Source organism: Mixophyes fleayi, chromosome 12 (assembly GCF_038048845.1).
Source record: "Mixophyes fleayi isolate aMixFle1 chromosome 12, aMixFle1.hap1, whole genome shotgun sequence".
Lineage (NCBI taxonomy): Eukaryota > Metazoa > Chordata > Amphibia > Anura > Limnodynastidae > Mixophyes > Mixophyes fleayi.
Window position 1 is genome coordinate 44,794,563 of NC_134413.1, and position 72,089 is coordinate 44,866,651.

The window sequence follows — 72,089 nt, forward strand, 5'->3', positions numbered from 1 at the left end:
ATCATACCCTTATCCATGGGATGGAGTTTGCAAAGGTTTTCAAACGGGGTGAGGGGACATAGTAGATATTTGGGTGGTAGAGATCGTAAAAAGTGGGTGATTCGAAAGAACTCAAAGGGTTAAGCATTCGAGCTGGGGGGCAAGGCTGGAGTTCTGCTAGTGGGAGCCATTGGTTTTGCTTCGAGAAATCTGATGGGAATTTGAGGCCAGCTTGAGTCCAATGGTGGCATCTCACCTTGGAGAGGCCAGGAGGAAATATAGGGTTAAACCAAATGGGAGTCAGGGGGGGAAAGGGCAGATGTGAGTTTTAATTTAAAGGAGTAAGAATCCCAAATCTTGGTGTCAAATTTAGTGGTAGGAAGTAATTTGGATGGGAGGGGACGGTGTATAGGGGGTAGACCCCATAGCGAAGTGGTATCAGGGAGAGCTACATATGCTGCCTCTAGGTCAAGCCATGAGGTGGAACCTGAGTGGGCATATCATGCAACAATTTGGGAGAAATGGGAGGCCAGATAATATAACTTGATATTGGGTAGTCCCCTGCCACCACCAGAGATGGGCTTTTTCAGGACATTGCACGAGACCCTTGGGGGCCTGTGATTCCAAATAAAACGAGTCAGAGCTTTATGGATATATGATAGGAGGGTGGCGGGGACAGCAGCTGGTAGGGTTTGGAAGAATATAACCATTTGGGTATGATATTCATTTTGACTGCTATGATCCATGAGATGATGAGACGGTTCCAGGATGCCAAATCAGATTGTATTTTGGAAAATAGGGGTGGGAAGTTTTCCTGATAAAGGAGGTCATAACGAGATGTAAGATAGACTCCTAAATATTTGATTTTCTTGGTCTGCCATTTGAATTTGAAGGAGGACTGCAATACCTCGGCCTCCCGAATGGGTACATGAATCAGCATGGCCTCTGATTTTGTGGAATTTATTTTATAGCTCGATATCACACTGTAAATCTGGAGAATCTTATAGAGGTTGGGGAGGGAAATGGCCGGCTGAGAGAGCGAAAGCAGGACATCATCCGCAAAAAGTGAAACTTTAGAGTTGATGCTTCCCACCTGCACGCCCCAAACATCGGGGTTAGATCGGATTTGAAAGGCCAATGACTCAATTACTGGAGCGAAAATGAGGGGACAGAGAGGGCAACCTTGTCTTGTGCCATTTTGGATGGGAATCAAATTTGAAGGTGTGCCGTTGATCAGGACTTTAGCCGAGGGTGAGAATGACAGTGCCAGGATGCCAGTGAGAAAATCACCAGTGAAGCCAAAGTGTCACGATCTGCCTGCAGCATACTGCTTTGCCTGGCAGCTCCTAACCTGGACTTTCAGACTTTGCTATTGTATTAATTTTATGTGTTAGCAGCAGTACCTCCATTCACCAGAGGTGCTGCTATTGTGCTTATTCTTTTGCTTAAGGAGTTAATCTTTCTGTTTACTAATTATCTCATGCACCTGGGTGTTCTCATTTCCCCTATATATATCTGTCACTCCCAGCACACATTGCTGGTCATTGATGTCATATCCTGTGGTTACACCCTGTGATTCTTCCTCCTGCATTGTTCCTGTAATTCTACTGCATTAGGATCTCATCATTCATTCTGCTGATCTGTTTCATTTGTGACCCTGGGACTTACCTGTGCATTTCCCTGTATATGCTGCCTGGAATCTTCCCTCACCTTCCATTTACCTGCAACTGCTGAATATCTGGTATTTCTGCAAACTTATGATTTCATCACCTGTTTATATTTGCCAGTAATAAACATTGTTTGTTTCTTCACCTATTCATGGCTTTTTAGCTGTATTTCTACATTGTATCGTGACACAAAGGCCTCAAGAGCTGCTCTTAAATAACCCCAGGAGATCCTATCAAATGCTTTTTCAGCATCCAGAGAGAGGAGTATAGTAGGGGATCTCCTGGTGTTTGCAATATGGATGACATCAATGGCTCTCCTGGTGTTATCCCTTGCTTGGCGTGCCGGAAATAATCCCACCTGGTCATAGTGGATCATTGATGGGAGGAATTCATTCAGGCGGTTTGCCAGGATTTTAGTGTAAATCTTTAGGTCCAGGTTATGGGTCTGTAGCTGGCGCAATGAAGTGGGTCCTTTCCATCTTTTGGTATCACTACGATTCTGGCTTCGAGCATTTCAGGTGGGGAGGGGGTTCTCCGAAGGGCACCATTGTACAGAGAGTGCAGGTGGGGAGCAAGCAAGCTCAGAAATTTTTTATAATAGGCTGCCGTAAAGCCGTCGGGGCCTGGGGATTTGCCACTTTTTTGTGATTTAATGGCAAGTTGGATTTCATCCAATGAGATTTCTTCATTAAGATGTTGGAGGGCTTGAGGGGATAGCTTAGGGAGTTTAGATGTAGCAAGGAAATCTGAAATCAGCGCGGCATTGGATTGCTGTGAAAAGGGGGGGGGGCTGGAAGGTTGTAAAGGGCGGAATAGTATTGTTGGAAAGCTTCTCTGATAGCAGCGGGGTCGTGGAGGAGCTGGTTTTTGGAATCCCGGATCAATATAATATTTTTGTGGGTCCTGGCTGATCGAAGCCGTGCCGCTAGGATTTTGTCCACCTTGTCTCCCCTTTCATAAATGGATTGTCGAAGCCATTTAAGACACTAGGCTACCTGTTTAGAAAGAAGAAGATCAAGCCGGGATTTGGTCTCACGGAGAGCTTACAGGGTGGCGGGATCTGGAGTAGCCTTGTGTTGGGCTTCCAGGGATTGCAGTTTAAGGGATAGATCGTTAGTCATGGTGAGGGATTCCTTTTTCTTCTTAGAGGCGATGCTGAGTAAATGTCCCCTCAGGACTGCCTTATGTGCCGTCCAAAGAGTAGTTCTAGAGATCTCTGGGCTGTCGTTGAGTTCGAAGAATTCTTCGAGGCAAGCTCCGAGCTAGGAGAGTATATATGCATTGTGAGGTAGAGAATCATTGAGGTGCCACGTCATGGGGCGGGGACGGTTTGAAAAGCTGCAGAGGTCTATAGAAATGGGAGTGTTATCAGACCAAATCATTGGGTGAATCCGAGCCGTCTGGAGGTTTAGTGCCAAGTCATGGCTGAGCAGAATAATGTCTATGCATGAATAAGAATGATGGGGTGGAGAGTAGTATGTGTAGTCACGTGCAGTCGGTTCCTTCACTCTCCAGGAGTCGTAAAGAAGCTGGGATTTCATGAGACTGAGGAGCGATTTAGAGATTATTGGGTCCGAAGCAGCAGGGGGTGCGGCCACAGGGATGGAACGGTCCAAGGAGTGATTCAAGACAGTATTAAAGTCTCCCGCTACGATAAGATCTCCCTGGCGCAGGCCAGACACTAAGACATCTAGTTTTGAAAAAAAGCGGTTCTGATGTTGGTTGGGGGCGTAAACATTGACCAGGGTGCAAAGTTTATTATTAATTTTGCCTACAAAGATAAGATACCTACCCTCTCTGTCTGCTAGGGAATCAATGGGTTTGAAGGTTAAATAACGGGCAAATAAAATTGCGACTCCCCTTTTTTTAGCTGAGTGATCGCTTGCATGGTGTGTATCTGGGTAAGCTTTTGAGGGAGTTCGGGATGGGAATTGTGTTGGAAATGTGTTTCTTGTAGGAAAATTAAATCGCCCGAGTAGAGTTTGAGGGTAGTAAAGAGCTTACATCTTTTCTGAGGGCTATTCAGCCCTTTAACATTAAATGAGAGGACTCTAAGCCCCATGTGCAGCGGGGAGGAAAAAGATCGGGAGAGGGCCTGGTACAGTGTGGTTGATTAATGGAGGGGAAGGGTTTGGGAAGGTGAGCGAAGGGGTTAAATCTGAATGTTTCATGTGGTCGGTTGGAGAGGGGGAGAAGTTATTGATAGGGAGAAGGGGAGGGAGGGTAAAAAGTGGGTCACTCTGCAAAAAAGGCCGGGACCAGTGGTGCCGACATCGGGAGAGGGTACTATGTACTGGGGGAGTACATAGGTCAGCAAAGGAGCTAACAGCTCCAGGGGAACGTGGCGAGGCATCCAATAGATGCATTGCGTGGGTCCAGAAGGGCGAATCAGGGGTGTGTGTCCCTTTGGGGTATCTGAATTAGGAGACTTACGGTGGGATTAGATGTAGGTAATGGGGGCGAAGCAACCTGGTAGGGAGGCAGGGATAGCTAGAATGTGGAATTTTGTAGGCAGTTTGAATTAGGTGAGATGAGATAGAGGGGGGGGTGGTTGGCGTAGGGGGGAGAGGACCAAGGTATAGAGAAAAATAGGAATGTGGAACAAAACATAACAATGTAAGCAAGTATTTGGTAGTAAAACAATATAAATTAGTATCAAGTGGCACTGCTATACGGATAACATTAATAAGTAATCGGGTGGTACTGCGCAGCAGCCCCCAACCGAAACATGTCAGGTAAGACAACGATGCGGAGTAGCTAGGTAAGTATCAACATGGACAATCAAGGGTTCCATGAAGGGGAGCTGCATCACAGGCACACCCAGCAAAAATCTTAAAAACAAAACTACCAGAGAACACAATGCAGAATGGTATAGGGGACCTCCGGTCAAACGGCCGCCATCCCCAGTGGAGGAAAAAGACCAACAGGGCCCGAGGCCCCCCAAATAACAATAGGTAAGATTAACCTACCATCACCTATCCACGTCCACTTCTCATGTCTACATTATCTTCAGCCTCCAGATTACTGCTCCAAGTCGCTGACTTTCCTCTAACCATAGCTGCAAGTCGCTGACTTCCTCAGACTATCTCTACTCTCCTGCTGTTGTGTCGCTCCAATCATTCACCTGCCTGCTTTGAGGTGCGTGCCATAACCCCGCCTCTCTAGCAGAGTTCAATCTGGTGAAACTCGGGTAAGTAACTCCTAGTGCCCGTGACAGTAAGATCAGGCCATGACAGACCCAGGATTGGAACCAACAGTTAAGGAGATGCTGCAGCATTTGGTTACTCGGGTAGAACAACATGATGTTCGGCAGCAACACCTGTTACAGTGTTTCCAGACTCTGGCCACCCAAGAAGTTCCTCTACAAAATGTTTCAGCGACTGTTGAACCTCCAGCGCCTTCTCCTTCCCCAGTGCCATCCCAGGTGTCTACTGCTTCCACGCTACACCTGCCTACTCCCTCAAAATATGATGGAGATCCCAAGACGTGTAGAAATTTTTGAATCAATGCTCTCTCCATTTCGAGCTTCAACCTTACCATTTTGCCACTCACCGTGCCAAGATTGCCTACCTCATTTCTCTGTTTTCCGGACAGGCTCTTGCATGGGCCTCCCCTCTGTGGGAGAGAAATGACCCCCTATTGGAGGATAGTGCACTCTTCATTTCCACGTTCCGCAAAATTTTCGATGAACCTGCCTGCGTTGTCTATGCGGCTTCCAGCATTCTCCGACTACACCAAGGATCACACTCTGTGGCCCAGTACGTTATTCAGTTTCAGATACTCGCCTCTGAACTACAGTGGAACACCGAGGCCCTGATAGCTGCCTTCTGGCAGGGTCTGACGGATAAGATCAAAGACGCACTGACCACACAAGAGTTACCCTCCTCCTTGGACGATCTAATTTTCCTATGTTATAGGGTAGACATGAGATTTAGTGAGAGGGAGTCTGAAAGAACAAGCACCTCTAAGGGGTTCACTCGCCCATCACCTCAAGTTCGTCATCTTCCCCCTCCAGTGGAACCCATGGAGGTAGGACGTTCTAAGTTAACATCTAGAGAGAGGGATCGACGAATACAAAATAGACTCTGCATCTATTGTGCTGACCCTACTCACAGCCTGAACTCATGTCCTAAGAAGTCGGGAAATGCCAGGCCCTAACCAGTTCTGGAGAGGTAAGGTTAGGGTCCCTGGACTCCTCTCCATCTTCTATGGATTCCAAAGTGTGTGCATTTGATGTTACCATCTTCTCAGCCACCAAATCTTTTATCTCTCAAGCACTTCTGGATTTCGGCGCTGCCGGCAACTTTATCTCCAGTGCTCTTGTTAACCAGTGGTCCCTACCAGTGGCCCCGTTAAAAACCGCCATAGCGGTCACCGCTATAGACGGCTCTCGCATCATAAATGGACTTATCACCCACTGTACGACTCCTTTGACCCTTCAAATTGGAGCCTTACACTGATAGAAAATCTCTTTGCTGGTCTGGCCTGCTACTACTAGTCCCATCGTTCTTGGCCTTCCATGGCTTCAGCTTCATTCACCACAAGTTGATTGGAGTACTCCCCAAGTCACATCCTGGGGCCCGGATTGTCATCATAGATGCCTAACCCGAGTGGTACCACTCAAAATCAACAGATCATCTATAACACCTGGTCCTCCGGGCCTTCCTCCACAGTATGCCCCGTTCGCTGACGTGTTCGATAAGGCGCAATCTGAACGCCTGCCACCTCATCGGACATGGGATTGTCCCATAGATTTACTACCTGGCAAAAACCCTCCTAGGGGCCGTGTATACCCTCTCTCGCTACCAGAGACACAGGCTATGTCAGAGTATATCAAGGACAACCTTCATCGCGGATTCATTCGACCTTCCAGCTCTCCCGCTGGAGCGGGCTTCTTTTTCGTGAAAAAGAAAGATGGGACCTTAAGACCCTGTATTGATTATCGTGGGCTCAATGCCATAACCGTAAAAAATCGGTACCCGATTCCCCTTATCACCGAAATCTTTGATCGTATAAAAGGTGCTCGGATTTTTACCAAACTTGATCTCCGTGGCGCTTACAACCTAATCCGGATCAAGTCAGGCGACGAATGGAAGACAGCATTCAACACCAGGGATGGGCATTACGAATACCTAGTTATGCCCTTTGGACTGTGTAATGCCCCAGCTGTCTTCCAAGAATTCGTGAACGAGATCTTCCGGGACCTATTATACGTGTGCGTTGTAGTCTATCTGGATGACATTTTAATCTTCTCTCAAGATCTTGTCTCCCACCATCAACATGTGGCAGAAGTTCTCTCCAGACTGCGGAAGAACCTCCTATTCTGCAAATTAGAAAAATGCTCCTTCAAATTATCCCAAATTCCATTCTTGGGATACATTGTGTCTGGAGTAGGTCTGGAGATGGACCCAGACAAAGTTAATGCCGTTCTACTTTGGCCCCAGCCAACTACCCTCAGGGCTATACAACGCTTCCTGGGGTTTGCGAATTATTACAGACGTTTTATCCTGAACTTCTCATCTATTGCTTCTCCTATTGTGGCCCTGACCAAGAAGGATGCCAATACTAAACACTGGTCCTCCGAGGTTCTTCACGCTTTCCAAAGCCTTAAAGAAGCATTTTCTACCGCCCCTGTTCTTCGGCAGCCTGACGTAAACCTTCCCTTCTTTCTCGAGGTGGACGCCTCCAATGTCGGACTAGGAGCTATTCTCTCCCAAAGATCTGAGCAACAGAAATTCCATCCTTGTGCCTTCTACTCCCGGGGTCTTTTACCCGCGGAAAAGAACTACACCATCGGTGACAAAGAACTGTTGGCAATAAAAGTCGCATTGGAGGAGTGGAGATATCTAATGGAGGGGGCTCATTATCCGGTAACCATCTTCACCGACCACAAAAATCTCCTCTATTTACAAACAGCTCAATGTCTAAACCCTCGACAGGCGAGGTGGTCACTTTTCTTTTCTCGCTTCGAACTCATTATAACGTTCAAACCTGCTGCAAAGAACAGGAAAGCAGATGCTTTATCCCGGGCATTTGCTCCTCCTTCTGACATCTTGGATTCTTCCAATCATCCTATACTGGATCCCAAATGTGTGACTTTGGCCACTTCGTCCACCAATGTGCTACCGTTTGGGAGAACTCTTGTTCCGCCATCTCTACGCAAGAGAATATTGTCATGGTACCATTCTTCACGCTTCTCTGGACATTCTGGTGAATGAAAGACTTTTGAGATCCTTTCCCGGAGTTATTGGTGGCCTTCTATCAGAGAGGATGTCAGAGAATTTGTGGCCGCTTGTGAGATCTGCTCTCAATTTAAGTCTTTCCGCAGAACACCAGCGGGATTGCTCCAACCACTACCTATCCCTACTAAACCTTGGACCCACATAAGTATGGACTTTGTCACCGAACTTCCTCTTAGCAAGAGATGTAATACCATCTGGGTAGTGGTGGATAGATTCTCCAAGATGGTTCACTTCGTCCCTCTCACCGGATTACCATCTTCTTCTACCTTGGCTGACCATTTTATTAAAGAGATTTTTCGAATTCACGGCTGTCTGTCCGAGATTGTGTCCGATAGAGGAGTGCAGTTCGTCTCCAGATTCTGGCGAGCCCTTTGTAAGAACTTGGGTATCCGACTGTCTCTATCATCGTCTTACCATCCCCAATCAAACGGCCAGACCGAAAGGGTCAAAACTTTAAAACCATCTGGACTCAGGTGAGATCATCCCTGAGGAAAGCATCAGCCAGATACAAATTCTTCGCAGATAAAAAGAGGCGAGCCATTCCACCACTCAAGCTTGGAGACCGTGTATGGCTTTCTACAAAAAACATCCGCTTGAAGGTTCCGTCCATGAAGTTTGCACCACGCTTCATCGGACCATACAAGATCACTCAAGTCATAAATCCAGTATGCTTCAAGCTACTATTACCAAAGAACCTCCGGATCTCCAATGCCTTCCATGTCTCTCTGCTCAAACCTCTTGTTATCAATCGTTTTTCTGCTTCTCCTTCTGTACCTAAACCAGTACAGATTCATCAAGAAGAGGAGTTCGAGATCTCTCAGATCCTGGATGCAAAAATTTTGCGAGGAACTCTCCGATTCCTCGTTCATTGGAAGGGCTTCGGTCCAGAGGAACGCTCCTGGATTCGCGCTGAGGACCTCAACGCTCCAGCCCTGCTTAAAAAATTCTACCAAAAATTTCCGGGCAAACCCGATTCCAAGTGTTCTGTGCCCACCTTTAAAAGGGGGGGTACTGTCACCGGAGTGTAAGTGCCTCCACTCTGGTACGTGGTTCTCCATCTTTCCCGCTCACACCTGTGTGGAACCGCGGCTGTCAGCCATCCTGTCGCACTGCGCATGCGCAGGTCCCTTTAACAACTACACCTGACCACTAATGTGATTGGTGGATCAATCACCCCTCCCTACTTAAGGCACCTGCAGCCTTAGGTAGTGGCCTGATCTTGAAGTCTCATTCCCAGTGAACTTCTATAGGTGTGTGCAGTTTCCAAACTGCTTCCAGCTCTACTCCTGTGTGCAGTTTCCAAACTGCTTCCAGCTCTGCTCCTGTGTGCAGTTTCCAAGCTGCTTCCAGCTCTACTCCTGTGTGCAGTTTCCAAACTGCTTCCAGCTCTACTCCTGTGTGCAGTTTCCAAGCTGCTTCCAGCTCTACTCCTGTGTGCAGTTTCCAAGCTGCTTCCAGCTCTACTCCTGTGTGCAGTTTCCAAACTGCTTCCAGCTCTACTCGTGTGTACAGTTTCCAAACTGCTTCCAGCTCTACTCGTGCTTCAGCTTCCACGCTGCTCCCTGCTCAACTCAGCGGCGGTTCCCATACCGCTACAACGCTTCACTTCTCAGCTGATTCTGGATCTACACAACTGGGTATGCTCTACTGACTATTGACTATTGCCTATTGCTCGCATACCAGTTGTATCCATTGTTGTTTGCTGCACAGGGTACAAGTACCCATATAGACTGTGTTCTGCAGTGCTTCATTTAGGACAAGCTTTCACTCAAGCTACGATAACTCCTCACGCTACTACTTAGCGTTATTGTGCATATCTGCTGTGACCAGCTTCTCCTCACTGCAAGGCATCTACTCCATACAGACTATTCATTGTGCAGAATTTGTTTGACATGTGTCACGACTGAGTATAGCGTACCTGCTATCATTGGCACTACTCGAAGGAAGGTGCGGAGTCTAACGTGCCCCTGGTGTTCACCAAGGACCCCCGCAAGGAGGTATGGAGACAGGGAACACGCAGGTTGCGGTCCTTCCACGAGTCATATAGCGAAGCACGAGAGAAATGTCAGACAGGCCGGTTCAGCAACGGTGCGGGCAAGGCAGGTACACGAGGAGAATCCAAAGGGGTAGTGAGTCAAGCCAGGTCGGTAGCGTTCTGGCAGCGTGGTACAGAAGGGAGATCCAAAAGGGTAGACAAAGCAATCCGGGTCACAAGGGTCACAGGCAAACGGCAAATAATCAGGAGACAGGCAAAGGTCAGGAGACAAGTTATCACAGGAATACTGGAAACGCTGGAGGACAGGAAGACCTGAAACTCTGGCACTGGAGGGGAGTACTAGGAAGGCTTATATAGTCCTATTGACCAATGGGAACCCAGCGCTGTGCGCTGTCACGATTAGCGCCTAGCGCACTTAGCATAGCGCCCCGTTGCTAGGCAATGGGAACGCTCTGTGGGCAGTAACCGGCGGCCTAGCAACCAGATGCGATACAGCGGATACAGGCGGACTGGAGATTGCGGGCGGCGCCTGACAGTATGCCCTCCTCCTCCTCCCCTCTGTTGGAGAAATCTCTTGAGCAGCAGGGGGGCATGAAGATCTGGTTTGTCCACCCAAGATCTTTCTTCAGGACCAAACCCCTTCCAGTGAACAAGGAACTGTTGTCGACCATAGCGGATATGGGAATCCAGGATTCGGCTGATCTCAAACTCTGTTCCTGAGGAAGTTTGAACTGGAGGAGGTCGAGAAGGAGGTACAAAGAATTTGTTAATCACCAATGGTCGAAGTAAGGACACATGAAAGGTATTGTGACATCGCAATGAAGCGGGTAGCTTTAACTTGACAGACAGGGTTGATGACCCGTGAGACGGTGTAGGGACCAATGAAACATGGGGCCATTTTCATAGATGGTACCTTTAGTTTTAAGACTTTTGTGGATAACCATACTTGGTCCCCCTCCTTTAATAAAGGAGTAAGTCTTCGGTGACGGTCCGCAAATGTTTTGTGGTGCTGAGTCGCCTTCTGCAGGGCTGCCCTGGTTTTGGCCCAAATGAGGGAGAATTCTCGACAGAGAGAGTCCACCGCTGGAACTAAGGAGCAGGTATTCGGAAATGGATCTGGAATAACAGGATGCGCCACAGTAACAATAAAACATGGAGAGAAGCCGGTGGATTCATGGACGTGGTGATTGTGCGAGAACTCTGCCAAGGGAAGAAATTGTGACCATCTGCTTTGATTGTCAGCAGTAAAGCAACGAAGAAAGGTCTCTAAATCCTGGTTGATCCGCTCGGTCGGACCATTGGTCTGGGGGTGGTACCCTGATGAGCATTTCAACTCTGTACCCAACCTCTTAAGAAGGCCCTCCAGAAACAGGAGATGAATTGAACCCCTCTATCAGAGATGATCTCTATTGGACAACCATGTAGTCTAAAGATCTCTTTGATAAATGTGTCAGCTAAGCGACTGGCCGAAGGTAAACCAGAGAGAGAGATGAAGTGCACCATTTTGGAAAACCGATCAATGACGACCCAGATGGTATTGAATCCCGAACTGCAGGGAAGGTCAGTGATAAAATCCATGGCTATACTTTCCCAGGGAGCATTAGGCGTGGGCAAGGGTCGAAGCAATCCAGCAGGAACCTTCCTGGAAGTCTTGTGTTGGGCACAGATGGTACAGGCTGCAATAAAATCACGTATATCAGCATGTATAGTGGGCCACCAGGAACGACGATAGAGAAAGAATGTGGCCTTCTTTATTCCAGCGTGACCCGCGATACGGGAAGAATGAGCCCATCGCAACACCTTGAGTCGTAGCTGTGGTTCCACAAACGATCGCCCTGTAGGGGGAACAGCCTTAACAGTATTGGTAACTGCCACAATGTTCGAAGGGTCGATGATGCATTGAGGGATCAATGGATTCAGGATCCTGGAAGTATATCAATGGCACAATCGAAGTCTCTATGCGGGGGCAGAGAATCAGCCGCCTTCTTGGAAAACACATCCTGGAATTCACAATAAGCAGAAGGCAGGTTTTCCGGTAGCGGCTGCAAAAGCCGAAGAGACACGGCCAAACAGTTTTGAGAACAGTGTGTACTCCAATGAATAATTTCTCCAATTAAGATTCCAGTCAATTACTGGGTTATGGAGATGGAGCCAGGGATGACCCAGAATTAGTGGAATGGAAGGGCAATCAATGAGGAGAAGAGACAGGGTTTCGGAATGAAGAGATCCAACTGTAAGTTGTAATGACGAAGTCGTGAAGGAAATCCTGCCTCTGGGTAAGGGACCCCCATCCAAAACACAGACGGTGATAGCAGGATTCCTTTTCACTAAAGGGATTCCAATGGACTAGACAAAACTGATATCCAAAAAGTTCCCTGTGCCACCGCTATTGATAAATGCTGAGATGGCAGAGGAGTGTGATCCACAGGAAAGATGAGCAGGAACTAGTAAAGCATTTTTGGAAGAAATGAACTGCAGACCTAGATGAATTTCTTCCACCTTCTCTAGGCCTGATCTTTTCCCGACTTGTTGGGACAGGAGCGCAGAAGGTGACCTTTGGTCCCACAATATAGGCAGAGGCCTAAGGTGCGTCTCCTAGTTCTCTCTTCCTGGGAGAGTCGATAGGCGCCTAGCTGCATAGGCTCCACAGCTTCCATATTAGGAGGAGGCACAGAAAGAAATGTACAGGGAGTAGGTGCTTCCTTCTCAGCTCTCAGCTGTTTTTTTCTTGAGGCATCTATCAATTTTGATCATGAGCTGCATAAGTCCCTCCAGGGAGGTAGGTGAAGGGTACTGTACCAGGGAATCATTTAGTTCCGACAACCCCAAACAGAACTGGCTGCGTAAAGCTGGGTCATTCCACTCACTGTCAGTGGACCATCGCCGAAATTCGGCAGCATATTCTTCCACCGAGCATCGGCCTTGCTTTAGGGATCGGAGGTGGGCCTCAGCGGAGGTTACCCGATCCGGGTCGTCATACAGGAGGCCTAGGGCTTCGAAAAAAGAATCCACAGACCTCAGCGAAGGACTGTCAGAAGGCAAGCTGAAGGCCCAGGACTGCGGGTCCCCCTGAAGCAACGAAATCACTATACCCACTCTTTGTTGTTCAGAGCCGGAGGAGCGGGGTCGGAGACGGAAGTAAAGTTCACAGCTCTCCTTAAAGTTACGGAAGAGATTCCTGTCCCCAGAGAATTGATCCGGCATGTTCAGCTTGGGCTCCACGACAGGAGCTGACGGGTTTTGCTGGACTTGGACTTGCGCAGCTCTGGTGGCCTCTTCCTGAGCAGATAAACTTTGAACAAGGTTTTGGACCACTTGGGAGATGGGCTGGATCTGACCTGCCAGAACTTGGGCTGGAGAAAGGTTCGCCCCGCTCTCATCCATGGAAGCGAATACTCCAGATGTTTACGGCCGGTTATAATGTAGGAACCCCTCCAGCCAGTACAACACCACCCGGAGTCTGCTCCGAAAGTCTGGTATTCACTGTTGCCCCTAGTGGTGGGGACAGACTTGGCCGCAGACAAACGGAGGGTCGTGTGATGTGTACCGGCTGTGGAGAACCCAGGAACAGAGAGTTATGGCAGATAGCGTATCCAAAGAACAAGCAGAGGTCAGGGGTCACTTGCTTGGTAGAATAGTCAGAAAACACGCCAAGGGTCGGGGTCACGAGCAAATCAGCAGAATCCAAGGTTCAAGCCAAAAGGTCAAGGGCACAGGCAAAAATGCAAATCCAAGGTACAGGCAGGGGTCATACACGGCAAACGGAAGTCCAAAGGTTTTCACATCAACAGCACAATAGCAGGCAGCAAACAGAAGTCTGGAAGCTATAACCTAAGCCCTCCCTGCCTTAAATACAGAAATGAACCAATGAGAGCCTAGCTCTCTAATTGCAATCAGACTGGCCACTGATTAATTAATTAATTAGCCCGCAGGCTTGCTAGCATACTGCGCACGTGCCCGACTGCCCCATAGTGCCGGGACGCGGCGCTGAACTACTTAGCATCCGACCGTTGCTACGGCAATGGTCGGGCTGGCCCCGGAAGTGACGTCGCGGTCGTCATAGCGACGGCCGGGACGCAGATGAGAGAGTCGCGGCGCTGGGCACCACAGCGGCTCGTAACAATAAATTGCAATGTAAAGTGGTTGATGTGTCAACAGTTAGGTGCTGATGATATTTGGGGATTTGGGGAAACTCGTAACGGCCGGAATGAGTCAGGTTACTATAGCACCCTCTGCTGCTTGGTGTATTGAGTAAAACTAGTGCTGTGTTTTCTATGCCTGTATAGTGCATTTTGTTCTGCTGCACAGATATGTTCTCTGGAATATGTGGAACAACTATATCCGTTCTACCTGCCTTAATGTATGTCGGAATGGAAGGCTGAGTGCATTCCCCACCCGTTCCGGCAGCCGGAATGGATGGCTGAGTGCATTCCACATCCATTCCGGCAGCCGGAATGGATGGCTAAGATACTACCAGACCCATTCCAGCAGCCTGAATAAAATCTATAAATACTTTATATGTAGCCATATTAAACATTGTGTAGTTTTAAAAACAAACAACCTCTTTTTAAGTACAACCACAATTGTAATAAATCGCAATGTAAAGTGGCTGATATGTCAAACAGTTCGTTGCTAGTGTTTGTAACAAAACATCTTACAATACGTTAGTAAAAATATGCAAAAAAAAAAAAGTTATGAGAATTAAACGGATGATTTGTTCGAACTCAAACCAAACGCAGTCTTACACCATGAAGACTTTGGACAGCTGCACAAATATGGGAAGGATATTTATTGATCCCACAGAGACAAGAGCGTTGGTGAGGACTCGAACTCAGGTTTGCACTGTTGCAAGGTGGATTGACAATCGTTTGTTGCTTTTATTTTTCTGAATCTTTCTGGTGAGGTGGTCTCTAATGTGGTGTCTTTGCTCTTTCACTGGCGCTTGAGCATTGTATCATTTTTATTTAAAAACAATAAATAAAAAATTCCCTTTTCTTGTCTCTCTTTGTTACCTGCACCTCCTCCTTAACAGATTATCTGATACAAACTTTAGGGAATTGTTTTGAATTTGCACAAGGTGTCTTTTGTGTTTTGGTGTGTGGTAAGTATACAGTGGCACCCACTCATGTTTGTTGCTTTTATTTTTCAGTATCTTTCTGGTGAGGTGATCTCTGATGTGGTGTCTTTGCTCATTCACTAGGACTTGAGTATTGACTTTTTTTTTTTTCTCAATAATTACTGACTGTACTTGCCAAACCCAAAATAGCAGATGAATCGTGTTTTTGTTGTAAGTATAAGTTTCAAGTTTGGAGACTACAGTGAAAATGGCAACCTCTAAAGACCTCACCTATTGTTTTTGTTGGTTTTTAAACTAAGGCTTTTGGCACACATACAGGCAATCCTGGAGTTGTACGAGAGTCTGGTTCTTGAGGAGGCTCATCCTCCACAACGTCCAAACCGGCAACTGGTACACCATCTCTGTCCTAGGGAGCGTGTCTTCAGGCCACGTGTCAGCCTCTTTGGGATGTCAGATGCTGAGGTTGTCCGTCGCTTTCGGCTTACTCCTCATGTCATCTTGGACACCCTGCGCATTGTGCAGAGTGACCTTGAGCCAATGCGCCACATCCCGTCAGCAGTGCCGTCTTTGACCAAACTGTTTGCGGTACTGCACTTCTGTACGTCTGGGTCATTCCAGACCACAGTGGGGGTTGTGGCAGGTATGTCCTAGGCCACATTCAGTCGTGTGCTGAATGTTGTGCTGAGGGCATTCCTGTCGCAGCTCTCCCAGTTTATGCATCTGCCACTCGAATAGGAGTACCTTGTGCAGATTAAGCAGCAGTTTGCCACCATAGCTGGCTTTCCGCACGTCATAGTGGCAGTAGATGGGACACATGTGGCCTTTGTACCATTGAGTGGGGATGCTTCTGTGTATTTGAACCAGAAGCATTTCCACTTGATAAATGTACAGGCTATTTGTGACCTGTCTCTCCAGATTCGAAACCTAGTTGCCAAATGGGGGGGGAGTACCCATGACTCCTTCCCATTTAGGAAATCGGGGATGTGGCACAGATTACAACAGAGGCAAGGGGATGCAAGGCCACATGGAGACGCGTGGCTTCTTGGTAATTAGAATAATGTATTTACTCAATTTATTTATATGCTTGTTTCTACAATCATCTACTTCCCAGTTACTGTACTCTGAATGTGATCTTTGTCCTTAGATGTTGTTTCATATAGTGCATGTGCCCGTTCTTTATAGTAGTTACAAAACTGTGGATTTTTAAAAATGTGCACGTTTAAAAATACTCCTGGTAATGTAGCCAGCTTTCATAAACAGACATAACATCTAAGGTTACATGATGTCTTTAAAGTGTTAGTAAACTCTACAAGGCCATATGCAAAGCCAAAAGTTGTTTTGAAATATGTATTTTCACAATGGTACATTATATTTGATTTGCTTAAATTGTTAAAGAGGTGGTTAGTTTATAAGTATTCACTACATGTAAGATAGATATTGTCCATGGCATCCCTCCGAAAGAACGCAGAAGACACATTGTAAAAATCCTTCAGCCTCCTATGGCTTGTTTCCCAAAATGTGTTTAGTTTGCAATGTTTTGTTTAGTTAAGTTAATAATCCTCACTTAGCTGTCAATTTGCCTTTGCTATAATGTACTAGACATACTTGTGAATGTTAGCATTTGGTAGGTGGTCATTTGTTTGTGTTAAAGTGTATTAATGTTTGTTTCTTGTGTCTTTCCTCTCATCCTACATAGGAGACAACGCTTATGCCCTTGGCTCCTCACTCCCATGTTGAGCCCACACACAGAGCGTGATGTTGCATATAACTCAGCTCATACAGCCACCAGATCGGTAATTGAACAAGCCTTTGGCCTCTTAAAGGCATGTTTAAGATGCCTTGACCGGTCTGGTGGAGAACTGATGTATGGGCCGAGTAAAGTATGTGACATCATAGCTTTGTGTGTGGTGTTTCACAATATTGCCATCCGGAGTGGGGCTCCAGGGCTGGTGGACAAGGTTGCTGGGATGGACGAGGTGGGGGAGTCTGAAGCCACACCGCAGGAATCAGACCAGGGAGCCAACTTCAGGCAGTATGTCCTTGATACATATTTTTGAGGTAAATCACATTTATTAGTACTGTTTCCTTTAAAGGTCAAATACACCAATGCTATATGATTGAATAATGAGCAAACGAAAATTATATTCAAACTTACATTAGAAACCAAGAAATGGCTTGTCAAACATACATGTGGTTATCCTATTAAAATTGGTTCCATTTGTCATGCTTCTAAAATCTATGCTAACCTCTAAGTGTACTTGAAAATGCTGTAGGACTTCTCCTTCAATTCGTGTAATTTTTTGGCCAATCATTTGTCCTCCAACCCCCAAAATGTTTTGCTGACAAAAACTACAGGATAATGTGCAAATATCAACCTCTTGAAGTGTTGAATTTCTGACTTAGCTTTTAACTAATGAAAACGTCAGGACATCTGGTATCATCTGACGACACAGCGGCAGGAAATAGAAAGTACAAAAAAGTCCCGAGAGCTGAGGATCGCAGAAATCACACATTTACAGCAGCAGCTTCAGGAGTCTCAGCAGCTGCTTGGTGTCACGGTCTGCCTCCGTCTGCTTTGCAACATTTCCTTTTTGAATGCTGCTTGCATCCCGCAGCCCCTGTTTGTTTTGAACTGTGCAGTATTTGTGTTCATTTTATATGTTGCAGCAGTACCTCTGATCACCAGAGGTGCTGCTATTGTGCCTTACTTGGTTGTATCAGGGGTTAACCTGCCCTGTAATTATTTTTTGCACCTGGGTGTGTCCCTTCTTAAACCTGTCTCTCCCAGCAGTCATTACTGGTTATTGTTGTCATATCCTGATGGTATACTCTGTGGACACTTCCTCCTGGATTCATGCTGCCTGGAATCTTTCATCACCTCCCATTAACCTGCAACTGCTGTACATCTGGTAATTTCTGCAATTTTATTATTTGATCACCTGTTCATACTCTCCAGCAATAAACATTGTTGTTTTTTCACCTTATCCATGGCTCCTTAGCTGTATTTCTTCATTGATCCGTGACAGTATAACCAGCCCACAAAACAGCTTAGGAGTCAGGTGAAAATTAAATTTTTCTGGGACCTTTTTCTGCAATTCTTTTTTCATTTGGTTTTTGCAACATGTCTGTTTCACCAATCTTGGAATTGCCACTGCTACAAACTTTACAGATGGACATTATCTTGCTACGTTCTCAGCTTGCTAGATTTTCCTCTTTACTTGTGGACCCTCTCAGGAGACTGTCTGATTATGTCTCTCCTAATACAGAAGCTGCTGGTCTGTCTCAATCCACGTTTACTGTTGCTGAACCTGTGCAAACAGCACCTCTTAATTGTGCTTCTACAAATTTGCTGTTTAGTAAGAACTATGGGATAACTAATTTCCAGTTCAAAGGTGGTCCACGCCCCCATCTGACCAAAGAGGAGCGACGGTGCAGAATAACAAATGAATTGTGTCTGTACTGTGCCAGCAGTGAGCACTTCTTACAGGACTGTCCTATCCGTAGACCACGTCAGCCTACTGACCCATCCCCTGTTGCTTCCTCTCTGCATTCCAAAATTGTTTATGCTCCACCATTTCTGTTCTCTGGGAAGAGACCCAATCTGCCAGCTCCAGCCACCTGTCCTGGGGCGCCAGCTCCAGCCGCCTGTCCTGAGGCGCCAGCTCCAGCCACCTCTCCTTAGGCGCCAGCTCCAGGCGCCTGTCCTAAGGCGCCAGCTCCAGGCGCCTGTCCTGAGGAGCCGGCTCCAGCCGCCTGTCCTGAGGCGCCAGCTCCAGCCGCCTGCCCTGAGGCGCCAACTCCCTCTGTCTCCTGTTGCGAGGTCCCAGTCTCTGTCTTCTGTTGCGAGGTCCCAGCCTCTGTCTCCTGTTGCGAGGTCCCAGCTTCTGTCTCCTGTTGCGAGGTCCCAGTCTCTGTCTCCTGTTGCGAGGTCCCAGCCTCTGTCTCCTGTTTCGAGGTCCCAGCCTCTGTCTTCTGTTGCAAGGTCCCAGCCTCTGTCTCCAGTTCCGAGTCTTCAGCTGCTGTCTCCAGTTCCGAGTCTTCAGCACTGTCTCAAGTTCCGAGTCTTCAGCCGCTGTCTCCAGTTCCGAGTCTTCAGCCGCTGTCTCCAGTTCCGAGTCTTCAGCCACTGTCTCTGTTCCTGAGCTACAGTCTGCTCCAGTGGGGGCGCCGCCCTTGAAGCCTGCTCCAGAGGGGGTGCTGCCCTTAAAGCCTGCTCCAGAACAGTTTCCAGTCCATGCGGTTCAGCCCGAGTTGCCTGTCCATGCGGTTCAGCCCAAGTTGCCTGTCCATGCGGTTCAGCCCGAGTTGCCTGTCCATGCGGTTCAGCCCGAGTTGACTGTCCATGCGGTTCAGCCCGAGTTGCCTGTCCATGCGGTTCAGCCCGAGTTGCCTGTCCATGCGGTTCAGCCCGAGTTGCATGTCCATGCGGTTCAGCCCGAGTTGCCTGTCCATGCGGCTCAGCCCGAGTTGCCACTCTATGCGGTTCAACCCGAGTTACCACTTGGTGCTGTCTGCTTTGAGGCTTCTCACAGCGCTGTCTGCTCTGTGGCTTCTCACAGCGCTGCCTGCCCCGTGGCTTCTCACAGCGCTGCCTACCTTGAGGCTTCTCACAGTGCTGTCTGCCCCGAGGCTTCTCACAGTGCTGTCTGCCCCGAGGCTTCTCACAAGGCTGTCTGCTCCGAGGCTTCTCTCAGTGCTGTTCCTGCCAAGCCTGCCGCCTAGTCCGGGTCTGCTGCCAAGCCTGCCGCCCAGTCCGGGCCTGCTGCCAAGCCTGCCGCACAGTCCGCGCCTGTTGCCAAGCCTGCCGCCAAGTCCGGGCCTGCTGCCAAGCCTGCCACCCAGTCCGGGCCTGCTACTAACCCTGCCGCCCAGTCCGGGTCTGCTGCCAAGTCTGAACCATCCATTGCCAAGGGTGCCAAGTCTGAGCTACCACCTACCTTCAATGGGGATACACAGCAATTTAATGCTCTGATTAAATTTTTTATATCCTATTTACCATCAGTACCTGACCTCCTAGATAACCAACGGAAGCAAGTATATTACCTGTTATCCAACTTTACAGGAAAAGCTTTGGAATGGGCCAGCCCCTTTATTGAGATCAGAGATCCCATCCTTTCTGATTTACAGCTTTTTTGTGAAGCAGTGTTCAAAGAATTTGCTCCAACACTTGTCAGCCGTACTCCCGGCAGGTCTTCTGTGCCACCTTCTTTGTCTCCAGTTGCCCAAGCCTTGAAGTTGCCTTCATGTTCTATTCCATTTGAGCAACCCTGTAACCTTGAAAAGACTCATAAAAAGAAAGCAAAGAAGAAGAAGAAAAAAGGGTCTTCTGGATCTCAGCTCTCTTCTGAGATGGTATCCTACGCCTCTCCGCCCATGGACGAGGGCTTTTCTGCCGGGACCCCAATTCTGGACTATGATTCAGATGAACTCAGACATTTTTGGCAATTGGGCGTCTGGAATCCGCCCTTTTAGGGGGGTGTACTGTCACGGTCTGCCTCCATCTGCTTTGCAACATCTGCCTTTTGAATGCTGCTTGCATCCCATCCCGCAGCCCCTGTTTGTTTTGAACTGTGCAGTATTTGTGTTCATTATATATGTTGCAGCAGTACCTCTGATCACCAGAGGTGCTGCTATTGTGCCTTACTTGGTTGTATCAAGGGTTAACCTGCCCTGTAATTATTTCTTGCACCTGGGTGTGTCCCTTCTTAAACCTGTCTCTCCCAGCAGTCATTGCTGGTTATTGTTGTCATATCCTGATGGTATACTCTGTGGACACTTCCTCCTGGATTCATGCTGCCTGGAATCTTTCCTCACCTCCCATTTACCTGCAACTGCTGTACATCTGGTAATTTCTGCAATTTCATTATTTGATCACCTGTTCATACTCACCAGCAATAAACATTGTTTTTTTTTCACCTTATCCATGGCTCCTTAGCTATATTTCTTCATTGATCCGTGACACTTGGAAAATTGATTCCTGAAAAACAATCACTAAATGACCAATTAAAACAGGTTCAACAAAACAGTTTGCACAGAGACTCTCTCCTTACACTAAAAAGAGCGCTAGAAGCCAAGGGAATCGGTTATCAGCAGCTCATAGGCCAGCTGGATGAAGTTGAAAAAGAAACTCGGGCAAAACTTCAAGAGATTGATGTCTTTAATAACCAGATAAAGGAACTGCGAGAAATGTACAGTAAACAGCAGCTGGAAAAGCAAAAAGACATTGAGGCTGAGAAGATGAAGGAGCAGGAGTGGAAAATCATGAAGCTGGAGAAGCAGAAGGAAGGCACACGAGCAGGAGAAACAATGGCAGGACTGCGTGAAGCAGGAGGAGCCCGCAAGGCACAAACTACTGCAAGATTAGGAAAATCAGAAACAAGAAGAACCTGTAAAGAAGCCGGAGGAGGAAAAGAAGCCGGAGATCCAGGAAAAACCCAGCAAACCTTTCCAGCAGCCTTCCGAGCCATTGAAGCCAGGAGGACGGGCGCCATGGACAGTCTTTTCAGAAAAAGAACCAATAACGATCTCTCAGGGGAATGTGAAGGTGCTGTATTACCATGCACTCTATCCTTTCGATGCAAGAAGTCATAATGTGATCACTATCCAGCCTGGAGATATTATCATTGCGGATGAGAGCCAAACTGGGGAGCCTGGGTGGCTCGGGGGTGAACTGAAAGGGAAAACAGGCTGGTTCCCTGCCAATTAAGCCGAGCGACTGCCTGAGAGTGAGTTTCCATGTACAGCAAAACCAGTAGAAGACACTACAGCCAAAACCACTGTCCACAGCCACATAAGTAGCTTTTACTGACTCCTCTACAAATGCCAACAACTGGGCAGACTTCAGTTCAATGTGGCCAACGAAAAACAACGAGAAGGCAGAAAATGATAATTGGGACACATGGGCTGCTCAGCCTTCGCTGCCTGTACCCAGTACTGGCCAGCTACGGCAGCCTTCTGCCTTTACCCCAGCTACCGTAACGGGCTCTTCTCCTTCCTCTGTACTGGGGCAGGGTGAAAAAGCAGAAGGCCTTCAAGCACAAGCCTTATATCCTTGAAGGGTCAAGAAGGACAACCACCTGAATTTCAAAAAAAAGTGACATCATCACCGTTTTGGAGCAGCAGGATATGTGGTGGTTCGGTGAGGTCCAGGGACACAAGGGCTGATTTCCCAAATCGTATGTGAAGCTCATTTCAGGTCCGCTAAGAAAGTCCACGAGCACTGATTCAACATCTTCAGAAAGCCCGGCTAGTTTAAAGAGAATCTCCTCACCAGCATTCAATCCTGCAGTCCCAGGAGAAGAATACATAGCAATGTACACATATGAGAGCAATGAACAAGGCGACCTGACCTTCCAGCAAGGAGATATGATTGTAGCCATTAAGAAAGATGGAGATTGGTGGATGGGGACAGTAGGAGATAAAACTGGAGTCTTCCCGTCCAACTATGTCAGACTCAAAGATTCAGAGGGATTGGGGACAGTAGGAAAAACAGGAAGCCTTGGAAAGAAACCAGAAATTGCCCAGGTTATTGCCCCCTATACAGTGACTGGCCCTGAGCAGTTCGCATTGGCTCCTGGACAACTGATTCTTATCAGGAAGAAGAACCGTGGAGGCTGGTGGGAAGGAGCGTTACAGGCTTGTGGGAAGAAGAGACAGATTGGATGGTTTCCTGCCAATTACGTTAAACTTTTAAGCCCTGGTACAAATAAAAGTACGCCAACAGAGCCACCTAAACCAGCAGTGTTACCAACAACATGTTAGGTTATCAGGATGTACGATTACATCGCACAGAACGACGACGAGCTGGCTTTATCCAAAGGTGAAATCATCAACGTGCTGAACAAAGAGAATCCAGACTGGTGGAAAGGGGAACTGAACGGCCAAGTGGGTCTCTTCCCCTCCAATTACGTCAAGCTGACCACAGACATGGACCACAGCCAACAATGGTGTGCAGATTTACATCTCCTGGACATGCTGAGTCCTATAGAAAGAAAGAGACAGGGTTACATCCATGAGCTAATAGTGACTGAAGAGAACTATGTGAATGACCTTTAGCTGGTTACAGAGACTTTTTAGAAGCCCTTGTTGGAATCTGAGCGACTGACGGAGAAAGAATTGGCAATGATATTTGTCAACTGGAAGGAGCTGATCATGTGCAATATTAAACTACTAAAGGCACTGCGTGTTCGTAAAAAGATGTCCGGCGAAAAAATGCCCGTTAAGATGATCAGCGACATCTTGCCGCCCTCATTCAGCAGAAAACCGATGAAGTGCCCGTGTTTAAAGACTTTGTTAAAAGGTTAGCGACGGACCCTTGGTGTAAAGGAATGTCGCTGTCCAGCTTCATTCTAAAACCTATGCAGAGAGTGACAAGATATCCCCTTATCATCAAAAATATTATAGAAAATACACCACAAAATCACCCAGACCACAGTCACTTGAAGCATGCTCTGGAGAAAGTAGAAGAGCTCTGTTCCCAGGTCAATGAGGACGTCAGGGAGAAGGAAAACTCTGACTGGCTGGAGTGGATTCAGGCTCACGTACAGTGTGAGGGATTATCCGAGCAACTGGTCTTTAACTCTGTGACAAACTGCTTGGGACCACGCAAGTTCATACACAGCGGGAAACTTAACAAGGCAAAGAGCAACAAGGAGTTATATGGTTTTCTGTTTAATGACTTCCTACTGCTGACCCAGGTCATTAAACTGCTGGGCTACTTTGGATACACATGAAGATTTACAGATACTTGACATTCTTCAGGAATTACAAAATACTTCTCAAGAAGAGTCTTTTTTCTACAAAGGGAAAGAAGGTATAAAAGGGATTACCTCCCTAAAAAAGAAATCCTCTTTCTTTCCCGAGTTGACAATATGTCCGCAAGTAAGAGTTTATGTCGATTTAGTATCAAGAGATCTTGATACTTTTTTTCATAATCAAACAGAGGGTCACCTCCATGATACCAATCTGGATAAAATGGAAGTCAAAGCACTAAAAGAAATACAGAGCTGGAACGAGGTGGTTATAAAACCCTCTGACAAAGGGGGCAATCAGCATCAACTTAATGATACTGTCACGGGCACTAGGAGTCTTTACCCAGTATCACCCGCTGATGGTCTTATCAGAGCAGTAGAGTTGGTATATGATACTCTGATGGCAGGGTGATAATGTAACTGGAAACAGCAGATGGTTAGAGAATGCTCAGAAAGTCTATGACTAGCAGCACTGGTAAACAATAGGTAACTGAACACGAGGATCTGGATGGACAAGGACACGTGAGGGTAGTCAGTGGTCTGCGCACGGCAAGTTGTACCACTGCTATAGTGAGAGGATATATGCAACTGGTGACACAGGGAAACAGGAATCAGTGGTCTGCCTCTAGCAAGTTGTACTACTGAATATATATGTGAGGAAGGACACGAGGAGATAAATGCTATGCAGAGTCTACACGGGTACACTGAACTTGATCCCACGTTGAACTGCACACAATAATAATAATGAATGAACAGCACTGCACAGATAAACAAAGTCACTAGAGTAGTCCAGCAAAAGGAAACACAGTCAATAATAGCAATAGTCTCAGAGGATGGAAACTCCGGAGGAGAACAACTCAGTCCAGATGGATATGCAATACACCAGCACAGTCAATGAGAAGTATGCATACCGTGGTTCAGATGAGCAGGCTGTTAGAGATAGCTGCAGGAATACCTGAGCGGCAGTGAACTGACGAGATGAGAAGTCCTTGCAGAATGGAAGCGGCAGGTAGGTGCAGCGCACTGTAGGTAGGCCAGCAAGGACGACAAAATACTCAGGAAGCAGTAGTATATCGAATTGAACAGCAGGAGACCACGGGAGAGCTGAAGCGATGTAGCAGAGCTGGAAGCCGAGGAGCGTAGACTCGATGCTAACAGGCAAGTTGACACAAATGGACACACTGTAGAAGTAGTAGGCAGCGGGTCAGCTGACGGCAGGTGGAATGCAGACTGGAGCGCTGAGACGAGCAGGACTCTGTAGACACGCTGAAGTAGCTAACAGGAATCGGCTGGAACAGTAGCGATGTAACACAGGAGAGTTGGAGAGATCTGTAACTTGATAGACACACGGAGGCAGCGGATAGGAATCAGCTGCTGGAGTCACGATGAAACACAGGAGAGTTTGCAGTAATCTGTAACTGTAGATATACGGAGACAGCGGATAGGAATCAGCTGCTGGAGTCCCGATGAAACACAGGAGAGTTTGCAGTAATCTGTAACTGTTGATACACGAAGGCAGCGGATAGGAATCAGCTGCTGAAGTCACTAGGAACACGAGGAGTAGAAGTGGTCTGGAAACCACAAACGGCAAACAGGAATCAGCATAGGCTGAACACACGAGGAGGCACTGGAACACCTTCAGAGACTCATGAGGAATGAGACTCCAAGATCAGGCAACGTGGTATTGACCACAGGTGCTTAATATAGGGAGTGTTGCCTGATCAGCCAATTAAGTTAAAGGAACAGAACTGAAGGTAAAAGGGACTGCACATGCGCAGTAACCATTATAATGGACGGACACGGTTCCTAGCTACCTTAGAAGTAGCACTCACAGTCCGGTGAGTGACAGTACCCCCCCTTTTAAAGGTGGACACAGAACACCTGGAACCGGGTTTGTCCGGAAATTTGGTATAGAACTTTTTCAAGAAGGCTGGAGCGTTGAGATCTTCAGCTTTGATCCATGAACGCTCCTCAGGACCAAAGCCTTTCCAATGCACGAGGAAACGAAGAACTCCTCGCGAAATTTTAGCATCCAAAACCTGAGTAATCTCAAAGTCTTCCTCCTGATGAACTTGAAGTGACCGAGGTGCTGAAGGAGGGACCGAGAAACGGTTGATGATGATAGGTTTGATCAAGGAAACATGGAAGGCGTTGGAAATACGAAGACTCTTGGGAAGTAAAAGTTTGAAGCAAACTGGATTTATAACTTGAATGATCCTATATGGACCAATAAAAGGGGGAGCAAATTTCATGGATGGAACCTTCAAACGAATATTCTTAGTAGATAGCCACACCCGGTCTCCGACTTTCAATGGTGGAATAGCCCGTCTCTTTTTGTCTGCAAAAGACTTATATCTGGCAGATGTCTTCTTTAAACAGGTTTTTACCTGAGCCCAAATATTTTTGAAGGTTTGACACAAAGTCTCAACAGCAGGAACTTGGGTGGGCGGGAGGGCAGGAAATTCCAGGAAAGACGGATGGTGACCGTAAACCACAAAGAATGGAGTTTTAGACGATGACTCATGGTACATGTTGTTATGAGCGAATTCAGCCCAAGGAAGTAATTCTACCCAGTTGTCTTGATTGGCTGACGAGAACATCCTTAAAAAAGTCTCAAGATCTTGGTTGACTCTTTCAGTTTGTCTGTTCGATTGAGGATGGTAGGAAGATGAGAGTGCTAATCGTATGCCCAAGGTCTTGCAAAGGGCCCGCCAGAATCTGGAAACGAATTGTACTCCTCTATCTGACACGATCTCGGACGGACATCCATGAATACGGAAAATTTCTCTAATGAAATGTTCAGCCAGGGTAGAAGAAAAAGGGAAACCAGACAAGGTAACGAAATGTGCCATCTTCGAAAATCTATCCACCACTACCCAAATGGTGTTGCAATTCTTACTAGGAGGAAGCTCAGTAACAAAGTGCATACTAATATGGGTCCAAGGCTTAGATGGAATGGGTAGTGGCTGAAGCAACCCCGCTGGAGTTCTGCGGGGGGTCTTGAACTGGGAGCATAAATCGCATGCCGCGATAAACTCTTTGACATCTCTCCTCATAGAAGGCCACCAATAACTTCGAGAGAGGATTTCAAAGGTCTTGCGTTCACCAGCGTGTCCAGAGAAACGAGAAGAGTGAAACCATGAAAGGATTTTTTTCCTAAGAGCAGGAGGCACGAGGGTCTTCCCAAATGGTAGCACTTTAGTGGAAGAAGCAGCCAGAGAAACACATTTGGGGTCTAATATAAAGTGGTTAGGAAACTCTTCAACGTCTGAGGACGCCACAAAGGCTCGAGATAGAGCGTCTGCTTTTTTATTCTTTGCAGCTGGTTTGAAGGTTATGATAAGATCAAAACGGGAAAAGAAAAGAGACCATCTTGCCTGACGAGGATTTAAACATTGAGCAGACTGTAGGTATGACAAATTTTTATGATCCGTAAAAATTGTCACCGGATGACGAGCTCCCTCTAACAAATATCTCCACTCCTCCAATGCTACTTTAATAGCCAGCAACTCCTTGTCCCCGATGGTGTAATTCTTCTCCGCAGGCAGAAGACCCCGAGAGTAAAAGGCACAAGGATGGAATTTTTGTTGCTCCGATTTCTGGGAGAGAATGGCTCCTAAACCAACATTAGAGGCGTCTACTTCTAGGAAGAAGGGAAGCGTCACATCAGGCTGTCGAAGGATGGGAGCAGAGGAGAAGGACTCTTTAAGAAATTGAAAGGCTTGGATAGCCTCAGATGACCATTGCTTAGTATTGGCCCCTTTGCGAGTTAGAGCCACAATGGGAGATGCAATTGAAGAGAAGTCTTGAATGAAGCGTCTATAGTAGTTGGCAAAGCCTAAAAAACGCTGAATGGCACGAAGAGTAGTTGGCTGAGGCCAAAGTAACACAGCATTCACCTTCTCTGGATCCATTTGTAGACCAACTCCAGAAACAATATAACCCAAAAATGGAATCTGGGGCAACTCAAATGAACATTTTTCTAATTTACAGAATAATGAATTTTTCCGGAGTCTGGAAAGAACTTCGGCCACTTGTTGGTGATGTGAAGGCAGGTCTTGGGAAAAGATGAGTATGTCGTCCAGATATACTACGACACATACATATAACAAGTCCCGAAAGATCTCGTTAATGAAGCCCTGGAAAACAGCAGGGGCATTACATAACCCGAAGGGCATTACTAAGTATTCATAATGCCCATCTCTGGTGTTAAAAGCTGTTTTCCATTCGTCACCGGACCTGATTCTAATCAAGTTGTAGGCACCACGAAGATCCAACTTAGTAAAAATCCGGGCTCCCTTGATCCGATCAAACAACTCAGTAATCAGAGGAATGGGATACCGATTTTTGATAGTGATAGCATTAAGTCCACGAAAATCTATGCAAGGGCGTAATGATCCATCTTTCTTCTTCACGAAGAAGAACCCAGCTCCAGCGGGAGAAGTAGAAGGTCGAATAAATCCTCGCTGGAGATTCTCTTGGATGTATTCAGCAGTAGCCTGAGTCTCAGGTAATGAAAGTGGATACACACGACCCCTAGGTGGAGTCTTGCCAGGTAACAGGTCAATTGGACAATCCCATGAACGATGAGGGGGAAGACGTTCAGACTGAGCTTTATCAAAGACGTTGGCAAATGAAGCATACTGAGGAGGAAGTCCCGGTGAGGAAGGTGAAATGGAGGTTTGCTGTACTTTACAAGGAACAACACGAGAAAGACAATGTTGGTGACATTCAGGTCCCCAAGACGTAACTTGAGGAGTGCGCCAGTCAATCTGGGGAGAATGACATTGAAGCCATGGAAGGCCTAAAACAATCGGACTTGTAGTAACAGGAAGGATTAAAAACGAAATTTCTTCTCGGTGTAGAACACCAATCTGAAGGGTCACTGAAGACGTACTTTGGGTAATGAGACCGTTGATAATACGTGATCCATCGATAGCAGTCACCGTAACAGGAGTCTTCAGGGTAATCACTGGTAGGGACCATTGATTTACAAGGGATTCAGAAATGAAATTTCCCGCAGCTCCTGAATCAATCAGAGCTTGGGACTCAAAAGACTTAGTAGCAAATGAAATGGTAACGTCAAATGCACAGATTTTTGATTTCGTAGAAGATGGAGAGGACTCCAGGGACCCTAACTTCACCTCTCCAGAACTAGTTAGGGCCTGGCATTTCCCGATTTTTTGGGGGCATGACTGGAGCATATGTGTGGCATCAGCACAATAGATACAAAGTCTATTCTTAGTTCTTCGATTCCTCTCTGCAGAGGTTAGTTTGGAACGTCCAATCTCCATCGGTATTACCGGAGGTGAAGCAGGACGAATTTGAGAAGTGGAACGAAGAGATGTTTTAACTGAAGTAGTTCTCTCAGAGTCCCTCTCACGAAATCTGAGATCCACACGATGACAAAGAGAAATTAAATCTTCTAAAGACGTAGGGAGTTCTTGAGTAGTCAGTGCATCTTTAATTTTATCCGAGAGCCCCTGCCAGAAGGCGGCAATTAACGCTTCAGTGTTCCACTGAAGCTCAGAGGCTAAGATCCTAAATTGAATGACGTACTGTCCTACTGTACGAGAACCCTGTCGTAAACGAAGAATGCTGGAGGCAGCGGAAATAACACGACCTGGTTCATCGAATACATTAAGAAACATGGAAATAAATTTGGCACTATCCTGTAACAATGGATCATTTCTTTCCCACAGAGGGGAAGCCCATGCGAGAGCTTGTCCGGAGAATAATGAGATGAGATAGGCCACTCTGGAACGATGAGTAGAAAAGTTTTGAGGTTGGAGCTCAAAATGTACTGAGCATTGGTTGAGGAAACCTCTACATGTTTTGGGATCTCCATCATACTTTGACGGAGTTGGCAGGTGAAGCGTGGAAGCCGTAGACACCTGGGATTGCACTGGGGAAACGGAGGAAAGCACAGGAGCATCAACAGAAGCTGTAATATTCTGCCCAGCCGTTCTTTGGGAGACTAACGTCTGGTAACATTGTAGTAATAGTTGTTGACGAACATCCTGTTGTTCCACACGGGTGACCAGATGCTGCAGCATCTCTTTAGCTGTGGGTTCCGAATCTGGGTCTGTCATGGCCTGATCTTACTGTCACGGGCACTAGGAGTCTTTACCCAGTATCACCCGCTGATGGTCTTATCAGAGCAGTAGAGTTGGTATATGATACTCTGATGGCAGGGTGATAATGGAACTGGAAACAGCAGATGGTTAGAGAATGCTCAGAAAGTCTATGACTAGCAGCACTGGTAAACAATAGGTAACTGAACACGAGGATCTGGATGGACAAGGACACGTGAGGGTAGTCAGTGGTCTGCGCACGGCAAGTTGTACCACTGCTATAGTGAGAGGATATATGCAACTTGCTACACGCAGACCACTGACTTCCCCGTTACCTTCACCTGGATTCCATTCCTTCACTACAGACAGCGGTACAACTTGCTATACACAGACCGCTGACTTCCACCTCCTTATTACTCCTGGACATTCTTCTCACTATAGCAGTGGTACAACTTGCCGTGCGCAGACCACTGACTACCCTCACGTGTCCTTGTCCATCCAGATCCTCGTGTTCAGTTACCTATTGTTTACCTGTGCTGCTAGTTATAGACTTTCTGAGCATTCTCTAACCATCTGCTGCTTCCAGTTCCATTATCACCCTGCCATCAGAGTATCATATACCAACTCTACTGCTCTGATAAGACCATCAGCGGGTGATACTGGGTAAAGACTCCTAGTGCCCGTGACAGATACATCCTGTTACCGACATTTGATTTTCAACCCCACCACCAATTTTCTTAATCAATACCAACAACTAATTGATTCCGCGTATAAGAAAGGGACTATTAGCAAATCAAACCATGAGTACCTGGAAGGTAAAAATCCAAAGATTCCTACAATATACGTTCTACCAAAAATTCATAAAAATGAGACACATCCCCCTGGTAAACCTATAATTTCGGGGGTTAAGGGACTGACAGAGAATGCAAACAGATTTTTTAACCAATACTTAAGACCATATGTGGTAGATTTACAATCATATGTCAGGGACACTCTTGATGTCCTTTCAAAGATTCAGGACATCACAATAAGTCACAATACAAAACTAACGTCATATGACGTTGAGTCCCTGTACACTAATATTGACCACGAACTAGGTTTGATTGCTGTTCAGCATTTCCTAAGCATGAATACCAACACTGATCTCAATGAATTTATCTTGAGACTTTTACGTTTCATTCTTACAAAAAACGATTTAGTTTACAATGAGCGGTTTTTCCTTCAGGTGAGGGGCACAGCGATGGGGACAGCATGTGCCCCCACCTATGCTAATATTTTCCTAGGATGGTGGGAGCAAGAGTATGTCTTTACTGATGTCAATGACCAATACACTAGCCACATTGTAATGTGGTTGAGATACATTGACGATGTCTTGATCCTATGGGATGAAGGCGTCCAACAATTCCATGCCTTCACCTCCATCCTTAATACAAATGAATAAAATTTGAAACTAACTTCTGAAATCAATGAGACTTCTATCAACTTTCTGGACTTAACCATTCACAAAACTGAATTGCGTACTTTAAGCACTGACATTTTTCGTAAGAAAACAGCCACCAATACCATCTTACGCCATGAGAGTGTACATTTCCCGCCTGTCATTAGAGGGATTCCTAAGGGCAAACTTCTTAGGACAAAATGTAACTGCTCAGAACCTCTGACATACCATCAAATAGCAGAGGAATTAACAACAAGAGTTAACACCAGAGGATATAGCAATAAAATCTTAAAGAGAGCAAAAAAATTTGTATCAACCAGAGACAGAAATTCTCTTATTTATCCTACAACCTGCCCAAAAGAGAATAGTCCTAAAATTAGAATGATTGGAACTTTTTGTTCAGAGTGGAAACAACTCCAGCAAATTTTCCAAAAACACTGGCATATTTTACTGTCTGTTTAGGACCTTGAGGAAAATCTTGGTGACAGGGTATTCTTTAGCTGGAGGAGGGCAAACAATTTGAAGGATAAATTGGTACATAGCCATTTTCAAAACAATAAGAAATCCTCAGATAGACCTAAAGGATTCTTTAAGTGCGGAACGTGTAAAGCGTGTCAATACTTTGTGCATACTAAATAATACAAAGATAAGTTTGATCAAGTTTGGGAAATTAAGGACTTTCTTAACTGTAATTCAGTGGGGGTCATATATTGCCTTACTTGTCCATGCTCCAAGAATTGTATCGGAATGACAACAAGACCCTTCAAAAAACATTTACTTGAGCATGTGAATAACATCAAAAATAGTATGAAGGATCAGAACAAACTTAAGACCTTAACGACGGTCGCTAAACATTTTTTGTCCTGCCACAATAGCAATCCGTACGGATTACAAGTCTTTGCTATGGAACAAATTAAACTGGGTATACGTGGAGGTGACATACAAAATGAACTACTACGAAGAGAAACCAGGAAAATATTCCAAATGGGCAGTATGGTACCAGCTGGCCTTAATGACTATAATAGTTATATGGCCTTTCTCTGATGGAAAAATAAGTCATTATGATCTGATAGAGCCCATTTTTGGATTATAGAGAATGAGATTTGATATTCTCTTTCTATTAATCCTGACCTCCTGAATCCCAAGTGTATGATCTATTCATAATCTCACTATATCCAAGATAATGGATTCTCTATAATAATAACATTTTGAATATATTTTCTTACGAGATCTTGATTAATTAGGCAGCTAATTAACACACATTTCCCTTACTAACCAGTGACGTCCATTTCTCTATGCATGACTGTTTGTCAAAAGCATAGTCATGGTTAGACACGTTTGATAATTCTATGCAATTTGAATTCCCTCTTTCTATCTATGATTATTACAAAGGTTTTTAAACCATCTTTTTAAGTAGGGTCGAATTTTTTTCTGGCCTTGCGTTATATTTTATAGACATATATTAATTCTCTGCCTATTAAGGATATCAACGCACCATTTAATTTATTTAAATCATCTTAAGATGGTTTTATAACTTGTGTGTTAGACAATTGTACTTTACAATCGTCTGTTTGTACTTTAGGATTGACTGTTCTCTAAATCACATAATGGCCACACACAAAGAAATCTTATTGTGATTGATATGAACCACAATGAATTATAATTACGTCTAGCTAATTTTTGTTCTCTTATGATTATAAAATTGAATGAGATTTTTATCTCCGTGCCGCCTATGAAAGTTCAGGATTGACTGCAACAATTTTCTATGTAAATCGAATCCTCTATCTATCTACAATTATTACTAAGGTTCTAATTTCATCTTGCTAAGTAGGGCGGATTTATTTCTGGTCTCATATTATATTTCATAGACATATAGTAATTCTTTGTGTACTAGGACATTAAGATAACATTTAATTTATTTAATTCATCCTAAGATGGTTTTATAATTTTCATGTGTGACTACTTATATGTTAGACAATTGTACATTATAATCCGCTGTTTGTACTCTAGAATTAACTGTCTCCAAATAACATAATGGCCACACACAAGTAAACTCTATTATGAATTATATGAACCACGATGAATTATAATTACGTTAAGCTAGTTTTGGTCCTCTAATGATTATAAGAAAGAAGGAGATTTCTGTCTCTGTGCCGCCTATGAAAGTTTAGGATTGACTTGAACAATTTTCAATTAATACAATAACGAGGGGGTGTTATGGTTGGACAAAACCACGATACACCTTTTAAACATAGTTATGGTTAGACACGCTTGATAATTTTATGTAAATCGAATCCCCTTTGTCTTTCCATGATTATAATAAAGGTATTAAAGTCATCTTATTAAGTGGAGTGGATGTATCACTGGTCTCATATTATAAACCACAGATTCATAGTGATTTTCTATCGACTATGACAATAACATACCATCTAATTTATTCAATATCATCTCAAGATGGTCTTGTGATTTTCATGTATTACTCTTTCTGTGTTAGACAAATGAATATTATAATCTGTTGTCTTTATCTTAGAATTAACAACATAACGGCCATACAATAAAAACGTTAATATTATCGATATGAACCACAATGAATGATGATTATGTTGAGATAATTTTGGTTCTCTAATGGCTATAAGAATTAAAGAGATTTTTATCTCTGTGTCGCTTGTGAAGATTTAGGATTGGCTTACACAAATGTCAATCAATACAATAACGAGGGGACGCTATGATTGGACAAAACTGCGATACACCCTCCTTGTGACTATATAAGAACTGTTATTTTCCTTCGTTACTCAGCCTTGAAAAGCTAGAGCGAAACGCGCATTGGCGTTTGCTCCACAGCTTCCAGACACCCTGGCTCTCTTCTGAATTGCTCTCCAGTTCTAAGATAGGTAGGGTATTTCACATAATCCCGCAATTTCAGGTGAAAGGAGATATCTATTAACTTTGGCTGTTACTTACCCGGATACGGCTTCCCTTATCAAAGGTTTCCCCTTCCCTGTCAATTTGGTCTCTCCCTATTGCTAATACAGGGTTATATTCTTTAGAGACCAGGGCTAATCTGTGTTTTCCACAATTGAAGGAACTAACACAGATTTTCTATCTAAGAAATATTTCCCACTACCTATGTATAACATTTTGTTGTAATATAAACCTCTCGAATGAGATTGATTTTATACATGGGCATTGTCTTAGATTTAGCCACGGTATAGGTAAATACAGTGGAGCTATGCAAATTAATTGCATTTTTAAATTCTCACCTTGCACTTTATTTTAAATCACTTATTTTCACTGTTCATATTTCGCTCGAGAATTGTCCTCTCTCTTTTTTATGAATAAATTAATAAATGTTAATTTTTAATCTCTGTCCAAATAGGAGTGCCTCTTAACACACTCTTTGTCTCTCCCTCTGTTTATAAAACTGCTGGGCTCGTCAGTTTCCTGAATTTTCCCTAAATGAAGTACTGGCGAAACTTCCCACAGACCCCTCGGGGGATGAGCCTATCTTCCACATTTCTCACATACGCTTCGTGGAGAGAGTATAAATGAGAGGACAGCATGGGTGCAGAAAATTAAAGCCGCCTCAGAGTTATACATAAAGACAGAGAAGACGAAAAGGGAGAAAGCATATTTGGCGTGATCTCAAAGGTCTACAGGAATTGGGAGACTGATGGTGAACATTGTAGAAGGCATCGAATTAAAGCCCTGCAGGTCACATGGGAAGAGTAATCCATACTGTGAGATCACTATGGGCTCCCAGTTAATATCACTAAGACCATGCAGGACATCCACCCAAGTGGAATTCTAACTGTCAGATCTTCATCAAGGACCTGGAGCAGGACGTCCTGTGTATCACTGTGTTCGAAAGGGACCAGTTTTCTCCAGATGACTTTCTGGGGCGAACGGAAATCCGAGTGGCAGACATAAAGAAAGACCAAGGCTCAAAGGGTCTGGTTACTAAGTGTCTGCTATTACATGAAGTCCCAACAGGGGAGATAGTCGTCCGTCTGGACTTGCAGTTATTTGACGAACCCTAGGAAGAATCGCACAAGCCCATGTCGTCCTCCTCCGCTCCTGCCCTCGGGCCTTTTCACAACGTTTTGACGCCATACTTGGATCTTCGTTTTATTATCAGAGATTTTTTGATTGGAGAAAATTTCTGTGTTTTATACGTGGGACTTCATGTTAGATTTTAGAATATTGTTTTTTAGTTTCTGAATACAAATGACCTTTGCTGTGACATAAATATTTAGGAGATGTTCTAAATTCCTCGGCATTGCTAACTCAGTGTGTAGTTTTAAAAGAAATGGTTAAGTTCTAGTATGGGGGGGATACTTTCAGGGTTTTAGCTACTCATGTTGTTATGAACTCTGAGTCCCAACAAGCCTTTCCGACAGCTGGAAAGTCATGCTGGATCTTGTAGTTCCACAAAAGCTGGGGAGTCATGGGTTGCCTAATACAAATAGAGGATATTTTGACCAAAATAAATCAGAGACCAAGGACAGATAAGAAACATTCAACTAATCCAAATAGCCAGGAACTATTTGTTTGTACGTTGTTCTTTTCCAAGACGTCTTAGAAATAAGTTCGGTTCAGTTGTAGTCTTTTTCTGGTAGTGGAAAAGGACTGTATTTCATTTATTACACAGAAGTACAATGAGAAATAAACCCAAAAAACCTCAAATGTTTACTTGTCCAAAACACTGGGGGTTGGGTCCAGCCGAGGGGGAAGAAAAGTTGTGATGTGGGGCTGTTAGAGCAAACAGGTTCCCTGCGGTCAATGTCACGTGGAAGGTTTAATAAGTAAACATTTGTGGGGGGGTTTTAAATTTATCTCATGAAGCTCCACCTAAAAGGATTTTAATGAAACAGTGCGAGTAGAATGGTTTAAAACAACTAAACAGGTATCAACACTAGATTGTGCTGTTCTAAATAAGCACCTTAGTCGTCTTCATATTTGCATCAGGCTTACGGTAAAGATGTTTCTCCAAATGTTAATCTATTATATTCCTATATTGATAATAAGATAATTTCCTACTCAGTTATATTTGTTTTTCTTTTGCTGCCTTACATTAGATAACAAAGGTAGACTAGAAGAGTGTCTGCACAGCACTAAGGGCCACCTGTGTTTGATAATGTAACAGAAGTTTAACGCACCTAACGGAATTATAAAGTCAGGCAATTAATGAGTCAGGGAGGGGGGCGGGGCTGTGATAGCCAAATTTGTGTATATTTACGAAATCATTTGATAACGCTTGGCTGGATAGACAAAATGTGTGAAAACAGCTTTAGTAAGTGTCTATTTCAGCAGAAAAAAAATATGATTTTTAATTGAAGGATATGAATTAAAAATTTAGGTTCATATTCCTTTTATATTTCATCTTTAGTCTTTCTGAACCAGCTGCCAATAGATTTGACCTCTGAACGATGTATCCTAATTTGTTTTTGTTTTTTTCATTAGTGTACCCGGAGGTTTTACTAATGAAACTCCCCGGCAAATTCTCAAATTTCCTGTCTCTCATCTATGTGTTAGCACTTCCTTAAGAGGCAGTTCTGCTATGTATATATTATTTCCCCTTGGGTGAGCTGTAAATATAGTGACAAAATTTATTGTGGTACGAAATTAAGCTGAATAATGAACGGTATACAGCGTTACACCTCTTTATAGGCATTCCAACCTCTTGTAGGCGGTATTGTTGAGCATTAAACGGTACTTAGGGTTAAGCCGTTTGACTCAATGATGGTTCCAGATGGGAACGCAGCTTCTCAATGCCATGTGGTACATCCTTATTTACAGATAATGATTCATAAATAAAAGAGTGCCATACGAACAGAACTGCCCCCTCCAGAATAAATGGTATAAAGATATGCACACTTATATTTATATAAATAAACATAATACCAGGTGTCAATGTATGGTAATAGGAAACGAGTCACATATTACATATACATTATTCTAGAACAGGCCTGGACAACTTGTGGCTCTTTGGGAAGGTGGAACTACAAGTCCCAGCACGCTGAAAAGCCACACATTACCCAAGCCGGTTCTACAATAATGGTATTGTTTATCAATGCTGTTCAGAATTGTCCCCTCCTATCAACGTAAGCTAACTCTGATTAATACTGTGTTGTATATGTGCCTGTATTATTACCGTTCTATAGTCCCTGTGCATATTCGTGTTTAAGTTCTTCTTGAACACACAACCTGTGCTAAGAGTCCAACTAGAATCCAATTGTACTATAATTACCCGGGTGCTTTAGAACAGATCTGGAATTGCAGTTAAAGCCTTTGTTTATCAGTGAAAATGTAACAGTCCGTAGCTTTATCAGCAGAAAAACAGCATCAATTTTAATACACTTAGAGATGCTTTATCATAAAACGTCCTATATACAGTATGTTGTTGTGGTCTTAAAGAGGAACTCTGCCTTCAGAGAATTCTGTCTTCCAGGCAGATCTATTTTGTTGCCCTTCACTGAAGGTAGTTCCCCTTTTAAATAGATGCGTCTCACAATTGGTCTTTATTTAAGAGTTGAAACATCTTCTGTACGATATCCTTCCCTCCCCAGCGTCTGAATTCCACTAGAAAGGTCTCTAAAGGTATATTTGAAACTTGTTGTGTAGCTCAGGAAAGATCTGTCAAAGTTCTTCTCTCCTCCAACACCTTTCTGATGTAAGAGGGCCATAGAGGATAGGCAAATAGAAAGAGCTGCAGAAAATATCTCTTATTCCTCGTGGGCAGGGATCTTAATAATGACTAATAAATAACATGGAGCAGTTATCACAAGTGTGCAGTGACCTATTGTAAGAGACTAAACTCTCTTTTTAGAGAATGGTGGCGTTTCTGCACATCGCTTTCTTCCGCTTGTTGCCAAAGGAACCGTGACCAGAAATATCAGCAACCTAAACTGAATGGGTATCTTCTAGACTAAAGCCACCAAATACAGGATTCAGTTACATAGAATGAAATGTAGGGTCTGAGTGTTTTAATAATATGAAGAAAATAAAAAGTGGACATACGCTAACTACCACTGAGGTTTGAGGAATACTTAGCCATGCATAGTTGACTTAATTTAATTATAAGAGAAACAGAAATTATCTGAGATATTTGCAAATTATGTCCTGGACGTGGCATATCAGGGGTGAGAAATCAGGACACTAGAGTAGTGTTTCTGACTCCTGTTTTAGGGATCACGCAAAAGGTGGAATCAGTAATGTCCCATTTACCAGCTATATCTACATTTGATCCACAAACTGATGGCTGAAGATGTTTGTGATCTAGAATGAATATCGCTAGTATATATCTGGCTTACTGCAATGGGATTCACAGCACACTTGTTTTAATTGCAACATAGGATTAAATGCAACTCCTGCAAATTGAACAGTTTCTGAATCGTAAAAATGAACCATTTCCTCTGATGTGTAAAGCTTAACCAGAGCTGCAGGGAAGTAGAGGCAGTTGGATAGGTTAGCACTGTTCCAAAGGGCAGCTGAAAAGTAGCTGTGTATTCATTTCATACACTTTCTTATATTCATTTTTTTCCTTTTTTGTGTGATTGATCAGTGAGCTTTTTTGCCAAGTCAAAACAGGGGAGATTGGGCCGATTCACCGGGAATCGGGATCTAATTCTGCCCACTTCACTAGGAAGTGCCCCACTTCCTAGTGAAATGGGCAGAATTCGGAGATTGCCACACTCGCCCGGGAGACTCTCGCAAAATGCGGGAGTCTCCCGGACATTCCGGGAGAGTTGGCAAGTATGCAGTATATGTATAAACTATGCACAACTATAACTGTGGCTATTCCAAGAAATAGACCTCAGTGTGTATGAAGACTTATCACTCCTTCCCTCAATGTACTTTAAATTCCTTTCTAGTCGTAGAGCTCTTAAAGTGTACCGTTTGTCTACATGCAGTGGAGGCAGCCATTTTGTCGGCTAAATATTGAATCAACCTATAAACTCACTTTTAACTAGTGACGTCACTGAGACATGTGGAACAAAGGGACTACTTCATCAATTATGTCACTGTTTTCTTATTGAATAGGCTGTATTCTCATATATCTTTAATCCACAGAATGGCTGCCTCCGCCGGATTTGGGCCACGGTGCACTTTACTCTTGAATTATATCAAGAAATAGATTTATCAAGAGGAGTCTAATGTGGGGTTTTTAAAAACTGTACTTTATATATTTAATACGTGTGTTGCGTTTTTATTTTTGTTGCCAGAGCACTACTTATTGCAACAGATATCAGCAGAACATGTCACGGTACCCTGTAATAACTATTTCTACATCATTCCTGTCACACTTTAGAAGTTATTTTAGTATTTCACCCCGTGGATATGTTAGGAACCCCTACAGCCGGCACAACACAACCCGGAATCTACTCTGCCAATCAGGTGTTCACTGGAGCCCCTGATGGTGGGGACAGACTGGGCCGCAGACTGACAGAGGGTCGTGAAGTGTGTACCGGCCGGGGAGAACCCAGGCAAGAAGAGTCAGGTCCACGCAGAGGTCAAGGGCCGGCAGCAGACAACAGTATTGGTAAACAAGCTGGGGTCAGGGGTCACAGGCGAATAGCAGAACCGGTAAACAGGCCAGAGATCAGGGTCACAGGAAACACGAGCGAAGTCCAATTCAAAGCCAAGGGTCATACACGGGGAGTCAGTAGTGGTATCAGAATACAGGAACAGGAACTAGCAGGTCAGCAGACTGGAGCACAGAAGCTATAACCGGCAATGAGGCAGCAGACCTCATTGCCTTAAATACTGACACAGACCAATCAGGAGTTGATACACTCCTGCAGGCTAATTGCTTAGACAGAGTAGGGCCAATCAGGACTTGACCCTGAATTACACAGTTGCAGGCTAATGCCTGTAAATCCAGCCCTCCTCATAGATCAGCCTACCAGCTATCTGTTGTGCGCATGCGCCCGGCTACCAACACCGCCGGGACGCAGCGCTGAAGAGGCATCCTGTCACTCACCAGACTGTGAGTGCTTCTTCCCGTGTGTTTAGGAACCGTGGCCGTCCACCATCCTGAGGGTCTGCGCATGTGCAGCCCTTTCAAACCTTCAGTTCATGTTCCTTTTAGTTAATTGGCTGATCAGGCAACACTCCCTATTTATAGCACCTGAGTTCCATACCTCGTTGCCTGATCTTGGAGTCTCATTCCCCATGAGCCTCTAAAGGGGTTCCTGTGTTTCCTCGTGTATTCAGCGCTGCTGATTCCTGTGGTTTCCAGACCACTTCCACTCTCCTGTGTTTCATCGTGACTGTTTAGCTGATTCCTATCCGCTGCCTCCGTGCACTACAGTCTTCAGACCACTTCAACTCTCCTGTGTTTCATCGTGACTGTTAGCTGATTCCTATCCGCTGCCTCCGTGCACTACAGTATTCAGATCACTTCAACTCTCCTGTTTCATCGTGACTGTTAGCTGATTCCTATCTGCTGCCTCCGTGCACTACAGTCTTCAGATCACTTCAACTCTCCTGTGTTTCATCGTGACTGTTAGCTGATTCCTATCCGCTGCCTCCGTGCACTACAGTCTTCAGACCACTTCAACTCTCCTGTGTTTCATCGTGACTGTTTAGCTGATTCCTATCCGCTGCCTCCGTGCGCTACAGTCTTCAGCTCACCTCAACTCTCCTGTGTTTCCTCGAGACTGCACCAGCTGATTCCTATCCGCTGCTCTCCGTGATCAACAGTTCCAGCTCAGCTCTACTCTCCCGTGTTTCATCGTGGCTGCACCTGCTGGTTACTATCCGCTGCCTCCGTGTGCCTGCAGTGTCCTGCTGGCTGCTACTCCTCGGTTCTGCTCGTGTCTGCAGCAGCTGATCCGCTCTCCGTGCTTCTCAGTGTTCCTGCTGGTGTCTACTCGCCAGTCTGCATCGGATCTGCGCCTCACTGCTTTCATCTCGTCTAGACCATCGCTACTCTTCAGGGTCCTCCAGGAGTCCAGTTCTACATACTACTGCTTCCTGAGTATTTATTTCCCTGCTGGTCTACCTACCTGTGCGCTGCACCTACTTGATTACCGCTTCACCCTCCAGGGACTTCGCATCCTGCCGGCCTCCAGCCGTTCAGGTATCTCTGCACTCCTGTCTGACAGCCTGCTCCTGAACCACGGTATGCATACTTCTCATTGACTGTGCTGGTGTATTGCATATCTTGCTGGACTGAGTTGTTCTCCTCTGGAGCTTACTATCCGCTGAGACTTTTGCCATCATTGACTGTGTTATCTTTTGCCCGGATAGTTTCTGTGACTTTGTATTATTGCAGTGCTGTTCGTCATTACTATATTGTGCACGTCATTGTGGATCAAGTTCAAGGTGCCCGTGTATCCTCTGTATTGGAGCCTCTCCCCGTGCTCCTCCTCACATATATATTCAGTGGTATATCTTGCTAGAGGCAGACCACTGATTCCTGTTTCCTGTGTCACCTGTTCCAGTATCCTCTCACATAGCAGTGGTACAACTTGCTAACGCAGACCACTGACTCCCCGGATACCTTCACCTGGATTCCATTCCTTCACCCAGACAGCGGTACAACTTGCTAAACGCAGACCGCTGACTCTCATCACCTCCTCGTTTCTGTTGGACATTCCTCCTCACTATAGCAGTGGTACAACTTGCTACCGCAGACCACTGACTACCCTCACGTGTCCTTTGTCCATTCAGTTCCTCGTGTATTACTACATATATATTACCAGTGCTGCTAGTCATAGACTTTCCCGAGCATCTCTATCATCTGCTGTCTCCTGTTCCGTGATCACCCTGCTACCAGAGTACCATATTACCATCTATACTCCTCTGGTAAGCTTATCACCTGGTGATCCCTGGGTAAAGACTCCTAGTGCCCGTGACACATCCGGCCGTTGCCTTGGCAACTGTCGGGGGTTGAGGGGAAATGACGTCCTGGTCGTCATGGTGACGGCCGGGACTCTGGAGCGGGCAGGAAGCGAGCCGCGGCGGCTGTGAGTACTGCCGCGGCTCGTGACAGTACCCCCCCCCTTGAGGAGGGGGTCAAGGAACCCCAAACCCCAGGTTTCCTAGGAAATTTTTTGAAAAATTCCTTCAACTGTCTTGAAGCGTATAGTCGTCTTCGCGGGACCCAGGACCGCTCTTCTAGTCCACGATTCCTCTACTGTACTAGGAAGTGCACCTGCCCCTGCACTCTTTTAGAATCTTCGAGAATCTTCTGGACCACAAATTTTTGTGGTATGTTCTTGTTTCTCACAGAAAGACCTGTAGGCTGGGATTGATTCGGGTATAATACTGGCTTAAGTAACGAAGAATGAAACGTGTTGGGGATCTTTAGTGAACCAGGAATCTTTAATCTAAAAGCTACCGGATTGATCTGTTTGGTAATCATGAACGGACCAATAAATTTAGGCCCCAGTTTCTTACATGGCTGTCTGAGCCTAACATTTCGAGTTGACAGCCACACTTTCTGGCCCACTTTGAATGAGCAGGTGGTACGGTGGCGATCCGAATTTTTTTTAGCAGACAATGAGGATTTTTTCAAGGAGGACTGAACTTTCCTCCAAATTACTTTCAGATCGGCAGCTGTGGAACGAATCTCCGGGATACCAGCAGATTTGAGAGAATATAGAGAATTAGATCTGGGATGGAAACCGAAGTTACAGTAGAACGGGGAAGTTTGAGTAGATGAGTGAGATGAGTCATTGTAGGCAAACTCTGCCAAGGGCAGCAAAGAGGACCAATTGTCATGGAACTCTGAAGAATAACATCGGAGGAACTGTTCAAGTGACTGGTTAACCCTTTCAGTTTGCCCGTTAGACTGAGGGTGGTATGCAGATGATAGACTGATCCTGATTCCGAGAAGGGTGCAGAAGGATTTCCAGAATTGCGCTATGAATTGTGAACCACGATCAGAAACATCATCAGAAGGAAGTCCATGGAGACGGAAAATATGTTGTATGAAGAGAATGGCCAGGTCTCGAGCGGTAGGAAGCCTGGTTAATGGAATGAAATGTGCCATTTTGCTGAAACGGTCTACCACAACCCAAATAGTATTGTGTCCTGCAGAAGGTGGCAAATCAACAATAAAGTCCATGGATAAATGTGTCCAAGGTTTTGCAGGAATGGCTAACGGAACTAACTGACCCACCGGGCGAGTCCTGGGGACTTTGTTTCTGGCACAAATCTCACATGAAAGGACATGACTCTTGACGTCAGCAGACAAGGATGGCCACCAGACCGTACGGGAAAGGATTTCCAGCGTCTTGTGAATTCCAGGGTGTCCAGCAGATCTACTGTTATGCGCCTCTGTAAGAACCGCCTTCCTTAAATGGACTAGAACAAAGAGACATCGCTCCGGAGTAGTATCAGGGGCTAATCTCTGGAATCTTTGAAGTGTGATACTCAAATCCTGGGTTAAGCCAGCATGGATTACGGAAGGAGGAATAATAGGCTCTGGGTTTGTAACTGGAACGTGGTGTGCCAAGAAACTTCTGGACAGAGCATCTGCTCGGACATTTTTGGAACCTGGTCGATAGGTGATCAGGAAATTAAATTGGGTAAAGAATAACGACCAACGGGCCTGTCTGGGATTTAGACGTTTGGCCGATTGAATATATTGCAAGTTCTTGTGGCCGGTAATGACAGAGATCTGATGTGAAGCACCCTCCAGCCAATGCCGCCACTCCTCAAAGGCCCATTTAATTGCCAATAGTTCTCTATTACCGACATCATAGTTGGCTTCTGCTGAAGAGAACTGACGGGAGAAATAGGCACATGGGTGTAGACGATTAGTATGAGGATCCTTCTGCGATAGGATGGCACCAGCACCGACGTCAGAGGCGTCGACCTCAAGAACAAATGGCTTAGCTGGATCCGGGTGTCTAAGGACTTGAGCGGAGACAAAGGCCTTTTTCAGGCTTTCGAATGAAGCTACTGCCTGGGGCGACCAATTAGTGGGATCCATTCCTTTACGGGTCAGGGCGACAATGGGAGCCACAATGTCAGAAAAACCGTGAATGAATCTTCTATAATAGTTGGAGAAGCCCAAGAACCTCTGTACCGCCTTAAGATTGTTTGGTTGCACCCAATCCAAAATAGCCTGAACCTTAGTTGGATCCATGGAGAATCCCTCAGAAGAGATCACGTAACCTAAAAAGGATACCTTCTGCACCTCAAACTCACACTTTTCTGGCTTGGCATAAAGGTGGTTTTCTCGCAATCTTCGTAGAACTTGTTTAACGTGATCCTGATGTGCAGACAAAGACCTGGAATAGATGAGGATATCATCTAAATAGACGACCACGAAACAACCAAGGAAGTCCCGAAGAACTTCATTGATCAAGTCCTGAAACACTGTAGGTGCATTGCTAAGGCCAAATGGCATTACCAGATACTCGTAGTGGCCGGAGTGCGTATTGAACGCCGTCTTCCACTCGTCTCCTTCCCTGATACGGATGATGTGGATGCTCCACGAAGGTCGATTTTTGTGAAGACATTAGCACCTCTCAACTGATCAAATAATACTGAGATGAGCGGAAGGGGATAGGTGTTCTTGATTGTGATAAGATTCAATCCCCGGTAATCAATACAAGGTCTTAGTCCTTCATCCTTTTTAGATACAAAGAAACATCCTGCTCCTACGGGAGATTTAGATGGCCTGATGAAGCCTTTCTCCAAGTTTTCATCAGTGTATTCCTGCATGGATTTGGTCTCTGGACCTGAGAGGGAGTACAAGCGCCCCTTAGGTAACTTGGAACCAGGAATAAGCTCGATGGCACAGTCAAAGTCAGGGTGTGGTGGTAAAGTATCAGCAGCCTTCTTGGAGAACACATCCCAGAACTCATGATATGTGAGGGAAGCTGCTCCGGAGTAGACTGAACCACACGCAGAGGCAGTGTCAAGCACGATTGTGTACAATAAGAGCTCCACTGGACAATTTCTCCTTTTACCCAATCCACTCGCAGGTCCAGTTTGGTAAATACTTGAGCCCCACTGATCCTGTCAAATAGATCGGAGATAAGAGGTAACGGGTACCGATTTTTGATAGTAATACAATTCAGGGGTCTATAGTCAATGCATGGGCGAAGGGACCCGTCTTTTTTCTTGACAAAGAAGAATCCAGCCCCAGCAGGAGAGGTAGACTTGCGAATGAACTTATGTTTAAAATTCTCGTTGATATATTGAGACATTGCCAAGGTCTCTAGGCGAGAAAGAGGATAAGTTCTCCCCTTGGGTATAGGTTGATTGGGAAGCAAAGTAATGGAGCAGTCCCAGGGACGGTGGGGAGGTAAAGACTCGGTCTTGCTGAATACATCCTGAAACTCGGCGTATGCTGCTGGAAGGACCGATTCCGTAACAGTGGACTGAGCAATAACTTGAGAACCGGGAGGCTGAACACTAGACAGACATCTATGATATCTGTACCCCAACGGGTAACCTGAGCACGATCCCAATCCATTTGCGGAGAATGCTATCGTAGCCAAGGTAGCCCCAAGATAAGGGGGTTAATGGATTTTGGCAACACCAAGAACTGAATCATCTCGCTATGAAGGGCTCCTACCGTCAACCGAATGGGAGAGGTGACGGAGGAGATGGAACCGCTGATGACACGGTTACCATCCACTGCAGTTAACGATAACCTGTGCGCTGTCATGATTAGTGCCTAGCGCGCTTAGCATAGTGTCCCGTTGCTAGACAACGGGAATGCTCTGTGGGCAGTAACCGGCGGCCAAACCGGAAGTGACGCGTCTGGTTGCCTAGCAGCGGATACAGGCGGCCGTCCCGGAGATCGCGGGCGGCGCCTGACACCACCAAATTCTTCTGCACCCTGCCAAACTGTTTTATGGATACAGCCAAATTGGGGACAGGTGCAGGTTGAGGTTGGGTCGGTGTGGAAGTTGGTGGGCTGGGTGTGGGTGCAGTCCACACAGACTTCTCAACTTCAGTATCTGTTTCCACGTTGTGTAAGGTGATGACCTCCTCAGATTGAACCCTGCTGGCTCCACAATGGCCTCCAATGCACCTTGTGATGTTCCTTAGAAAATGGATAAAAACATTCATAACCATTATCAGGACTAAAGCAGTTATAGATGATTTGCATTAAGGACAAATTTTTCAAAGCATTTGTTTCACCAACATTACAACATAGGTGCATTTACCTTTGAAGGAATCATCCACTTCCTGGGCTACAACTGTTGGCGCTGGTGGTGTCTGCTTTTGGGCTTGGGCTGTATGGACAAAAATTTGAAATATTTGATATTAATATATACGTCTTGTGCAAAAAACATTCAGGAAAACAAAAACATTTTAAAATGCTCAAACTTCTGTTTGCAATTGGCAGAAAGAAATAACATTTACATGCTGCAGGATTAATGTTAGAACATAAAGAATATACATTGGCACAATTATACACTACTCACCAGCCTTTAGTTGAGACACAGGTCTGACGGTATGCTGCACATTAATTCCCTCGAGGAGCTCAATAGGGATGAACTGCTTGAACTCCTCCTCATAAGTTGTATAGGAAGGCAACTAGACGCGTCACTTCCCTGCAGCTGCTCGCCTCTCCTGGGCCATCTTCTCCTTCACTCTGAGCTTTATGTCGTTGATGCGCTTGCGAAAATTTTCAATGGTGCGCTTTATGGGATCCACTGCATTGACAGCGTCACATAACCTGGGTCTCCCCTGCTTCCACGTGCCCGGAGTTTCCACGCCGCAGATACTCGCGGCAGCCATCTTTGATTTGGGTCGGCCGATGTGCAGACCGATCTTTTATCTGTTCCCATTCTTTCTCTTTGGACAGTGCCTTCTAATGAGCAGGATATATATTAAACCAGTCTGCATTAATTCCTGCCAGATCTTGGGCCCAATTCATCAAGGTACGCAAACGCATCTGTATGCGGATAATCCAGTAGTCATCTCTGCGCCTGCGTGAAAACGGGAGTTGAGCAGCGTAACACACCAGATACGCTGCTCAAACAGAGCAGATTCGGCACTCAAAGGCAACTCAAACGCAAACTCCATCGCAAATACATTTGCATTGGTGTTGCGATGGTGGCTGACCACTTGAGAAGAAAGGGGTGGGAATGGGAGGAGAGTGGGCGCGGAGTGGGTAGAGATGAGAGATCACTTGAGAAGAGTAGGCGTTATGGATTTTAACTTAAGAAAAGTAGGCGTTCCCTCTGTGCGTTTACGGGAAACTGACGTCACCCATGTCTCAAATCCAGACAGCGTGTAGGGAGGAGGTTAGCTGCAGTGCCCTGCGCATAAAATAGCGTTGAAGGTGAAACATGGGCATAGGAAAGCAGTTCTGTAGAGAATAGTCAGCTACAATAGTTTGTATTTAATATTGAAATAAAAAGTAATTGATCAGCACTTTAAACAGAATAGTGGCTACTTGTTGTTGTTAATGCATTTCATTGCATATATATATATATATATATATATATATATATATATATATATATATATATATATATATATATAATAGTACTAGATAGTATATACAGAGTTAGATAGATCATTCTGAACTAACTTGCATATTTATTTGAGAAAAACAGTGTGCTTTTGCTGTCAGACTATTAGTAGCAGAATCCAAAAAAACAGATTTCCTTCTTTTAAACTTGAAAGTTTTTCAAGTGAAAGTAATCTTGTGTGGGGCAGTAACAACTGAAATAATTTAGAAAAAAACTGGGTGTGAGACTCAGCAGCAGTTGCACACCCCAAAAAAAGCTATATATATATATATATATATATATATATATATATATATATATATATATATATATATATATATATATATTATTATATTGTAATATTTTCTATTTTCAATACTTGTCTATTATGGAAGGGTCATTTAGTGAAATCTACACTATATGTACAAAAGTATTCAGACACTTGACCATTTCACCAACAGGGACTGTAATGGCATTGTATTCAAGTACATACACTTTAATATGAAGTTTGTCCCTCTTTTATAGCGATAAAAGCTTCCACTTTCTTGGGAGGCTTTCCACGAGATGTTGAAGTGTTTCTGTGGGAATTTGTGCCCATTCATTCTGTAGAGCATTTATGAGATAAGACACTGATGTTGGATGAGAAGACCTGGCTCGCAATCTACATTCCAGTTCATCCCAAAGGTGTTCAATGGGTATGAGGTCAGGGCTCTGTGCGGGTCAGTCAAGTTCATCCACAAAGAACACATCAGACCATGTGCCCCAGTGCACATGACTGTGCACGGGGCACAGTCATGTTGGAACAGGAAAGGGTGTTCCCCAAAGTGTTTCCACAAAGCATTACATTGTCCAAAATTACTTGGTATGCTGAAGCATTAAGATTACCTTTCACTGGAGACAAGGGGCATAGCCCAAACCCTGAAAGACAGCCCCATACCATTATCCCTTCTCCACCAAACTTCACAGTCAGCATAATGCAGTCAGACAGGTAACGTTTTCCCCGCATCTGCCAAACGCAGACACGCCCATCAGACTGCCAAACAGAGAAGCGTGATTCGTCACTCCACAGAAAACATTTCCACTGCTCCACCGTTCAATGTCGGTGGGCTTTCCACCACTCCATCTGACGTTTAGCATTGGTCTTGGTGCTGTGAGGCTTGCATACAGCTGCTCGGCCATGGAAACCCATTCCATTAAGCTCCCATGGCACAGTTTTTGTGCTTACATTAATGCCAATGGAAGTTCGGAGCTCTTCAGCTATAAAATCAGCAGGGCGTTGGCGACTTTTGCTCACCATGCGCCTTAGCAGTTGTTGACCCCACTCTGTGATTTTACATGGTCTTCCGCTTCATGACTGAGTTGTTGTTGTTCCTAAACGCTTCCACTTTCTAATAATATCACTTACAACTGACCGTGGAATATCCAGCAGGGATGAAATTTCACGAAATGTCTTATTGCAAAGGTGGCATCATATCACAGTACCATGCTTGAAGTCACTGAGCTCTTCAGAACGACCCATTTTGTAACACCAATGTTTGCAAATGGAGACTGAATGGCTAGGTGCTTGATTTTATACATTTCTGGCAACAGGTCTGAATGAAACACCTCAATTTAATAATTAACAGATGTGGCCAAATACTTTTACCCATATAGTGTATATTTAAAAAAGGCTGTTTGTGAGGGTCTGCACGCAGCTGGACCCCCCCTCCTCCCAAAAAAAACCACTATATATTCTAATCTTTTCTATTTTTCAATATTTGTCTATTTGAGTGAGGGTCAGCAGCAGATACACACCCAAAAAGTAAACATGGTGTTCTTGCTTTGACTCAGAGCAGCACAACTCCCTGATAAAACATAAAACTTGTTTGTTAGAAGTATATTGGGGAGAAGTGTCATAAGAATTGAATTGTAAGATAACATTTCTTCCTTTCTCTATCTCATTGTGCATTTTCCTGGTGTGGTAGCAGGTATCTAGAAGTAGCTCCAATCTGTTCAAGTAGCATTACTCCTCTTGGCAACCATGGATCACTGTATTGTCGAAGTCGTATAATTGGATGAACGAAAGTATATTGGTTGATATTGTTTTATTGGTCGATTGCACTCAGTATGCCACGCTACACGTGGCATATTGCAATCGCATGGTAAAATACGCACGTACACACTCGCATTACATAATTTAGTTATTTATATAATTCATATTCATATTGGTTCCGTCACACTGTAATTTATGAGCAGATAGTAAGTGGTTTATTATTAGTTTATATAATATGATTATATGTGCACTTCAGTGATACTCAAAGTTCAGGTTATAGGAAAGGTGTCATGTCTAATATCATATTAAACCCCTAATCATCAGCAGCTGTCCGGTGCATTCGGCGAAGAGATCGCACATTGCATACTTTAGTTATTGATGTTAGGGAATAAAACCTTTGTATGATGCTGGCTATGAAATGCTAATTGACTAAGATGTAACTGGAGCATTGGCGGGAAGAAAGGAGCAGATCCCCTGAAGAGATTACCCCTACCTTTGGATTCCTTAGATTGAACCAGCCTATGACCTGTTTACCCTGGACCCATCTGATGTCTGGACCTATAGAAGCAAGCCATGTCATCTCTATTGTTCACTCTTTAACACTGACTGTATATATAATCATAGCTGCACCCCCACCAGTCTCAGTCTACTCTGACCACAGTTATCTAAACAGATAAGAAAACAGGGATACTCTGCACTCTCCAAACACATAATCAATGCTATATCAAGTACTGTTCTATATTAAAAACAGGGAATGTTAGTTCCACATATTGCAATATATGTTTAAGCTGACCAACTCACGCCAAAGTCTTCCCATTCTGGTCAGTCCTAACATGATCAAATGCTATGCTATTTTATCTGGGCTTAAGGCTTACCTGCACACAGCTTTTAAAGGCAAGTCTTTCCCTAGCACTAGCAGCCATGGGAGACCTGGGACTCACCTGACACAAGTTGGAATTAATTAATGTAAAGAATGGGGTGCAAGAGTCATGGGACTTACATTGTATAAACAAAAACAGACATAGGTCCTCTGCACTCACCATGTACAGACTGGGGTGCAAGAGGGGGTTGCCCACATTGTATAGACAAGAAAACAGGGATACTCTGCACTCTCCAAACACATAATCAATGCTATATCAAGTACTGTTCTATATTAAAAACAGGGAATGTTAGTTCCACATATTGCAATATATGTTTAAGCTGACCATCATCATCATCATCATTTATTTATATAGCGCCACTAATTCCGCAGCGCTGTACAGAGAACTCATTCACATCAGTCCCTGCCCCATTGGAGCTTACAGTCTAAATTCCCTACTATAGACACACACTCACACACAGAAAGACAGACAGAGAGGGAGAGACTAGGGTCAATTTTTTTTTTATTTTTTTTTGATTGCAGCCAATTAACCTACCAGTATGTTTTTGGAGTGTGGGAGGAAACCGGAGCACCCGGAGGAAACCCACGCAAACACAGGGAGAACATACAAACTCCACACAGATAAGGCCATGGTCGGGAATCGAACTCATGACCCCAGTGCTGTGAGGCAGACGTGCTAACCACTACGCCACTGTGCTGCCAACTCACGCCAAAGTCTTCCCCATTCTGGTCAGTCCTAACATGATCAAATGCTATGCTATTTTATCTGGGCTTAAGGCTTACCTGCACCTGTGGGCAACCCCCTCTTGCACCCCAGTCTGTACATGGTGAGTGCAGAGGACCTATGTCTGTTTTTGTTTATACAATGAAAGTCCCATGACTCTTGCACCCCATGCTTTACATTGATTAATTCCAACTTGTGTCAGGTGAGTCCCAGGTCTCCCATGGCTGCTAGTGCTAGGGAAAGACTTGCCTTTAAAAGCTGTGTGCAGGTAAGCCTTAAGCCCAGATAAAATAGCATAGCATTTGATCATGTTAGGACTGACCAGAATGGGAAGACTTTGGCGTGAGTTGGTCAGCTTAAACATATATTGCAATATGTGGAACTAACATTCCCTGTTTTTAATATAGAACAGTACTTGATATAGCATTGATTATGTGTTTGGAGAGTGCAGAGTATCCCTGTTTTCTTGTCTATACAATGTGGGCAACCCCCTCTTGCACCCCAGTCTGTACATGGTGAGTGCAGAGGACCTATGTCTGTTTTTGTTTATACAATGTAAGTCCCATGACTCTTGCACCCCATTCTTTACATTAATTAATTCCAACTTGTGTCAGGTGAGTCCCAGGTCTCCCTTGGCTGCTAGTGCTAGGGAAAGACTTGCCTTTAAAAGCTGTGTGCAGGTAAGCCTTAAGCCCAGATAAAATAGCATAGTATTTGATCATGTTAGGACTGACCAGAATGGGAAGACTTTGGCGTGAGTTGGTCAGCTTAAACATATATTGCAATATGTGGAACTGACATTCCCTGTTTTTAATATAGAACAGTACTTGATATAGCATTGATTATGTGTTTGGAGAGTGCAGAGTATCCCTGTTTTCTTGTCTATACAATGTGGGCAAAACCCTCTTGCACCCCAGTCTGTACATGGTGAGTGCAGAGGACCTATGTCTGTTTTTGTTTATACAATGTAAGTCCCATGACTCTTGCACCCCATTCTTTACATTAATTAATTCCAACTTGTGTCAGGTGAGTCCCAGGTCTCCCTTGGCTGCTAGTGCTAGGGAAAGACTTGCCTTTAAAAGCTGTGTGCAGGTAAGCCTTAAGCCCAGATAAAATAGCATAGCATTTGATCATGTTAGGACTGACCAGAATGGGAAGACTTTGGCGTGAGTTGGTCAGCTTAAACATATATTGCAATATGTGGAACTAACATTCCCTGTTTTTAATATAGAACAGTACTTGATATAGCATTGATTATGTGTTTGGAGTGTGCAGAGTATCCCTGTTTTCTTGTCTATACAATGTGGGCAACCCCCTCTTGCACCCCAGTCTGTACATGGTGAGTGCAGAGGACCTATGTCTGTTTTTGTTTATACAATGTAAGTCCCATGACTCCTGCACCCCATTCTTTACATTAATTAATTCCAACTTGTGTCAGGTGAGTGTTAGGAACCCTTCCAGCCGGCACAACACAACCCGGAGTCTACTCTGCCAGTCAGGTGTTCACTGGAGCCCCTGATGGTGGGGACAGACTGGGCTGCAGACTGACAGAGGGTCGTGAAGTGTGTACCGGCTGGGGAGAACCCAGGCAAGAAGAGTCAGGTCCACGCAGAGGTTAAAGGCCGGCAGCAGGTAACAGTAATGATGAACAAGCTGAGGTCAGAGGTCACAGGCAAAGTAGCAGAACGGGTAAACAAGCCAAGGATCAGGGTCACAGGAAACACAAGCGAAGTCCAATACGAAGCCAAGGGTCATACACGGGAAGTCAAACGTAGATACAGGATACAGGGACTGGAACAAGCAGGTCAGCAGACTGGAGCACAGAAGCTATAACCGGCAATGAGGCAGCAGACCTCATTGCCTTAAGTACAGACACAGACCAATCAGCAGTTGAACACACTCCTGCAGGCTAATTTACTAGTATCCAGCAGGGCCAATCAGGGCTTGCCCCTGACCTACACAGTTGCAGGCTAATGCCTGTTAATAAGCCTAATCAGCCCACAGGCTGCCTGCTATGCGCATGCGCCCGGCTACCAGCACCGCCGGGACGCAGCGCTAGTGTACTAGCGTCTGGCCGTTGCCCTGGTAACGGCCGGACAGGAAGAGGAAATGACGTCCCGGTCGTCAAGGTGACGGCTGGGGCGCATGAGAAGCGAGCCGCGGCGGCTGTGAGTACCGCCGCGGCTCGTGACAGTACCCCCCCCTTGAGGAGGGGTCAAGGGACCCCGACACCCAGGTTTTCTTGGAAATTTCCTGAAGAATTCCTTCAATTGTTTGGGAGCATGGAGTTGTCTCCGCGGAACCCAAGAGCGTTCTTCTAACCCGCGGTTCCTCCACTGTACCAAAAAGTGCACCTGTCCTTGCACTTTTTTGGAATCCAAGATTTTCTGAACACTGTACCTCTGTGGCTTGCCTGAAGACTGGGCTTGAGCTGGATAAAGAACTGGTTTTAACAGAGAACAATGAAATGTGTTTGGAATTCTTAACGAGCCCGGAATTTTTAACCTAAATGCAACAGAGGGCGGCCAACGGAACTAACTGACCTACCGGGCGAGTCCTGGGAACTTTGTTCCTGGCACAAACTTCACAGGACCGGACGTGACTCTTGACGTCAGCAGACAGAGACGGCCACCATACAGTACGGGAAAGGATTTCCAGTGTTTTGTAGACTCCAGGATGCCCAGCAGTCCGACTGTTGTGTGCCTCAGCAAGGACTGTCTTCCTTAGATGAACTGGGACAAACAAACATCCTGCCGGAGTGTTATCAGGAGCCAACCTCTGGAACCTTTGTAAGGTACAGCTCAAATCTTGAGTTAATCCGGCATGAATCATAGACACAGGAACAATAGGCTCTGGGCAGGTGACCGGAGCATGATGTGCCAGGAAACTTCTAGACAGGGCGTCCGCTTGAATATTTTTGGAACCAGGACGATAGGTGATAATAAAGTTGAACCGAGTGAAGAATAGCGACCACCGAGCCTGTCGGGGGTTCAGACGTTTGGCTGACTGTATATACTGTAAGTTTTTATGATCCGTTATAACGGAGATCTGGTGTGCAGCGCCTTCCAACCAGTGCCGCCATTCCTCAAAGGCCCATTTAATTGCCAGCAATTCTCGGTTTCCCACGTCATAGTTGGTTTCCGCTGATGAGAACTGACGGGAAAAAAAGGCACATGGATGTAAGCGGTGGGTCTGGGGGTCTTTTTGTGACAAGACGGCCCCAGCACCGACGTCAGACGCATCTACCTCAAGAACAAACGGTACCCTAGGATCCGGATGTCTGAGAACCTGAGCAGACACAAAAGCTTTCTTCAGGGTTTTGAATGCATTTATTGCCTGTTGTGACCAAACAGTTGGATCACCTCCTTTGCGGGTCAAGGTGACGATAGGAGCCACGATATCAGCAAAGCCGCCAATAAACCTCCTGTAGTAATTGGCGTATCCCAGGAATCTCTGGACCGCCTTGAGGTTATTCGGTTGTATCCAATCCAGAATTGCTTGGACCTTGGTTGGGTCCATGGAGAAACCTTCTGAGGAGATTAGATAACCGAGGAAGGATACCTTCTGGACCTCGAACTCGCATTTCTCGAGTTTAGCGTAGAGGTGATGTTCCCGTAATTTCTGTAGGATTTGTCTGACATGACCCTGGTGCACAGACAACGATTTTGAATATATGAGGATGTCATCTAAGTAAACAACAACAAAGTGTCCCAGGAACTCACGTAACACCTCATTAATCAAGTCCTGAAATATGGCAGGAGCATTACTAAGGCCAAACGGCATGACCAGGTATTCGTAATGACCCGAGAGCGTGTTGAAAGCCGTCTTCCACTCATCACCTGCTCTAATACGTATGAGATTATAGGCCCCACGAAGATCAATTTTTGTGAAGATAGTGGCTCCTCTTAATTGATCAAAAAGAACGGAGATGAGGGGAAGGGGGTAGGTGTTCTTAACCGTAATAAGGTTCAGCCCTCGATAATCGATACAGGGTCTGAGTCCACCGTCCTTCTTGGGTACAAAGAAACACCCCGCTCCTACTGGGGACTTGGATGGCCTGATGAAGCCCTTCTCCAAGTTTTCGTCAATATACTCCTGCATGGATTTGGTCTCTGGACCAGAGAGAGGATACAAGCGTCCCTTGGGTAATTTAGAGCCCGGAATGAGCTCAATGGCACAGTCGAAATTGCGGTGCGGTGGTAGTGTGTCAGCAGCCTTTTTGGAGAAAACATCCCAATAGTCATGATACTGAGAAGGGAGCTGCTCCGGAATAGACTGAATAATACGTAGAGGTAGTGTCAAGCAAGACTGTGTACAATGGGGGCTCCACTGGACAATTTCTCCTTTTGCCCAATCCATGACGGGGTTATGGCAGAATAGCCAAGGGTGGCCCAGAATTAAAGGAACCGAAGGACAGTCGATAAGACGTAAGACTATGGATTCCGAATGGAGAGCGCCAATGTTCAACTGTAATGGTGGGGTCTCCCAAGTAATCTTGTCGCCTGGCAACGGACTACCATCTAAGCCACATACCGTAATGGCAGATTGGAGTTTAATCCGCGGAATACCAGCAGAGCGGGCAAACTCGATGTCAAGGAAGTTGCCAGCAGCTCCACTGTCAATGAAGGCTGATAGTTTCGTAGAACGAGCACTGAACGTGAGCTGTGCAGGGACCAATAGTGCATTTTTCTGGGAGACAATTTGTAGACCTAAGTGAACTCTCCCCTCGTTCCTTAGGCATGCTCGTTTCCCGACTTGTTTGGGCAAGAACGGGAGAAGTGGCCTCTTGCGCCACAATATAAACATAAGCCTTGTGACCGTCTCCTGTCTCTCTCCTCAGAGGAAAGCCGGTATGCTCCCAATTGCATTGGTTCCTCACCATCCTGGGAGATAGGAATGAAGGCGGATGGAGGTGATGACGTTTCCTTTTCAGTTTTCCGCTCTTTATATCTCCTGTCAATTTTAATGGAGAGGTGCATCAGATCCTCCAGAGAGCTAGGAGACGGGTATTGCACCAGCGAATCTTTAAGCTGTTCAGATAGGCCGACACGGAACTGACTACGTAAGGCAGGGTCGTTCCATCCACTGTCAGGTGACCATCTACGGAATTCCGCGCAGTATTCTTCTGCCGACCGTCTGCCTTGTTTCAAGGACCGTAGGTGAGCTTCCGCGGAGGCCACTCGATCCGGGTCATCATACAGTAAACCCAATGCCTCAAAGAAGGAGTCTACGGACTGCATGGCCGGACTGGTCTGTGGCAAAGAAAACGCCCAGGACTGGGGGTCACCCTGTAGAAGGGAAATAATAATCCCAACTCGTTGCTGCTCTGAACCGGAGGAGCGGGGTCTCATCCGAAAATAGAGCTTGCAGCTCTCCCTGAAGTTCCGAAACAAGGTTCTATTTCCGGAGAACCGATCCGGTAAATTCATTTTGGGCTCACAGATGGGATCTGGAGGAGATTGTGAAGCTTTTGTGGCTTCTTCTTGAACAGACATACGCTCAGCCAATCCCTGCATCATCTGATACAAAGACTCAACATGGCCTGCTAGGGTTTGTGCCGGAGACGGTGTGGATCCACTTGCATCCATCCTAATCTTGTCTCCGTGAGTGGGCCGGTTATAATGTTAGGAACCCCTCCAGCCGGCACAACACAACCCGGAGTCTACTCTGCCAGTCAGGTGTTCACTGGAGCCCCTGATGGTGGGGACAGACTGGGCTGCAGACTGACAGAGGGTCGTGAAGTGTGTACCGGCTGGGGAGAACCCAGGCAAGAAGAGTCAGGTCCACGCAGAGGTCAAAGGCCGGCAGCAGGTAACAGTAATGATGAACAAGCTGAGGTCAGAGGTCACAGGCAAAGTAGCAGAACGGGTAAACAAGCCAAGGATCAGGGTCACAGGAAACACAAGCGAAGTCCAATACGAAACCAAGGGTCATACACGGGAAGTCAAACGTAGATACAGGATACAGGGACTGGAACAAGCAGGTCAGCAGACTGGAGCACAGAAGCTATAACCGGCAATGAGGCAGCAGACCTCATTGCCTTAAGTACAGACACAGACCAATCAGCAGTTGAACACATTCCTGCAGGCTAATTTACTAGTATCCAGCAGGGCCAATCAGGGCTTGCCCCTGACCTACACAGTTGCAGGTAAATGCCTGTTAATAAGCCTAATCAGCCCACAGGCTGCCTGCTATGCGCATGCGCCCGGCTACCAGCACCGCCGGGACGCAGCGCTAGTGTACTAGCGTCTGGCCGTTGCCCTGGTAACGGCCGGACAGGAAGAGGAAATGACGTCCCGGTCGTCAAGGTGACGGCCGGGACGCTGGGGCGCATGAGAAGCGAGCCGCGGCGGCTGTGAGTACCATGACTCTTGCACCCCATTCTTTACATTAATGAATTCCAACTTGTGTCAGGTGAGTCCCAGGTCCCCCATGGCTGTAAGTGCTAGGGAAAGACTTGCCTTTAAAAGCTGTGTGCAGGTAAGCCTTAAGCCCAGATAAAATAGCATAGCATTTGATCATGTTAGGACTGACCAGAATGGGAAGACTTTGGCGTGAGTTGGTCAGCTTAAACATATATTGCAATATGTGGAACTAACATTCCCTGTTTTTAATATAGAACAGTACTTGATCTAAACAGATATACTGTTCACTGGGACCCGTGGAAGAGCAGCGATTGCAGCGGTTTGTATTTATCTTTTGGTATTGGCTGTACTGTACTGTATTATATTACAATCATGTATTGAATTGTTAACTTGTTACATCTGCTAAAATAAATCACTTTGTGCATTAGAAACACAATACAATCGCTTCGGCAATGCAATTTGAAAACTATACAATTACTTTAATAGTATAGATCAGGAGCAGCCTAGTACCAGTACTGGCAGTAGTACTATTGTTACAACCTCTACTAGTAAAAAAGGCAAGACGGGAAGAAAGTTGACGAAAGCGTCCTCAAAATCCAAATATTTGTCCAATTTAATCTCAAAGAAAACATCATCTTTTGATGTAAGGAGGAGGATTAAGAGGGATTTACTGTTGAAATTGGCGATTTGTCCAAAAAAGGAAAATATAGTTAACATTCCATACACCACCCATAGTAGCAGGACAAGGCTCAGATTATGTCCACTTTCTGCTTGTAGGGGTCCTCTATATGCACTAGAATGGCCATTCCAAAACAGAATGTCCAACACGGTTGTACATCTTCCTCATCTTCACATGTACCACCTTGTTGCTCAGAGTGTATGTCTGTTACTGAAACCTCCAAAACAGACAAATCAGTGCCTGAGGATAACGATGAGGTTGAAGGACAACTTGGGCACACACAGAATCCTGATGAGAGTGTAAGGAGGGTATCCATGAGTGTTACATGTGAGTCTGAGGTTTCAGATTCAGACACTGTAATGATTAGAGATGGTCACTGACCCCCGTGTTTTGGTTTTGGATCTGGATTACCATCGTGTTTTGGTTTTGGTTTTGCAAAACCGCCATTGTGTGTTTTGGTTTTGTTTGGTTTTGTTTTGCTATTTTGTTGGAAAATCAATGTTTTTGAGCCTAAAATAACCCAATTTAGTGCTCCAACTGTTTCATAGATAAGTAATCTAATTGTAGAGGTAATAAATCATCCAAAAAACAGTTTAATTCCTGGTAGGTAGGCCTTCATTTATTCTACACACAAAACAGATTGTCTTCCTCTCCATCTATGCATATTGGCAATGCAGCCATCGTCTTTGGATGTATATTACACCCTACACTTATAGTTAAATATGTAAAGAAATGGAAAAAGGCAGCTTGCTTTCTGTCTCTATAGCCCCCCCCCCCCCACTTGTTTAAAAAACCCAAAAATTCAGCCATTATAGACTGTACAATATTAATTGAAATGGACAAAGCCAGTTTGGTTTTTGGCTCTATAGGCCCCCCTCCACTTGTCGAAAATACAAAAAAATTCAGCCGTTATAGACTGTACAATATTAATTGAAATGGACAAAGCCAGTTTGGTTTCTGGCTCTCTAGGCCCCCCTCCACTTGTCGAAAATACAAAAAAATCCAGCCGTTATAGACTGTACAATATTAAGAGAAATGGACAAAGCCAGTTTGGGGTCACTCTGTCTATGACACCCTACCCTTAAGGAGAAATTGCCCAAACAGCAGCCTTTCAAGACGGTACGTGATATGGAAATGCCACAAGTCCCTTTCCTCTTTGGGGTAGATTGCACCCTACACTTACATAGAAAGTTTTAAAAAGATGTTATCGTCATCATCTTCAGCTTCATCCTCACCCTCATCAGTGTGTACGTCATCATCACAGACTATCAATTCATCGTCGCTTGAATCCGCCATTAGAGAAAAGTCAGTGCTTGGATGTCTTGGATGGTGAAGGCCTTCCTCGTGGAAGATGTAGTTCATTTTTATAAACATCATTTTCTCCACATTTTTGGGAAGTAACCTTCTACGGCGATCACTGACTAAGTTCCCTGCTGTGCTGAACACTCGTTCAGAGTACACACTGGAGGGTGGGCAGCTTAGGTATTGCAAAGCAAGTTTGTACATGGGTTTCCAAATGGCCTGCTTTTCTTCCCAGTAAGGAAAGGGACTGTCTGACATTTCCATATCAACTACCTCTTGAAACTAATCCTCCACCATCCTTTGCATGTTTATACTCGTATTGGATGGAGTTATGGGCAAAGTGACAAATTTTTGGAAAAAATCCTTCAAACCAGCCCAGATGTTAAATTGTTCTGGTCGGCCCACTGCATCTTCCCTGCTTCTTTTTGGGAAATTTAATTTTTTACGAGCAGCAGCAGCTTGAGGAAGTGAAGGAGGACACGTCGTCAAGCCGAGGCCCAGTTCAGCGGCCAACTTGCTGAGCAATAGCTCCTTGCAAAAGTTCACATCTCGCTCATTTACAAGTAAAGACTCAATGTAGGTTTTAAACCTTGGATCAAGCACAATGGCCAAAACGTACTGATCCGAGTTCAAGATCTTAATAACTCGAGGATCATTGTGAAGCGAATTAAGTACTTGATCGACAAGGCCAACACACTTTGCTGAATTGCTTTCTTTCAACTTCTCCTTCATTTTCTCAAGCTGCTTTTCCAATAGTCTAATTAAAGGAATGACTTGGCTCAAACTAGCAGAGCATGCACTCACGTCACAACTTCAAATGGTTTCAGCACCTTGCACAGCACTGAAAGGATTCCCCACTGTGCAAGAGTGAAATACATCCCCCCTCCTTTCCCAATGTCATGGCTTGTGCAATATGCTTGGATGGCTTTGCGCTGTTCCTCCATCCTCTGAAGCATGTACAGGGTGGAATTCCACCTAGTTACCACTTGCTTAAGTTGGTGGCAGGGCAAGTTAAACTGCTCTTGGAGCTGCTGTAATCTCCTACATGCTGTGGCTGAATGCCTGAAATGGCCTGAAATTTTACGGGCCACCGAAAGTATCTCCTGCACCTCACGGTTATTTCGTATGAAGCTCTGCACCACCAAGTTGATGGTGTGAGCAAAACAGGGAATGTGTTGGAAATCACCCAGCTGTAATGCTCGCACTATATTGTTGGTGTTATCAGAAATGACATACCATGGGGAGAGTCCAAGTGGTATAAGCCATGCATCAATCGCATCTCTCAGTTTGCTTAACGAATTGTCAGCTGTATGCCTGTTAGTGAAGCCGGTGATACAAAGAGTGGCCTGCCTGTGACAAATGTTACTTAGTGGTGTACATGCTGCTGCTGTTCCTGCTGGTGAAGGTGAATGACCAACCCAGTGGGCTGTCAGTCATATAGTCTTTGGTTTGACCACTTCCACTTGTCCACATATCTGTGGTTAAGTGAATAGTGGGCAGAATAGCATTTTTCAGCGCAATCTCTACATTTTTACACACTTTTTGGTATAGTTGTGGAATTGCTTTACGGGAGAAATGGTGTCGCAATGGAATTCTGTAACGCGGACACAAAATCTCAATTAACTGTGAAAAACCAGCTGTGTTTATTGTGGAGATTGGACACAGATCTAACACTAACATTGCAGCCATGGCGTCTGTGAATCACTTGGCGATTGGGTGACTGCTGTCATATTTGCTTCCCCTCGCAAATGATTGTTTAACAGTTAATTGCTGAAATGTAGGACTGCTCATTTTCTTGACCTGCCTCTGGGATGACGATTCACCCCTAGCAACAGCAGCAGCAGCAGTGGGACTAACGCTTTCTTCAGAGGAATCAATAATAGTGCAGGAGTCATCCAGCCTTAAGTGGGATGCCGGGCTAACTCCGAGCGCTACTGAGGATATTGATGAGGATGGTGTGGTGGGTGTATTTTGTAGCCGTCGGGATGTCAGTGAACTGAGGGTCTTAGCTGATGATTGCTTGTAATTTTTTGGGAAGAACTTTCAGCTTTTCACAACACTTTGCCATGAACTCTCGTTAAATGGCGTAACATAGACGAGGTTCCAAGATGGTTAAGGTCCCTCCCTCGACTGACTGTGGCTTGACATACACTACAAATGGCTAAACAATTGTTGTCTGGATTTGGGTAGAAATAATTCCACACATAACAAGTGGAATGCCACTGGTGCAGGACTTACACAAACAACCTCATCCTCATCAACATCCTCATTAGCGCCCTCGTCGCCTACACAAATCTCCCCCTCATCCTCTTCTAATTCTAAAGTGGCATCCTCAATTTGTGTATCACCGGCTACACTCGGGCTATTAAGGCACACATCATCAGAATGCTCACGATTAGACATCCCACTGTTGGATGGACTCTCCACAGGGATTGGCAAACATTATCCTCTAATGCCTTACTGTTATCTTGCAGCTCGGCTTTGACGCGTAACAGTAGTTGTGCACCAATTGTAGGCTAACTTTTTGGGATCTGCCACTAATAGCCAAAGGTGAAGGCCTCATTCTCTCTTTGCCACTGCGTGTGTAGAATGGCATGTTTGCAATTTTTTTTTTATCGGCACTTAACTTTTGCTCAGTAACACTTCTTTTTCACTTCAACACAGTAATTTTTTTTTTTGTTTTTGTTTTTTGGACTGATTTCAAAACACTCTGTAGTTTGACATCGCCTTGCCCAGATGACGTACTGGGAACACTAACATCAGGACTGGTGACAGAACCTGGTTGCTTATTCTGCTCATATGTGGACTGCTTTGAATCCATTCTCAGCCCAAAGCACTTGTAGTGCTAAAAATTATTTTGCAAGATACAGCTGACAGATCGTAATTTTGACAGCCAGAAATATTTATGCACAATTAGGGGGGACACCACAAAAGCACTGGGGAGTGCCAAATATTGAAAAGAAAAAAAACCTCTATCCTCATTTCTTCTCTAGCGATTTTTGTTACAACAATTGGAATAAGAATATTGGATTCTCTGTCCCTGCTCTAATCAGCCTGTGACTACACCCTGCTCTCTCCCTCTGTCAAATGGCGATGGATTACTGTGGAGGCGTGTATTTATAATCTTGAAGTATCGCGAGAACCGAGATCCGGCGACGTCACGATAACGTTCGGCCTCGATTTGGATTCGGAGCGGGTGGGAGAGTACCGAGCTAATCAGCTCGGTACTCGGATACCCAAAGTTCGGGTGGGTTCGGTTCTCGGGGAACCGAGCCCGCCCATCTCTAGTAATAATAGAGCAACCTCTTTCGAAAAGCCTTCAACCATTTTGAAATGTGAGGATGGGTAGTAGTAGTATTAGTGTTGATGATGATTTACCCTTAGAAATCGAGGAGGCTACCATGGAAGTTGCAAGTGAATGAGGGGGATAATTGGTGATATGATAATAAATATGTGTCACACACCAGACCCACAATTGGGTGCCAGCAAACTTACCTGCTCCACGCAGGGCTCACTTCTGGTGCCAAGCGATCTCCTCTATCTTGGATTTGGGTCTGCGCATCCCTTTTATAATCTCTCTTTCGTGTGCTATTGGCTCTCCAATCATCTACAGCAGGGGTCCTCAAACTACGGCCCGCGGGCTACATACGGCCTGCGGAGGCCATTTATGTGGCCCGCCGGGCAGGGGCGGATTGGTCATTGCGCTGACCGGAATTTTACAATGAGGGGGGGGGACAGAACGAGGCCGGCGCCGCGGCGAGGAGTAAAAAAAAAAACTTGTAAAAATAAGAATCAGAGGGCTCCCCTCCTCCCATACTTGGCCTCCTCCAGTCCCGTTCAAGCAGAATGCCACATGGGACAAGCACCACGTGACAGGTGCTGTCCCATGTGTGCGCGGCGATGCAGCAGAGAAGACTTCAATAGAGCATGACTCCAACAAGGTAAGTGTAAGTGTGAGGGGGGGGGCTGTTACACTATTATTTTGTTATGTGGGGGCTGGTACACTATTATTTTGCTGTGTGGGGGCTGTTACACTATTATTTTGTTATGTGGGGGCTGTTATACTATTATTTTGTTATGTGGGGCTGTTACACTATTCTTTTGCTGTGTGGGGGCTGTTACCCTATTATTTTGTTATGTGAGGACTGTTACACTATTATTTTACTATGTGGGGGGCTGTTATACTATTATTTTACTATGTGGGGGGCTGTTATACTATTATTTTGCTATGTGGGGGGCTGTTATACTATTATTTTGCTATGTGGGGGGCTGTTATACTATTATTTTGCTATGTGGGAGGCTGTTATACTATTTTACTATGTGGGGGGCTGCGATGCTATTTTACTATGTGGGGTGCTCTTATACTATGGGGGGGCTTCTCTACTATTATACTATGTGAGAGAAGGGGCTTATATACTATTATACTATGTGACAGAAAGGGGGGCTGCTATTTTACTATAATGTGTGAGGGAAGGGAGTGGGGGGGTCTTAATATAATGTGGGTGTGAGGAAGACAATTATTTTAATGATGGAGTGTAGGTTGGGGCTAATTATTTAGTAAGTGTTATTTTATTTTTGTGGGTGATGGTGGGGCAATTTAATTTAATAGTGGGGATGTTAATTTAGGATGGGGTGATGGGACCTTTAACTTAATCCTTGGGTGGTATGGGGGTATGGTATAATTTGAATGTGGGGATTTTTTGGGGTGAATGTAAATATGAATATGAATTATTTAATGGCAGTGGTGGTTGCAGGAAATAGGTATACTTAACATAAATGCTATGAATTTATTGCTGGGGGCGTCTCTACTGTAATTTGGGTGGGAGCTAGGCTATTAATTTAAAGATGGACTGTGGGTCGGAGCTAATTATTTAATGGTCGGTGCTATTAATTTATTTGTTGGTTGATGGTGAAACTGTTTAATAGTGGGCTCTATTAATTTAAGACCTTTAATTTAATGCTGGGGTGGTTTTGGGCTATTAATTGAATAGTCCGGCCCTCCAACGGTCTGAGGGACAGTGAACTGGCCCCCTGTTTAAAAAGTTTGAGGACCCCTGATCTACAGGATATTTAAGGCACCTGACCCTGCAGGGAGGTGCCTGTTCTTTGTGTCAGTCTTCTGGCTCCTACACAGACGTGGCTCTTTGTGTTCAGTTACTCCTGCTGTTGATTCCTCGGTTTGCAGTTCAGTGGAACTCGTCCCCATCTATCACCACCTTGTGTTCAGTTTGCTTTCAAGTGGTAACCTCTTTGCGGACTATCACCTCCTGTGCTCAGCTTGTTGCTTCAGTGATTCCTCAGTTCGCTGTTCAGTGAAACTTATCCGCAGGCTATCACCTACACCTTTATTCCTCTAACGGGTCCCACCTAGCATTCTCTCAGAGGGCCGCAACCTGCGGGGCAGAAGCTGCAAAATTCATACCTACTTGTGGGGGTTCCTGGCGAAGACAAACTGCCTCCTAGAAAATACCATTGTTCCGACAGTCCACTTAACTACGGATAAGTGGTCCTGGTCAAAACAGAGTCCATATGACCGTGACAGCCCACTGGGAAGGTGTATCATCATCAGCAACGTTGATAGTTTTACCATCATCCTCCTCATCCTTTCTCCATAGTAGACCTAGCACTCACTGCCTGTTATTTACAGGCAAGCCACTCTGTGTATTGCTGGTTTCACAAAGAAGCATACTGGTGTCAATCTTTTGGAAAAACTCAGGAATGTGATAGCAAAATGGTTCACTCTGCTAAGACTCTTCTCAGGATTCCTCATTGCCGATAACAGAGCCAACATTGTGTGTGCATTACGACTTGGTGAATTTCAAAACGCACCATGCTTTGCACACACAATAAACTTGGTGGTGCAGAATTTATTAAAAAATGAGAGGTCAGTGCAGAAGATGTTGTTTGTGGCCCGTAAAATTCCTGCCCATTTAAGACATTCCGCGACCACATGTAGAACATCGGATGCAAAAAAATTGTCATCTGCCATGCCACCAACTGAAGCAAGTGGTAGTAGTAAGGTGGAATTCCACACTTTATATGCTTTAGCGACTATAGGAACAGCAATAAGCCATCAATATCTTCACAATAAAACATGATGGGGAGAAGGGGGACATGTTATCTTACACCAGCACATTTGAGAATCATTAGTGTTTTATGCAAACTTCTGAAATCCTTTGAGCTCACTTCATTTGCTACAATTTCAGACACTACCAGCCTGAGTCAGGTCATACCCCTAATCAAACTACTGGAAAAGCAGCTGGAGAGGCTGATGGAAGGGATGAAAGTTAGCAATTCAGCAAAGTATGTTGGCCTTGTGGATCGAGTTTTTTATTGACTTCGCCAGTACCCTGTCACGGGCACTAGGAGTCTTGCCCAGGAATTCACCAGATGACTGGGCTTACCAGAGTGGTGAAGTTAACACAATGGTCCTCTGGTAGCTGGGTGACTAGCGGAACATATATCACAGCAGATGGAGAGAGAATGCCAATAAAGAATAGGAAAGTCAGTGACTTGCAGCAATCTTGGTCAATGAGTCAGCGACTAGCTGATATTGTGGAAAGGCAGATTTGAACACGGAGATCAGGATGGACATGAGCAGATGCGGGGAGGTAGCAGGGAAGTCAGTGGTCTGCGTACAGCAAGTTGTACCACTGCTTATGGTGAGAAGACTTGTCCAGGTGCAGGTAGGTAGCGGGGAAGTCAGTGGTCTGCGTACAGCAAGTTGTACCACTGCTTATGGTGAGAAGACTTATCCAGGTGCAGGTAGGTAGCGGGGTAGTCAGTAGTCTGCGTACAGCAAGTTGTACCACTGCTTAATAGGTGAGGATGTGAACAGGTGTCGATGAGAGGAGGCATACAAAGGATAATAGGATGCAGACACTGAGAGCACAGAGGAACTTGATCCCAACAGATATGCAGCGTATCCAGGAAAGTCTATAACGGTATGTGTGGCGCTGCTTGGTAGAGACTTGATAAAGGGGTGGAGATTTGCGCTCACCTCCTAATGGATGCAGGAGCTGCAAACAGGACCAGGGATCCCTCCCTAGTAATACAATGGCAAACAAAATTTTCCTGTGACCTCACTGACTGATTAATTATGATACCAATATATATTGTATAGTGTGTCAGATATATATTGGTTGGTAACCTCTAATGATTGAATACTACTCGATAGTGTATAAGGTCTCTTTATTGATCCCTATCCATATATTAGCTAAGAACAGGCAAAAAGCATTTAATAAAACAATTATAGATCTTATTGTTACATAAAATTATGCTTTGTTAAAATACAATTCAGGGTAGAGCAGATAAATAAACAGTACTAGGCCTGGTATAACATATAGCGAGTCCACTAATGGACAAGCTCTTAAGATAAAATGTGAACTTTCGATTGCCTATATATTAAAACTAAAATGGAAAAAATTATATAAAAAGATGTAAATGATATAAAATTATATATAGATATCTTAGGTATACAACGCTAGACAACGGAATTAAAAACAATTGAGAAATCTATAATGATGTTGTCTGACATCCCCAGGCTGGGATGATATGATGTTAATAATATAGTGTAACCAGATATCTCAATACAATCATGCAGTGATAGTTATGTCCATAAAATGAAAGTTCAGATTATGATGAGTGATCACACAAATGGATGAAGCAGTGGTATCAGATGTAGCAGGAATGTAGCAATCCGGACTCCAAGGTCACTACAGTAATATTGTGGATGATTTATTATCATGAATAGAGTCTTGGCTGGATTAATGCTTTGATATTGCTGGGTACTAAACGAATGGTGAGCAGATCATCCTGTGTTCCCCAATGCGTTTCGTCTTAGAAAACTTTCTCAAGGGAGATATTCCAATATTGGTGGGTGTTACTTTATAGAGCTTCTTAGTGATGTAATAGTCTCTGATTGGGTGATAGCGCTGTTGATCTGTCTATGGTCCATGATTTGCCTAATCGTTCAGATATTTTGGCACTCAGAATATATGAACCCTGGGGTTCATAGTGCAGAATTAACCTGTAATGTGATGGATTTGAACAGGATATCTATCAAGCTTCTGTTTGCATGCATATAACATATATCTCAGGATAACTTGATTGGTAACCTGCTACTATGCAAATACAATTAATATATGTATGTCTGACAACTGGAAATGTGGTATAAATTGGAGGGTTACTAAATAAATACATCTGCAAATAAAAAATTCACGCAAGATATATATATATATTCTATTATACTAATCTTAAATTGTCAACCTTGGCATGCCTAAACAGTTTGTTTGTGAAGGTGTTTACAAGGATTGACTTCATGTGTACATATGGATTTGTACACATAGTGACTGGTCTATATGTTAAAAGAAATACACAAAGTGTGTATAATAAATACAATATTATGCGTAATAAAGGACATCTTGCTGATCTAATATATTCCCTGCATAGATATGTACAATAGATATAAATCTATGCATGGTTGAAAGCATGAAAGTGATCTGATATAGTCCCTGCATATAACAATACCTAGTTCATGGGATGTTCACATTGTACCTCCATTATGTAGTAAATATACATTGTCATGATATATTTGATGTTTACGTTGTGATGACAATGTAAGTTTTACTGCTAATGCCGGTACACTTCATGCACGATCACCTGCCTATAAATGCCAGTATAATCATAGTCCAATTGGAGAGGTGAATTCCCACTGCACTAGGTGTTCTCGGGTAGTCTCCCATCCCGTTACTTACCTAGCTCCACCTTGCTTGGCTTCCAAGTTCGGGTGGGTTTGGGCATGGCCAGGGTGGTATGGCCGTGGGGTTTGGACCTCTCTCATGGATAAATGAAACAATACCTGGCCTGGCAAAGTGTCGTACAGATGGCACTACCGTGGGAGGACAACTTAGCACATCAATGCAAAGTGAGATCTAATTCTATGTTTAATCCATTAGGAGTGAGGGTTCTGACAAAATAAATGGCTTTGGATTCCTCCCTATTAAGTTTGGGTATTATATTACCCCCTCTCCAATTTTGGGCCACTTGTTTAATACCAATAAAGGTTGTGCCTTGATGGCTGCAGTTGTGGGTATCCTTATAGTGTCTGGATAGATGGTGATTTTCAAACCCTATCCTAATATTTCTTAGATGTTCCCTTATTCTAATTTTGAGGGTCCTAATCGTTCTGCCGATGTACTGTTTGCCGCATTGGCATTGCAGTAAATATACCACATTGGTACTATTACAGGTGATGAATTCTTGAATTTTAAAGATTTTCCCATTGGAGGTCGATGTATATTCTAGGACAGGTTTGGTACTCCTGCATTTTAATGTTTTGCAGTTGGAACATGTCCCACAATAGAAGAAACCTTTTGTGGGTATCTGTTGACTAAGCCAGTTAGAACCTGTTCGTTGGATATTAGAAGGAATATAGTTAGATGTAATTGAACTTTTGATGTCAGGGGCTTTTTTGAAGACCATTTGCGGATACTCAGGAAGTGTCGAACCCAATACTGAGTCTTGCTTAACAATGTGCCAATGCTTGTTCAGAATTCTCTTGATGTGGATTGCATCTCCTGAATAGTTTGATACAAAGTAAATGGGTTCTGATGGATTTGTTTTAGGGGGTCTGGTGTCGTATGTCTCTGGTATGTTTTTGTACTTCAAAAGGTCATCCCTACCTGTATCTTTCACTCGCTGATAAGCCTCATCTACATGTTTATCATTATATTGTTTTTCTGAAAACTGTTGTTTCATGATATCGCTCTGTGCAATATAATCTTTCATGTTTGTGCAGTTGCGGCGTAACCGCGTAAACTGGCTAAAGGGAATACTTTTTAGCCAGTTGGGGTGGTGATTGCTGCTCGAAAGGATAAAACTGTTCACATCCACTTGCTTTCTAAATGTGCGGGTGGCTAATTGGTCATTTTGAATAAAAATCTCAAGATCCAAAAATTCAATTGATATACGACTGTAATTGGCTGTGAATTGGAGACCATACTGATTGTCATTGATCTGTTTTAAAAATTGGGATAGGTCATTCTCGGATCCGTTCCAAATAATCAGCACATCATCAATATATCTTTTCCAAAGCACCAGGTTTGCCGCCCAGCTATTATTCGCCCAGATGTGGTGATCTTCCCAGTAGCTCATGTATAGATTTGCATAGCTGGGTGCAAACCTGGTGCCCATGGCTGTCCCCTCTAGCTGAAGGTAAAACTGATCATGGAACCAAAAGTAATTATGGGTTAAAATAAAATTAATATTAGTGAGAAGAAATTCGGTTTGTTGACTATCCAATGAGGGGTCGTTTTCTAAAAAGTGTTTGACGCTTTGTAATCCCAGCTCATGTTTAATTACTGTATATAATGATGATACATCGCACGTTACCAGCCAATACTCTGGTGTCCAGGTAATCTCTTCTAACAGCTGTAGTACATGGGTGGTATCTTTCACATATGCTCTCTGTTTCGTGACATAGGGTTGAAGAAATGTGTCAATGTAGTGTGATAAATTGGCTGTAATTGATCCTATGCCCGAAATGATCGGTCTACCAGGTGGATTAGTGAGATTTTTATGGATTTTTGGGAGGTGGTATATTACTGGAATTATTGGGTGGGGATTGTATATATATTGATATTCACGTAAATTAATAATGCCGAGTTCCTGTCCATGTTTAAGGATGGAAACTAGTTCTTTCAAGAATGAATCTGTTGGATTATGATCCAGTTTTTGGTAGGTATTACAGTCAGATAGAAGTCGGTTGGTTTCATTGACATAATCTTCCTTGTTTAGAATAACAATACCTCCTCCCTTATCGGCTGGTTTAATTATGATCTGATCTAATTGTTGTAGCTGGCTGAGGGCTAACATCTCTTTTTTGTTTAGATTGACCTGTAAGTGGTGTTTTCGTATGTCTAATTTTTCCAAATCTGCTAACACCATTGTTTCGTATGTGATAATTTTGTTGCTTTTGGTCTGCTTAGGATAAAATTGAGATGGTGGTTTGAGATTAGTATGCTTATACACTCCTGGAATGGAAGCATGCTGTGCTGATTTTTCTAAAGGGGTTTTCTGAAAGAACCTTTTAAGTGTTAGTTTTCTGATGAATATATGTACATCAATGTAAGTCTCAAATTTGTTCAATCTGTTGGTGGGGGCAAACTTAAGTCCTTTATTTAAGACACTAATCTCATCTGTAGACAATGTATGGTTGCTAAGATTAAAAATTCCTATTGGTTCAATTGTGTTCCTGATGTCAGAGGATGGGTGGAGGATGTGCCCTCCCCTACATCCTCTTCGAGTTCTTTTACCTTTCTTTTGAGGGGATGAGATTTTGTTTGCAGATATTTCTCTGTGAATCTCGGCCCCAGGCCTAAAAAATTACTCAGTTGTGAGATTGGGTTTTGGGATTCTACATCAATGGTAGATGAATCATGAGGGGTGGTGTGGAACAATGTGGGTTTACTCAATGGGGTAGAGTAAAGTGTCATACTTGTATTTATTGTAGGGGAATGAGATTGGGGATCTGGCTGAGTGCGTTTAGGTGTCATAAGTGAATCTTGTGTAGTTATAGGGGATTCTATATGTACGGTAAGATCATGTTGCCAACCATTTCCAAATGATTTGATGGCGAGTCTTTGATACTCCAGACTTGATTCGCTACATGATGATTGTGAGGTATCTCCTGTAGTGTCAATTGTACTGTTTGGTTGGTCGACATTGGTCTGTACAGTTGGTTTTTGATGAATCAATCTCATGTACTGCTGGTACGTTAATCCTAATTTGCGATATATTGTCTGGTTTTTAGATGGGGGTTTCTTGGGTAGTTTTTGTAATGGTTTACCAGTGTTTTGGAAGTGGTGGTCTGTGGTTGATTGACCATCTATTTTAAATGAGGGTTTCTTTTTCTCAACTTGAGACTTAGTTGTGGATTTATGTTTAAATCCAAATTTGTCGCGAATGTACTTGGATTTCTTAGTGTGTATGATCTCTTTTTCTTTATGTTCTAATCTACTTTTCATCAATTTAAGGAGATCATCAAAAACTGGTTCTTCCTTAAGAGGACTTAATTGTAGATCTATAGCATTAATCCTATTCTCTAATGTACTTAGATGTTGTTTGTGTTGAGAGATGAGTAGAGAGGTGAGACGAGATGAACACTCATTGAGAATGGCCTGCCACTCGCACAAAAAAGTGGAATTATCATTATAGCAGGAGGGGATTTTTTTGATTATCAGGCCCCTAGGTGTGATGTTTTTCAGATAAGTTTTTCCCTAAACTGTGAATATCCCACCAAGTACGTATCTCTTTATATATTAATTTCTCAAATTCAAGTAGCTGGAGACAATAATTCTTCGCTTGGGTGTCAGGCACATTAGGTTGCAGTGTAGTAGGGAATATTACACTAGCTGTGTGCTTGCGTATAGTTCTCAGGCCTAATGGATCC

General features: G+C 44.6%; 1 pseudogene; it reads left to right on the forward strand.

Annotated features, from left to right (window-relative positions):
• Nucleotides 1-16,928: 16,928 nt before the first annotated feature.
• LOC142108267 (intersectin-1-like) lies at nucleotides 16,929-35,271 on the forward strand (annotated as a pseudogene).
• The last annotated feature ends 36,818 nt before the right edge of the window (nucleotides 35,272-72,089 follow it).